Genomic DNA, 72,089 nt, shown 5'->3' with positions numbered 1-72,089 from the left:
GATCTGCTCCCCCAGCAGGTGACTGTGTTCGATGGGTGTTGCTCATGACAGTTGGGGTCCTCCTCAGCATCAGTCTCGACATGGCTGCAACCGGGGAGTTCTCAGAATCCTCCTGGAATCTCTTTCTCAGCATCTGGCTCATGATAAGGTTTCAGGTATCTCGATGGTATCCAAATCAGCTGTTGATTTGGTCCTGGAGAAACACAAGTATAACCTCCACCCCAAATTATTATTTAACCTATTTCCCAACTTTCTGTTATCAGATCTCTCCACCAAACCAGTTGTTCTGCTTCTGTCTTTGCAGTTGGTTTCTGTAGATGCTGTTCAGCTGCTGTTGACATCTGGTCTTTAGGCAGGCTCAAAAAATTTAAAGTTAATATTGCTAGATTCAATTGTATATGGGGTGTCCCATAATCCCTATTTCCCCACTTTTTGCTTTTGCAATTGCTGTTTCAGGGAGAGATTCATTCTTTCTACTATGGCCTGTCCTTGAGAATTATATGGGATGCCAGTAATGTGTTTAATATTCCATGTAGAGAAAAATGTAGCTAGAGCTTGGCTAGTATAGCCTGGGGCATTATCTGTTTTAATAGAAGCTGGAATGCCCATCACCGCAAAACACCGAATCACATTAGTAAGCATATTAAAAGCAGTCAATACCTCAATTACAGCTACAAACTCTACTTTTTGAGCTGAAGTATAGGGCGTCTGGAACACTTTACTTTTTGAGTCAGAATAAGAAGCTTTACCATTACTAGACCCATCTGTAAAAACATTTTCAGGACCTTCAGTTGGTTTAAATTTAGGGAGAATCCAATTAGTTAATTTCAAAAATTGAAACAGTTTCATTTTAGAAAAATGATTATCAAGAATTGTTCAGTAACTAAGTCCTCTAAAGCCTCCAGTTTCTCTTTACTCAGCAGCCATTGTTCTATCCAAATTGGCTTACCTGTTAACCATTTTAAAGGTATAGGTTCTGGAAGCTTAAAATGGCCACCATCAAAAATGATATCCTAAACCTTGGCAGGAACTTTGTCTTTCTGCTTGAAGCAGTTCCTTCAAACCTTGCAATTTTTTTCCTAGTCCCATACCAGGGACATACCCCATTTCATGCATCATATGTTGACTTTGAGGGCTATAGAATTGCTTTGGAATTAGAACTTGTGCTCCCCATTGTTGTAATAAAGCTCTTCCTCATAAATTTATAGGTACAGAAGTTATAATTAGTTCAATAGTCCCAGGTTGTCCTTCAGGCCCTTCACAATGCAAAATATAACTACTGTGACATACTGCAGGGGCTTTACCAACTCCAACTGTGTTAAATTGAATTGACCACACAGACAGCCAGTGCTGTAGAGAAATGATTGAAGTATCCACTCCTGTATCTACCAAACCTTTAAATTTCTTTCCCTGAATAGTTCTTTCACAGGTAGGATGTTTATCAGTAATTTGATTCACCCAATAAGCTCTTTTGCCTTGTTTGTGCTTCCAAATCCTCCTGTTCATTTAATTTCACTTTTCCCCATTTCCACATATGGCACAATCAGGAGCTGTGCTATGCACTCTCCTGGCTCTGTTTTCTAGGGAACAGAAGTAGATACAAAAATTTGAATTTCCCCATTGTAATCTGAATCAATGACTCCTGTTTGTACTTGTACCCCTTTTAAATTTAAACTAGACCTTCCTAGAAGTAATCCTATCATCGCAGCTGGCAAGGGTCCACAGATTCCTGTTGGAACTTTTTACAGGAGTTCCCTAGGCAAAAGTCTCACAGCTTTTGTGTAGCATAAATCTACTGTGGCACTACCAGCTGTGGTAGCAGACAGACATTGTACAGGGGTGAGGGAATGGCCTGAGCCTGAAATGCCCTGGTTTGGAACAGGGCATGGGACAGGCCCTCATGGCATTTCCTGAAATTAGGCTCCCATCATTATCAAATTTAGAGTGACACTGATTAGCCCAATGTTTTCCTTTTTTAAATTTTGGACATATTTCAGGCTCAGCAGTTTTCTTTTTTCCCTATCTGGCAACCTGCCTCACTGACTTTTTCTACATTCTTTTTTAGTATGTTTTTTCCTTTAGTATGTTTAGTATGCTTTGTATTTTAAAACAAGCTCCAGGAAATGGAGTATTTCCTTTATCCACTCTCAGTCCTGCCATTGCCTGGGCTAGCAGAGTAGCCTTATGCACATTACTTCCGATATCATCACAGGCCTTGATATAGTCAACTAAATATGCTTTCCTGAATTTAAAAGGAAAAGGCTCAAATGTAGCTATATTTCCCTGTTGATCTGAGGGGTGTATTCTAACAGGCAACTGTCAAACCTCTAAATCACCCTCTCTTCTAACTTGCTGAATTCCTGCCTGAATAGAACTCAGAGCAGTTTCTCGAGGTGCTGCTCAATCAGTCACTGGGGCAACTACTTTTCACCCAGGGTCCTCCAGAAAAGAAAAATCTGGGGGGTCAGGCCACTCTTTTTTCTTCAAAATAAGGAGTAGGTACAGAATGGTAAGGATGAACTTCTTCCTCCTTTGCCGCTTTAGCTTTAGCTGGTAAACAAACCTGCTCTGTCACCTGTTCTGTTACTTCATTATACTCTCCTTTTTTCTTTATCATTAGTGTGAAAAGGTTCCAAGGTGGAATGAACCAGAGCCCACACTTGTCCCATTGTTACTCTGGTGCTTCCAAGTTCCCCTTATTCATCACAGGGATTGCTTTAAGAGTACTCCGGTGTCCTCCAGCTTAGTTCCACGTTCTTCAACTGTCGCTCCACCAACACTTCAACCTGGATTCGAGCCTACACGTTGGGTGCCGCTTGCTGAGACCAGCTCGGTCATGGAGACCCTAACCCAGTGGCACTAGAGGAATTAAAGACACGCAAACAGAAATATCATGTGTGGAGTGGGAAATCAGGGGTCTCACAGCCCTCAGAGCTGAGAGCCTCAAACAGAGATTTACCCACATATTTATTGACAGCAAGCCAGTGATAAACATTGTTTCTATAGATTATAGATTAACTAAAAGTATTCCTTACAGGAAACAAATTGATGGGCCAAAACGATGGGTCTGGCTAGTTATCTGCAGCAGAAACATGTCCTTAAGGCACAGATCACTCATGCTATTGTTTGTGGTTTTAGAACGTCTTTAAGCAGTGTTCCGCCCTGGGTGGGCCAGGTGTTCCTTGCTCTCCATTCTGGTAAACCCACAACCTTCCAGTGTGGGCATCATGGCCATCATCAACATGTCACAGTGCTGCAGAGATTTTGTTTATGGTCAGTTTTGGGGCCAGTTTATGGCCAGAGTTGTGGGCCTGTTCCCAACAATAAAAGCCATGTGGCACTGGCAAAAATATAGAAATATAGGTCACTGAAATAGAATTGAGAGTCTAGAAATAAGTCCATCTATCTAAAGTCAATTGATTTTTTTACAATGGTGTAAAGAACATTCAAGGAGGAAAGAACCTCCTATCACCTAGGAGGTTAGCGTTTCAACATATGGATCTTTGGGGGACCCAAACATTCAATGCTTCAAAAAATTGTGCTGGAATAACTGGCTATTTTTATGTAAAAGAATGAAGTTAGACCCTTTCTTTCCTCATACCATACACAAAAATTAACTCAAAATTTACCAAAGACCTAAGTGCAAGAGCGAAAAGTAGAGAACTCTTGTTCACTGTTGGTGGGAATGTAAATTGGCACAGCCATTGTGGAAAACAGTATGGAGGTTCCTCAAAAACTCATACACAGAACAACTACATAATCTGCTTCTAGGTTAGGGGGAAGGAAGAGATGACTAGGAGGAGCACAGAGGATCTTTAAGGCAGTCAAACTCTTCTGTATGATTCTGTAATGCTGCTATGCATTTGTCCAAACCCATAGAATGTACTAAACCCAGAGTGAATCCCAATGTAAAGTATGGATTCAGGGAGACAGTATGTCAATGTAGGGTCATCAATGTTAAGAAATATACTACTACTCTGGTGTGGAATGTTAATAGTGGAATAGACTATGTACATGAGAGAAAGAAGTAAATGGCAGCTCTCTATGTTTTTTTGCTCAATTTTGCTGTGAACCTAAAGCTATTTCATTTATTATTTTTTGAGACGGGGTCTCACTTAGTCCCCCAGGCTGGAGTACAGTGGCACAATCATAGCTCACTGCAGCCTCAATCTCCCAGGTCAAGCCATCCTCATATCTCAATTTCCCAAGTAGCTGGGACCACAGATGCCCACCACCACGCATGGCTAATTTTTTTTTTAATTTTTGTAGAGATGAGGTCTCACTATGTTGCCCAGGCTGATCTTCAACTCCTGGCCTCAAGTGATTCTCCTGTTTTGGGCTCTGAAAGTACTGGAATTACAGGAATGAACCACCATGCCCAGCCCTAAAGCTACTTTAAAATATTAATCTTATTTTTAGGAAATAAAATAAAAACCAAATGCATTTTGGGCAATAGCAGAAAAATCATGGTAAACCTCACAGTATATATGAGAAGGCATCCAAAGATATGTTTTTGATATTGTCAGTGAAATATAAACTTCAGTACAATTTTGAAAAATGTAAATATGACCAGCAGTTAAATAAAAGTAAGACATATAAGCCTCTAGATATCTAGTGGGGGAAAAGATAACAAAAAATGTGAAATGCAATACAAATTATGAGAATATATGAGCTAAAATAAGATCATACACTATCTCTGAGTAATCCCACATCTGGAAGTAATTCAAAATATGGAGTAAGTGCATATATTAACTGCAACAAAAAGGAGACAACATTAATTTACAGAAGAAAATAAATAGTGGTGTACCCACTCAGTGTTTATTGTAGGAAGTTAAGAGATCACATCCCTGCTTCACTCAGCTTCTAACCAATGGAGCAGACAAAAAGGGTCACATCAGGATCAAAGTTTTATTAACAGTAAATCTGTCTGTCAGTTAGGGCTGCTATAACAAAGTAACACAGACTGGGTGGCTTAAACAATATTCCTTGCAGTTCTGGAAGCTGGAAGATCCAAGATCAAGGTGCAGGCAGATCTAGTGTCTGGTGAGGGCATACTTCCTGGTTTTCAGATAGCCATCTTCTCATTGTATCCTCACATGGTGGACAGCCAGAGAGACAGGATAAAGAAGCTCTCTCCAACTTCTTCTTGTACAGGCACTAATTCTATTCATGAGGGCTCCACCCTCACAACCTGATTATCTCCCAAAGTCTCCCACCTCCTAACACTATCACCTAGGAGGTTAGCATTTCAACATACAGATCTTTGGGGGACCCAAACATTCAATTCATAACAGAGTGATTCTTTTCTTCCTCCTCCCAATTGAGGATAATTTCTCCTTAACCTTCCCTGTACCTGGACAGAGAGAGCAGAAGTGTGACTATTTATAGTCACATTAGTTCATACAGCCATGATTCACAATACTGACTTTGCACCTGGAGAAAATCATAAAAATATCACTGTCTTGGCCCACCTCTGTGATTCTGCATTAATTGGTCTGTGGTATGACCTGGGCATCAGTATACTTTTAGAGCTATCACATGTTTCTGATATGCTGTGGGGTTGTTCTGTGCCACTGACACAGAAGATTGAAGCTCAGGGCTAGCCAGAATAAATGTAAAGATTACTAATTAGAAAAATTCCTCCTCTTCCTGTGTATAAGTGGTAGATGAGGGTTACAGAAATTTTCTTGCCAGTTGTTTTACTTCTGCACTTTGAGGTAAGATTGGTTCTCTTTGATGGACACTTGAGGGTGAAGAATTAAATGGTTCCTACCACCAGGTATTTAGCAGCCATGAAAATTCTTATAACAATGACACTGTAACAACATGAAAATTATTTTGACATTATTTTAAACATTTTTGCAAAATTGTATGTAAATTGTTATTATGAAAATATGCATACAAATAAAATTCCTATGTTCTACTGGTAGGATAATTTTTTAATCAAATAAAACACACTAGGACCGTGCTACTTACTCAACATGTGGTCCACTGAGCAGCAACATTGGCATTACATGAAAATCTATTATTAGAAATAAAATTCCATGTAAAGTTTGAAAAGCACTGTACTAGGAAATTGTCAAAAGAAGCAGAAGCAGAAGAAACAGAAGAGGTAGAGGAAGAAAAGGAAAGACAGAGAACAATAGAGAAGAGAATAGAGGGGGCTGGGACAGGATTCCAGGAAAATGTATAATTTGATGAGAAATTAAAATTTCTCATCATTTGTACTCCAGTGCTGTAGAAACTGTGAGCATTTCCAGCAAAAAAAGAACAAAGAGAGTGCAGGATGCGGGGGCGGAGCAAGATGGCCGAATAGGAACAGCTCCAGTCTCCAACTCCCAGCGCGAGCGACACAGAAGATAGGTGATTTCTGCATTTTCAACTGAGGTACTGGGTTCATCTCACTGGGGAGTGCCGGACGATCGGTGCTGGTGAGCTGCTGCAGCCCGACCAGCGAGAGCTGAAGCAGAGCGAGGCATTGCCTCACCTGGGAAGCGCAAGGGGGAAGGGAATCCCTTTTCCTAGCCAGGGGAACTGAGACACACAACACCTGGAAAATCGGGTAACTCCCACCCCAATACTGTGCTTTAAGCCAACAGGCACACCAGGAGATCATATCCCACACCTGGCCGGGAGGGTCCCACACCCACGGAGCCTCCCTCATTGCTAGCACAGCAGTCTGTGATCTACCGGCAAGGCAGCAGCGAGGCTGGGGGAGGGGCGCCCACCATTGCTGAGGCTTAAGTAGGTAAACAAAGCTGCTGGGAAGCTCGAAGTGGGTGGAGCTCACAGCAGCTCAAGGAAACCTGCCTGTCTCTGTAGACTCCACCTCTGGGGACAGGGCAATAACAAACACAGCCAAAACCTCTGCAGACGCAAACGACTCTGTCTGACAGCTTTGAAGAGAGCAGTGGATCTCCCAACACGGAGGTTGAGATCTGAGAAGGGACAGACTCCCTGCTCAAGTGGGTCCCTGACCCCTGAGTAGCCTAACTGGGAGACATCCCCCACTAGGGGCAGTCTGACACCCCACACCTCACAGGGTGGAGTACACCCCTGAGAGGAAGCTTCCAAAGCAAGAATCAGACAAGTACACTCGCTGTTCAGAAATATTCTATCTTCTGCAGCCTCTGCTGCTGATACCCAGGCAAACAGGGTCTGGAGTGGACCTCAAGTAATCTCCAACAGACCTACAGCTGAGGGTCCTGACTGTTAGAAGGAAAACTATCAAACAGGAAGGACACCTACACCAAAACCCCATCAGTACATCACCATCATCAAAGACCAGAGGCAGATAAAACCACAAAGATGGGGAAAAAGCAGGGCAGAAAAGCTGGAAATTCCAAAAATAAGAGTGCATCTCCCCCGGCAAAGGAGCGCAGCTCATCGCCAGCAACGGATCAAAGCTGGACGGAGAATGACTTTGACGAGATGAGAGAAGAAGGCTTCAGTCCATCAAATTTCTCAGAGCTAAAGGAGGAATTACGTACCCAGCGCAAAGAAACTAAAAATCTTGAAAAAAAAGTGGAAGAATTGATGGCTAGAGTAATTAATGCAGAGAAGGTCATAAACGAAATGAAAGAGATGAAAACCATGACACGAGAAATACGTGACAAATGCACAAGCTTCAGTAACCGACTCGATCAACTGGAAGAAAGAGTATCTGCGATTGAGGATCAAATGAATGAAATGAAGCGAGAAGAGAAACCAAAAGAAAAAAGAAGAAAAAGAAATGAACAAAGCCTGCAAGAAGTATGGGATTATGTAAAAAGACCAAATCTACGTCTGATTGGGGTGCCTGAAAGTGAGGGGGAAAATGGAACCAAGTTGGAAAACACTCTTCAGGATATCATCCAGGAGAACTTCCCCAACCTAGTAGGGCAGGCCAACATTAAAATCCAGGAAATACAGAGAACGCCACAAAGATACTCCTCGAGAAGAGCAACTCCAAGACACATCATTGCCAGATTCACCAAAGTTGAAATGAAGGAAAAAATATTAAGGGCAGCCAGAGAGAAAGGTCGGGTTACCCACAAAGGGAAGCCCATCAGACTAACAGCAGATCTCTCAGCAGAAACTCTCCAAGCCAGAAGAGAGTGGGGGCCAATATTCAACATTCTTCAAGAAAAGAATTTTCAACCCAGAATTTCATATCCAGCCAAACTAAGTTTCATAAGTGAAGGAGAAATAAAATCCTTTACAGATAAGCAAATGCTTAGAGATTTTGTCACCACTAGGCCTGCCTTACAAGAGACCCTGAAGGAAGCACTCAACATGGAAAGGAACAACCGGTACCAGCCATTGCAAAAACATGCCAAAATGTAAAGACCATCGAGGCTAGGAAGAAACTGCATCAACTAATGAGCAAAATAACCAGTTAATATCATAATGGCAGGATCAAGTTCACACATAACAATCTTAACCTTAAATGTAAATGGACTAAATGCTCCAATTAAAAGACACAGACTGGCAAACTGGATCAAGAGTCAAGACCCATCAGTCTGCTGTATTCAGGAGACCCATCTCACACGCAGAGACATACATAGGCTCAAAATAAAGGGATGGAGGAAGATTTACCAAGCAAATGGAGAACAAAAGAAAGCGGGGGTTGCAATACTAGTCTCTGATAAAACAGACTTTAAACCATCAAAGATCAAAAGAGACAAAGAAGGCCATTACATAATGGTAAAGGGATCAATTCAACAGGAAGAGCTAACTATCCTAAATATATATGCACCCAATACAGGAGCACCCAGATTCATAAAGCAAGTCCTTAGAGACTTACAAAGAGACTTAGACTCCCATACAATAATAATGGGAGACTTCAACACTCCACTGTCAACATTAGACAGATCAACGAGACAGAAAGTTAACAAGGATATCCAGGAATTGAACTCATCTCTGCAGCAAGCGGACCTAATAGACATCTATAGAACTCTCCACCCCAAATCAACAGAATATACATTCTTCTCAGCACCACATCGTACTTACTCCAAAATCGACCACGTAATTGGAAGTAAAGCACTCCTCAGCAAATGTACAAGAACAGAAATTATAACAAACTGTCTCTCAGACCACAGTGCAATCAAACTAGAACTCAGGAATAAGAAACTCAAACAAAACCGCTCAACTACATGGAAACTGAACAACGTGCTCCTGAATGACTACTGGGTACATAACGAAATGAAGGCAGAAATAAAGATGTTCTTTGAAACCAATGAGAACAAAGATACAACATACCAGAATCTCTGGGACACATTTAAAGCAGTGTGTAGAGGGAAATTTATAGCACTAAATGCCCACAAGAGAAAGCAGGAAAGATCTAAAATTGACACTCTAACATCACAATTAAAAGAACTAGAGAAGCAAGAGCAAACACATTCGAAAGCTAGCAGAAGGCTAGAAATAACTAAGATCAGAGCAGAACTGAAGGAGATAGAGACACAAAAAACTCTCCAAAAAATCAATGAATCCAGGAGTTGGTTTTTTGAAAAGATCAACAAAATTGACAGACCATTAGCAAGACTAATAAAGAAGAAAAGAGAGAAGAATCAAATTGACGCAATTAAAAATGATAAAGGGGATATCACCACCGACCCCACAGAAATACAAACTACCATCAGAGAATACTATAAACACCTCTACGCAAATAAACTGGAAAATCTAGAAGAAATGGATAATTTCCTGGACACTTACACTCTTCCAAGACTAAACCAGGAAGAAGTTGAATCCCTGAATAGACCAATAGCAGGCTCTGAAATTGAGGCAATAATTAATAGCCTACCAACCAAAAAAAGTCCAGGACCAGACGGATTCACAGCTGAATCCTACCAGAGGTACAAGGAGGAGTTGGTACCATTCCTTCTGAAACTATTCCAATCAATAGAAAAAGAGGGAATCCTCCCTAACTCATTTTATGAGGCCAACATCATCCTGATACCAAAGCCTGGCAGAGACACAACTAAAAAAGAGAATTTTAGACCAATATCCCTGATGAACATCGATGCAAAAATCCTCAATAAAATACTGGCAAACCGGATTCAGCAACACATCAAAAAGCTTATCCACCATGATCAAGTGGGCTTCATCCCTGGGATGCAAGGCTGGTTCAACATTCGCAAATCAATAAACATAATCCAGCATATAAACAGAACCAAAGACAAGAACCACATGATTATCTCAATTGATGCAGAAAAGGCTTTTGACAAAATTCAACAGCCCTTCATGCTAAAAACGCTCAATAAATTCGGTATTCATGGAACGTACCTCAAAATAATAACAGCTATTTATGACAAACCCACAGCCAATATCATACTGAATGGGCAAAAACTGGAAAAATTCCCTTTGAAAACTGGCACAAGACAGGGATGCCCTCTCTCACCACTCCTATTCAACATAGTGTTGGAAGTTCTGGCTAGGGCAATTAGGCAAGAGAAAGAAATCAAGGGTATTCAGTTAGGAAAAGAAGAAGTCAAACTGTCCCTGTTTGCAGATGACATGATTGTATATTTAGAAAACCCCATTGTCTCAGCCCAAAATCTCCTTAAGCTGATAAGCAACTTCAGCAAAGTCTCAGGATACAAAATTAATGTGCAAAAATCACAAGCATTCTTATACACCAGTAACAGACAAACAGAGAGACAAATCAGGAATGAACTTCCATTCACAGTTGCTTCAAAGAGAATAAAACACCTAGGAATCCAACTTACAAGGGATGTAAAGGACCTCTTCAAGGAGAACTACAAACCACTGCTCAGTGAAATCAAAGAGGACACAAACAAATGGAAGAACATACCATGCTCATGGATAGGAAGAATCAATATCGTGAAAATGGCCATATTGCCCAAGGTAATTTATAGATTCAATGCCATCCCCATCAAGCTACCAATGAGTTTCTTCACAGAATTGGAAAAAACTGCTTTAAAGTTCATATGGAACCACAAAAGAGCCCGCATCTCCAAGACAATCCTAAGTCAAAAGAACGAAGCTGGAGGCATCACGCTACCTGACTTCAAACTATACTACAAGGCTACAGTCACCAAAACAGCATGGTACTGGTACCAAAACAGAGATATAGACCAATGGAACAGAACAGAGTCCTCAGAAATAATACCACACATCTACAGCCATCTGATCTTTGACAAACCTGAGAGAAACAAGAAATGGGGAAAGGATTCCCTATTTAATAAATGGTGCTGGGAAAATTGGCTAGCCATAAGTAGAAAGCTGAAACTGGATCCTTTCCTTACTCCTTATACGAAAATTAATTCAAGATGGATTAGAGACTTAAATGTTAGACCTAATACCATAAAAACCCTAGAGGAAAACCTAGGTAGTACCATTCAGGACATAGGCATGGGCAAAGACTTCATGTCTAAAACACCAAAAGCAATGGCAGCAAAAGCCAAAATTGACAAATGGGATCTCATTAAATTAAAGAGCTTCTGCACAGCAAAAGAAACTACCACCAGAGTGAACAGGCAACCTACAGAATGGGAGAAAATTTTTGCAATCTACTCATCTGACAAAGGGCTAATATCCAGAACCTACAAAGAACTCAAACAAATTTACAAGAAAAAAACAAACAACCCCATCAAAAAGTGGGCAAAGGATATGAACAGACATTTCTCAAAAGAAGACATTCATACAGCCAACAGACACATGAAAAAATGCTCATCATCACTGGCCATCAGAGAAATGCAAATCAAAACCACAATGAGATACCATCTCACACCAGTTAGAATGGCGATCATTAAAAAGTCAGGAAACAACAGGTGCTGGAGAGGATGTGGAGAAATAGGAACACTTTTACACTGTTGGTGGGATTGTAAACTAGTTCAACCATTATGGAAAACAGTATGGCGATTCCTCAAGGATCTAGAACTAGATGTACCATATGACCCAGCCATCCCATTACTGGGTATATACCCAAAGGATTATAAATTATGCTGCTATAAAGACACATGCACACGTATGTTTATTGCAGCACTATTCACAATAGCAAAGACTTGGAATCAACCCAAATGTCCATCAGTGACAGATTGGATTAAGAAAATGTGTCACATATACACCATGGAATACTATGCAGCCATCAAAAAGGATGAGTTTGCATCCTTTGTAGGGACATGGATGCAGCTGGAAACCATCATTCTTAGCAAACTATCACAAGAACAGAAAACCAAACACCACATGTTCTCACTCATAGGTGGGAACTGAACAATGAGATCACTTGGACTCAGGAAGGGGAACATCACACACCGGGGCCTATCATGGGGAGGGGGTAGGGGGGAGGGATTGCATTGGGAGTTATACCTAATGTAAACGATGAGTTGATGGGTGCAGCACACCAACATGGCACAAGTATACATATGTAACAAACCTGCACGTTATGCACATGTACCCTACAACTTAAAGTATAATAATAATAAAAAAAAAAGAACAAAGAACATAGTTGTCAATGGGTGCTTATGAATATTTGCACCTGTTTCGTGACCAGCTACTTTGGGAAATAATTAATAAATATATAATATAGCCTTTTCTCTCTTCAACAGTATAATCCAATTTCAAAAATGATGCTGATGAACTTGAAAAATGGACCATAATCATCATAACTTTTCTTTTTTTATTATTATACTTTAAGTTCTTGGGTACATGTGCACAATGTGCAGGTTTGTTACATATGTATACATGTGCCATGTTGGTGTGCTGCACCCATTAACTCGTCATTTACATTAGGTATATCTCCTAATGCTATCCCTTCCCCATACCCCCTCCCACAATAGGACCCAGTGTGTGATGCTCCCTTCCTGTGTCCAAGTGATCTCATTGTTCAATTCCCACCTAGGAGTGAGAACATGCGGTATTTGGTTTTCTGTTCTTAACAGTTTACAAAGCAAAATCGCATGCACAATGTTAGAAGCATAATTAACTCGTGAGGAAAGTAATGTAGGTATTATCATCTCTGGGAAAACCAAGGCTCACAGATGCAAGACCTCAATTAAGATGACACAGTGAGGAAGTGATGGGATTGAGTTGAACAAAACTGGATGAAGCCTGATGACTTCAAATCCAATGCACATGGGTGGCATATGTGCTGATTTATGCAGTGCACTCTGTAAGATTAACACCATCAACAATGGAAGAGATTGATAGCAAGGAGGCCCATTGTAATTTGCATAGGATGTGATAAAGATCTAGATGAGGTAAAAATTATGAGAACTAGGTATAGTTCAATTTGGAGAGGAAATACGGAATACAAGCCGCAGGATAGTTGGAGACAGATGACCAAAGTTTGACTCCAAGCAAGTAATTTATTCTCTCTGTGCCTCATGGGGGCAATTACAGCAATTACTTCATCAGGTTGCTGAGTGACATAGTGACATAGTGAGTTAATATGTGGAGAGATCCTAAAACAGTGTCTGACACATAGTAAGTGCTATATAAAAGCTATTGCTGCTGTTCAGATGCAAGAGGTTTTAGGAGGATTAATTGATAAGCTTCAAAACATATCACATTAAGCCAATGGTCTTGACTGTAGCTACATATTAGAATCATTTGGGGAACACTTAAAAATACTGATGCTTAAGCTTTACCTCACAGCAAGTGGATCCAAATCTCTAGAGTGGGGGCCCAGGAAACTGAATTTTTTAAAACTCCCAGGTGATTCTAATGTACGGTGAAAGTTGAAAAGTACTGATATAGACAGAGGAAGAATTAGGCTTGACTTATTGTAACCTTAGATATCAGTGGTGATAATGGCAATAAATGAAGAGCTGTGGAAATGAATCTACTGTGAGGATTTAGTTTCCTAGATTTTCATTGTAAGGTGGTATTAATTTGAAAAGAGAAGTGACATATTTAGAGTGAATGAGTTCTGTAACAGGATGAGACAAGCATAGGCAAGGTGCCTAAGACTTGAAGTAGAGGGAAGAGATGTCACACAGGGTACAGAAAAGATGGAGAGACATTAGAGGCCACCAATGGTACAATGTCAAGGGAGCCAGGCATATGGGTGAAGTGATGGTTCCCAACAAACTATGTCAAAACTCACCAGCAGACAATGTAGATTAAGCATTGAGATGAGACCACTACATGTTTCCAATGCTTTGAGAAAGGTAGCATGTATTGAGTGAACAGAAGATGCTGGTGAGAAGACAGTGTGGAAGTAGTCAGGGGAATATAGAAATTGTATCTGAAATGGGGAGATCCCAGGGACTGAAGTAGTACCTTGGGATGGGGGTAGAGGGACTTATAGAGGAATAGAGACAGAGGTCAGCAAACTCAGTAAGGAGAAGCAGCAGAGAAGACCACATCTTTTTTTTTTTTTTTTTTTTTTTTTTTGAGACGGAGTCTCGCTCTGTCGCCCAGGCTGGAGTGCAGTGGCCAGATCTCAGCTCACTGCAAGCTCCGCCTCCCGGGTTCACGCCATTCTCCTGCCTCAGCCTCCCGAGTAGCTGGGACCACAGGCGCCGCCACCTCGCCCGGCTAATTTTTTGTGTTTTTAGTAGAGACGGGGTTTGGCCGTGTTAGCCAGGATGGTCTCGATCTCCTGACCTTGTGATCCGCCCGTCTCGGCCTCACAAAGTGCTGGGATTACAGGCTTGAGCCACCGCGCCCGGCCTTCCACATCTTGGCTGGACCAATAATGACCAATAATGCTGAAGATGTCCCAAAAAGAGTGTTCTGTGATTGTCAAGGTGCCTTCTAGAGTTCTTATAACTCTAGAAGCCGTAGATGTCCTGGAAATCCTCAACACAGAAAACGCTGCTTACAATTACATTACAATCTATTTGAGTGAAGCTGCATCTCAAGTGGGGTGGAGGGCAAAAGTCAATGCATAAAAGTGAAAATTGAGTACCCTCAAAATTACCATTTTAATCTTTTAAGAAGCACCAAAATAGAGACCAATTTTCCAGCTGCCAAAAAGCTAAGAAAAGTCCCAGTGCTTTAATCAGTGTTAAGATAGTTCACTCTTCCTTCTTTTATGCAACAAAGTAGTTAGCTTGCATTTTTCTATCTATATTTTATTTTTAATGCACATAAAAAATTAATTAAAAATATATAAAATAGAACTCATATGCATCAGAGTTAGATGCTCACACTATAAGAAACCCATGGAAATTAGGGCTAACTTATGGAATAGTAGAATTGTGATTATCATTTCATACTCACTCTGGGACATATTTTTGCTCATTGAATGGAATAGGTAGTGAACTTGACAGCCCTATTTGTCTAAACTGCTGTCTTCCCTTACTTTCTGATATACACAAACACTCCCACAAGAACACACACCAACCTAAATGTGACGATGATTAACTCTACTGCCCTTCCTTTAGTTCATAGTTTCACAATCCTATCCTCATATTCCCTCAGAACTCTAAAATTAAAACCACCCAGACTTGAAAATTCATTTTCATCCATTTTGATAAAATAAAAGGCCTGATGGAGGGTGTCCAGAGGTATGCTGATAAAGAAGCCCTGATGTTATGTGTCTATGAATATACAATGTTTATGGCTCTATCAAAGCAAAACATTGACAAGAAGCAAATCTAGAGTTCCTTAAGTTATCTAGGCCCTCCCTCCCTCTGATATTCCTCCCTCTGATCTCCCCAAAACCAACTCTGCTTATAATATGCCCATAACTTTTCTCGCCTATTCAATATGGCCCACAGCAGGCTAATCAGGGGTCTACCTTCCCCCATTCAAGCAGCCTGTGGAATGCACCCTTGACATCCTTATTGCGGAGGCTATACACAAAAGGGTTGGCCAAAGGTGTAATAGCAGTATACATTACTGAAGCCACCATATCCTGATGCTGAGAGTTCTGGGAGGGAGGTTGGAAGTAGACCGAAATGATGGTGCCATAGAGGAAACCAACCATGGTGAGGTGGGATCCACAGGTGGAGACTGCTTGGTGGCGACCAGCAGCTGAAGGCAAACGTAGAATAGTGGCCCCAATTCAGACATAAGACGGTACAATGAGGGCACAGGGGCCCAGCATAAGGAAGCCACCCTCAAAGAATATGGCCAGCTCATTAGAATGTGTGTCAGAACAAGAGGCTCGCAGAAGTGGCCGGTGGTCACAAAAGAAGTGAGGAAGGTTAACATTGCTCCCAGCATCCCGAGTCCAGCAAAGAGGCAGGATGAGTCCCACATGCAACATGGTGTGCAGTATGGACACTACCCAGCTCAATGCTAGTAAGCAGGCACACCGTTGGTGATTCATTACCAAAATATAGTGCAGGGAGTCACAAATGGCCACATAGCGATCCAGAGCCATGACAGCAATGACAAGTGTATCTGTAACCTCTGTAACCCCAAATGCATAGAAAAAAAAGAACTGAGCCAAGCAGCGGGCAGCAAGAATGGTTGGGTAATCAGAGACCAGATGGGCCAGCAACTGGGGCAATGTGACTGTGAATAGCCCCATGGCTATCACAGAGAGGCCAAGAAGCAGATAATACATGGGTGAGTGGAGTCTGGAGTCCCAGGAGATGAGCAGCACTAGTGTCACATTCCCCAATATGGTGGCCAGGTAAACAGCCAGGAACAGGAAGAAGAGGAGAGTGTGGGAGATATTAGTTCTTGAGAGCCCGAGGAGCAAGAAAACTGGAGAGTGTGAAGCATTAGAGGCACAGCTTATGATGAGTGACAGTCAGTCTGCCTGAAAGACAATTTAAGTCAAAAAGAAACTCATGGATCTGAGGTTAGGGATCATAACATTTCTATTTAATTATATTATGTTACTCAATATCATTAAAGACCTAGATTCAACCTTGACCATCTATGCTCCCTCTCTAAGGTGTAGGATTTCGCTTCCTTAATGTATTTATTTTCTCCTTTATTTCTTCCTTTTCACCCACCGTAGTGACTTGTTCCATCTACTTCACAAGCCCTACTAAAGTCCCACCTACAGTGAAAAACTCTTCATTCATACTTGTCTGTTCATCCAACTATTTCTTATCTTTTTCCAGGGGCTGACTGCATGAAAGAATTATCTATATTCACTGTCTCTGATTCCTTACCTTCCATTCATACCTCAGCCAACTGCAATCCTCATGATTTCTTCTCGCTGAACCTGTATGGAAAATAACATACCATTAAAACACATACCATATAAAGAAACAATTCTTCTGACATAGCTGACATTTTTATGTTTCCTCTAAGATCTGGAACAAGACAAGGATGTCCACTTTTACCACTCCTATTCAACATAGTACTAGAAGTTCTAGCCAGAGCAATCAGGCCAATGAAAGAAAGAAAAGCCACCCAAATTAGAAAAGAGGAAGCCAAATTATCCATGTTTGCCGACAACATGATCTTATATTTAGAAAAACCTAAAGACCCCATCAAAGAACTCTTACATGAGATACTGCTTTAGAATGTCATGAAATTACCTGTTCTTTCTCTTTGTTCCCTATGTTAGTTAATGGCATTATCATTATCATCTGCCTGATGCACAAACAAAAAACTGAAGGAATTACTCCATCATCTCCCACATCCAATCACTCATTAACTTCTATGTTTTCCCTTATATCCATTCTTTGCTGTTAGTCTACTATGACTGTTTAAGTTTTAGCATCTCTAACCAATACTAATTTCTATAACCTCATTACTGGTTTCTCTACTTATCTCTCCTGATAGGTTTTCCATACTGATACCAGAATAAAACTTTCAACATGTGACTCTGTGTTTAAATAGTCAGGGACTTCAGAATAAAATCCAAATGGCTTAATCTGTCTTGTATGGAACTTTCATTATTAGTACATAACTTCTCTTAGGATTATACTGAGTCACATATCCAGTGTTTTGTTTTGTTTGTTTCAATTTTTTTTTAGACAGAATCTCACTCTGTCACCCAGGCTGGAGTGCAGTGGCTCGATCTTGGCTCACTGCAACCTCCACCTCCCAGGGTTAAGTGATTCTCCAGCCTTAGCCTTCCAAGTAGCTGGGAGTACAGGCACACATCACCATACCCAGCTCATTTTTGTATTTTTAGAAGAGACAGGGTTTCACCATGTTGGCCAGGTTGGTCTTGAACTCCTGATCTCATGATCCAACCATCTTGGCCTCCCAAAATGCTGGGATTACAGGCATGAGCCACCATGCTCGGCCCCAATGTTTTAAACTAAACATTTTTTCTTAATTCTCAAACATGGTAAGCTCTCACACCCCTGCACATCTTCCCATTATTTTGAGAATTTGGGCTTTCTGAAATATGAGGTACATAATACAATCATCCACACACACCCACTCAACACAAATAGAAATTTAGAGAAAATATAATAATCATACTTTTAAAATCATAACTGAGCTTTCAAGAATGTAAGGGAAATATAAGAGTCTGTAATCAAAGAGGAATATGAAAAATTAATATCTTAAAACTATCTGTGATGGTGGAGATAGTGAAGGCAGGTGAGAGGTTGCAGGTAGGTTCAAGGGCATCACATCAGTCTTCATAGTTCACAGGCTTGATTATTAACATCCATGTAGAACAGATGAGAGCTCAAACCTGTACGAGGCAGGAGGTAGAGATCACCACATAAATTCAGGACATTCAAAAGGCTAAACTTTCAGCGAAAGGGTATACACAAACAGGAAAACACACACACACACACCTACGCCCACACAGGGTATGTGAGAACTAATGAAAATTCAGTTATGGATCTGTACCACATAAGGAGTGGATAATGCTAATTTACAAAATATATACATTTTTCTAGAACCATCAAAATAAAAAAGTAACATAAAAATTATCCTCATACAGGTAAAAGCATTGGAGTACCTTATAGAAGGGAACATAAAACTTCTCCTCAGTGACTTACAGACTCTAGACAGGAATCCCACAAACAGAAACCCACCAAAGACAAGCTCACAATTCAAAATTACAAAACACACATAATGTTTATTCATTATGAAGATATTCACCAATCAACAAATAATGTGAATCGCCTCCTCGAAATGTCATAAAATTAACCAAACTGTTAAGGAATATACATTATGTTTAAAGTACTTAGCGTCTAAGAGAGAAAATAAAGATTATAAGAAAGAAGTAATCAGAAAGAGAAAACATATTTTTAAAGCCCCAAAAAGAATTACTAGAAAATAAAAACATTCACATTGAAATGAAAAACTCAATGGATGGGTTGGACAGTGGCTGAAGAGAGAAGTTAGTTCTTTTTAAATTTTTTTTTATAGGTTTTGGAAGAACAGGTGGTATTTGCTTATAAGAGTGAATTCTTCAGCGGTGATTTCTGAGATTTTGGTGCACCCATCACCCAAGCAGTATACACAGTACCCAATTTGTAGTCTTTTATCCCTCACCTCCCTTCCACCCCTTCCCCCAAGTCCCCAAAGTCCATTGTATCATTCTTTTGCCTTTACATCCTCATAGCTTAGCTCCTACTTATGAGTGAGAACATGCAATGTTTGGTTTTCCATTACTGAGTTACTTCACCTAGAATAATGGAAAGCAGCTAATTCTAAGAAAAATACCCAGAAGACAGTACAAAGTGACCAAGATAATACAAAGAGGGTTTGTATTCATTTGTTTTCACCCTGCTGAAAAAGATAATATGAAGGGTATTTGTATTAGTTTGTTTTCACCCTGCTGATAAAGACATACCCAAGACTGGGCAATATAAAAAATAAAGAGGTTTAATGGACTTACAATTCCACAAGGCTGAGGAGACCTCACAATCATGGCAGAAGTTGAAAGGCACATCTCACATGGCGGCAGACAAGAGAAGAGAGCTTCTGCAGGGAAACTCCCCTTTATAAAACCATAAAACCATCAGATCACTTTGGGAGGCCGAGACGGGCGGATCACGAGATCAGGAGATCGAAATCATCCTGGCTAACACGGTGAAACCCCGTCTCTACTAAAAAATACGAAAAACTAGCCGGGCGAAGTGGCGGGTGCCTGTAGTCCCAGCTACTCAGGAGGCTGAGGCAGGAGAATGGCGTAAACCCAGGAGGCAGAGCTTGCAGTGAGCCAAGATTGAGCCACTGCACTCCAGGCTGGGTGACAGAGCGAGACTCCATCTCAAAAAAAAAAAAAAAAAAAAAAATCAGATCTCGTGAGACTTATTTACAATCATGAGAACAGCACAGGACAGACTGCCCCCATGATTCAATTACCTCCCACTGACTCCCTCCCTCAACACATAGGAATTCAAGATGAGATTTGGGTGGGGACACAGCCAAACCATATCAAGAGTTAAGAATCTCAGGAAACAAAATAAGAAAACCCACTATATATCAAATAAGTCCAAGGAAAAAAAAATGGACACTACATACCAAAAAAATGGAATTGGACCCTTATCTTATACCATTTACTAAAATCAACTCAAAATGGACTAAAGACCTAAACACAAGTCCTGAAACCATAAAATTTCGAGAAGAAAATAAAAGGGGGAGACTCATTGACATTAGTTTTGGCAGTGATTTTCTGGATACTACATCAAATGCTCAGGCAACAAAAGCAGTGGTAAACAAGTGAGACTACATCAAACTAAAAAGCTTCTGCACAGCAAATGACGTAATCAACAGAATGAAAAGGCAGCCGACAGACTGGGAGATAATATTTGCAAACAATATATCTGATAAGGGGTTAATATCTGAAATATGCTTAAAAACTTATACTCAATAGCAAAACAATAATAATAATAACCAAGTTTAAAAATGGGCAAAGAGGCCAGGCATGGTGGCTCATGCCTGTAATCCCGGAATTTTGGGAGGCCAAGGCAGGCAGATCACTTGAGGTCAGGAGTTCGAGACCAGTCTGGCCAACATGGCAAAACCTCGTCTCTCCTAAAAATACAAAAATTAGCCAGGTGTGGTGGAACATGTCTGTGGTCCCTGTGAGGTTGCTGTGAGCCGAGATCACACCAATGCACTCCAGCTTGGGTGACAGCACGAGACTATGTCTCAAAAAAAGGGTAGGGGTGGGGGCATAAAGAACCTGTATTAGTCCATTTTCATGCTGCTATAAAGAAATACACGACAGCCTGACCAACATGGAGAAACCCCGTCCCTACTAGAAATACAAAATTAGCCAGGCATGGTGGCACATGCCTGTAATCCCAGCTACTCAGGAGGCTGAGGCAGGAGGATCGCTTCAACCCAGGATGCGGAGGTTGTGGTGAGCAGAGATCACACCATTGCACTCCAGCCTGGGCAACAAGAGCGAACTCCACCTCAAAAAAAAAAGAAAAAAGAAAAAAAGAAACAAAAAATACCCAAGACTGGGTAATTTATAAAGGAAAGAGGTTTAATTGACTCACAGTTCCACACAGCTGGGGAGCCCTCAGGAAGCTTGCAATCATGGCAGAGGGCAAAGGAGAAGCAAGTACCTTCTTCACAAGGCAGCAGGAGAGAGAAAATGCAGGGGGAACTGCCACTTATAAAACCATAAGATCTCTTGAGAATGCACTCTCATGAGAACAGCATGGGGGAAACCACCCCCATGATCCAATCACCTTCCACCAGGTCCCTCCCTTGACATGTGGGGATTACAATTGGAGATGAGATTTGGGTGGGGACACAGGGCCAAACCATACCCGAACCTGAATAAATATTCCTCCAAAGATATACAAATGGCCATAGGTACATGAAAGTGTGCTCAACATCACTAATCATCAGGGAAATGAAAATCAAAATCACAATGAGATAGCACCTCATGCCTGCTAGGATGGTTATTATGCAGAATAACAAGAAGAAATAACAAGCATTGGCAAGGATGTGAAGGAAAGGGAACATGTGCACATTGTTGGTAGGAATGTAAATTGGTACATCCATTATGGAAAACAGTACAGAGGGTCTTCAAAAACTTAAAAATAGAATGACCAGGTGACCCAGCAACCCCTCTCCTGGGCATATACCCAAAGGAAAATAAATCAGCGCCTCAGAGAGTATCTGCACTCCCATGTTCACGGCAGCCTTATTCACAATAGCTAAAATATGGAAATGACCTCAGTGTCTTTTAATGAATGAATGGCTGAAGAAATTGTGGAATATTATTTAGTCTTTAAAAAGGAAGGGGTTCTGCTCTTTTTTTGTGATAACATGGATGAACCTGGAGGATATTATGTTAAGTGAAATAAGCCAGGCACAGGAAAAAAATACTGCATAATTTTACTTTTACATAGAATCTTATTTTTTAAAAGCTAAATACATAGAAACAGTGACTAGAAGGGTGATTAGCAGGAGTAGGGGAGGGGAAGAAATGAGGTCAAAAGATACAAAGTTACAGTTTTGTAGGATGGATGTCTACAGGTATGCTATACAGCAAGATGACATATTAATAATATTGCATTGTATACTTCTATCGTGGAAATTTGCCAAGAAAGTAGATTTAAGGTGTTCTTACCACAAAAAAAAAATAGGTAGCTATGTGAGGTAATGGATATGTTAATTTGCTTGACTGTTGTAACCATTTCACTATGTATGTGTACATTAAAACCTTATGTTGTACACATTAAATATACATAATAAAAAATAAGTCCAAGATTAAATATATGGGAAAACAGAGGAGAGGCAATATTGAAGAGACACAAACTAAGAATTTGCCAGACTTAATGAAGGAAATGAATCCTCAGATTGAAGAATCACAACAACTCCCAAACAAGATAAATTTTTTAAATTCCATACATAGACACTGTTAGGGAAACCACTGAATAGAAAATACAAAGAGGTTTTATTAAAAGCAACAAGAAAGAAAGACAAACAGACTGACAAAAGATTTATCAGCAGCAAGAGATTCTAGAAAATTAGGAAATAATATTTCCAAAGTGCTGAGAGAAAATAATGACCAAACTCAAATTCTATATCCCTTTAAACTATTGAAAAAATAAAAAGCATTTTTACACATGATATTTTCTCTTTCATGGAATGTCCTCCCATCCTCTTAGGGCCCAAACTTAGGGCCACATGCTAACAAGTGAAAAGCTACATGATGTTGAAGGACTCAGTCAGGTTTCATTTCTACTTGGAGACTTCACCAAGTCCCTGCACAGTACAGCACTTTTCACTTTTCAAGTAACTTTGTAAATATTGACTTGCCTATCTCCCAATGTACACTATTAATCACTTGAATATATGTGTGTGTGTATACACACACACATATATACATATGAACCTCTGTAGATACACATACACGCATACGTACACATATATACTGGCCAGGAGCAGTGGCTCACATCTGTAATCCCAACACTTTGGGAGGCCAAGGTGGGTGGATCACCTGAGGTCAGGAGTTTAAGACCCGCCTGGCCAACACGGTGAAACCTGGTGTCTACCAAAAATACAAAAAATTAGCCAGGCATGGTGGCAGGTGCCTGTAATCCCAACTACTTCGGAGGCTGAGGCAGGAAAATTGCTTGAACCCAGAAGGCGGAAGTTGCAGTGGGATCCGAGATCATGCCATTGCACTCCAGCCTGGGCAACGAGAATGAAATTCTGTCTTAAAAATAAATAAACAAACAAACAAACATTCATCACTGACCTCCTGCATTCATCACTGACTTCCTAATACCTAACACACAGCTGGGAAATGAGTGGGTGCTCGTTAAACATTTGTTAACTAAAAAAAGAGATTTTCTACTAAAGTGCAGTAGTCTAGAAGTTAATACAAAGGTTTTGGAGTCAGACTTACCTGGAGCTTCACTCCATATCTGCCATTTATTAACTATGTGATCTTAAGCAAGTTATGCTTTTTCATATGTCAAATAGTAACAAAATTTCTTATAGGGTAGAGAAGATTAAAGAGAACATCTTCTGTTAAGAGAGTATTTTTGGAAGAAGCTGAACTTTGCAGAGACAAAGCAAAAAGTAACTTTTTTCACACGACTGCTTTTTGAAAAGTCTCATTTTTAGGTACTAAAATTCCAACACATTAGAATATAAACATTTTAATTCTCAAGCAATTTAAACTGTGCTTTCTTCCCAGGCAGGATTTATGGATTTATGTTTTCATCCAGAAACCTGCATTAGGGAAAGAGGGATGTGACTCTCTTCATAATTGCACCATTGTCTCCTTCCTTTCCTGTCTCTGGCTATTGCAGTGTTGATTTGAAGAAGGGAAATGGAAAGGTAAGGTCTTTTTGAATGATCAAGCTGGTAGAAGTTACAAATACTGACTCTTTTCTCTTGCGGAGCATCATGTTGGTCCATTTGAGACCACCTACAGGTAACCATTACTGCATTCTTCCCAGACAAGACTATTTCAAGCCCTGTCGGATCCCTTATAGCCCCTCCCTTATGCTGGACATCTGACTGCACCCTTCTAAGCTTCTTCTAGAATTGCCTTACTCAAGCAAGAAATTCTCTGAGGTGGAATGATTTTCAAGACGACACAGCTCATGTACCATCCTTGGGTCCAAGGAAAGTTAGTCTAAGGAAAACTCATACATTTTTATCCCAACAAATTTTGTAAATGCAGTCTTCTTTTTCTCCATGCACTGGCAGGAGTTGCACCTGGCCCTTCTCTCAAGCTTTTTTCAAGGTCTTAAGTAATATTTTGCAGTGCATTCTTAGTTTACAAGCATGTTTTCTTAAACTATCTTTTTGTTACCAGTTTCTAATTTAATAGCATTCTGGCCAAAGAATTTAATCTCTGTGAGGTTAGTTCTTTGAAGTTTTTTAAGATTCATTTTGTGTCCTAATATGTGGCTAAAAAATGGATATACAGGGACAGAAATGGACAGTCCCAAAAACAAACTCACAATTTGTAGAAATTGTGGTATATAATAGTATGGCATTCTTCAGTGATGAAGAATAGGTAATTCAGTTAAATATTGTGCTATAACTGTACATACATACTTTAACTTGTGTTTTATTCACACTATACAGCATTTGTAATCAAAACAACATGCATGGAGTGTAAAACTCCAAGATACAATGTTAACTGGGAAAGGCCGGTTGCAAAATGATAGAAAAGTACAACAACAGATATAAAGTTTTAAAACATGCAAGAGAATTGTGTCATTTTTATAAATCATATATAGGGAAATTCTAGAAACATGCTTGAAAATAATGAATAGTTTATTTGGGATAATAGGTTTCTTTAGGAAAAGAGGAAAGAGTAGCAGTTTAGGCTTTAATTGTATCTATAGCAGTCAATATTTTCAAGGTAATAACTGAAACCAAAAAGGGCAAAAATTTAGGTTTTGTTAAAGTTGGGTGTTTAGTATATGTAGTTCATTGTTTGGGTTCCAATGCATTTTTCTATACTGTGAAGCTTTTCCTATTAAAATTATAAACAATAATGTCAAGGGTAGCAATGGAGATATAAGACCTTTTATTTTTAGTAGTTTTTATTATTGATGCCTTTTAAGATTAAGCATACCTTTCTAACTCAAAATAATATCCACATCACACATTTAGCACCAGGATACTCAAGCTAGTACATTATGGAGAACCCAGAATTAGGTAATATCTATCTGAGAACTAAGATAATCAGAGATTTATCTCCAAACCAATTTTCCAAGACCTTATGGAAAAAGAAAAGGTCACAATACATGTGAATTATAATCATCAGGCCTGTGCACTTGAGCCATGAAGTTCCCCTAGATGGTCTTTCCCTGACCCCAGGTAGAACCCATGTTTCCAGTTATCATTTCTGGTTCTCTGTCTCACTATAGGAAGTTCTACAGTGAGCTTCTCATGGCAGCTTTTCGTTTGAGCCGATTGAAGGGATCTAGAGCTGGAGAAAAGTTTACACAGAGCTCTGGAATAGAAGGGAGAAATCTTCAGCAAGACGAAGAGATGGAAGGCTCATAACTGACTATATTCCCCCAGTCTCAGAAGCCCAAAATTTAATCATAAGCTTTGGTTTATGCTACACTACATTGGTTGGATTATAACCTGCTTGCCTGTTTACTCACTTGGTTTTAAATATTATTACAAACACACATCAACTTATTGTCCAACAAAGAAACAAGAACATTGATGATAATTCATATCTACTTAGATAGACCTTTTACATCACCTGTCTCTGTTACCTCCTGCTTAAGTTAACCAACCTCTAGAATCTTGAGTTAATCATCCTCTTACTCTTCTTAATATGTTTATATATTATATACATCTATGATTTTGATACACCTATAGATATTCCAAAAAGAATATTGTCAAGTTTGAGATGATCTTAAATGTATTAAAGGACAACAAGCTTTAAGTAACTTGAGGTGGACTTGTCTTTAGATTTCAGCATCATATTACTTCACTGATATTATTGGATATAGGTTTGGTTCACTTATTTTTCACTGCTATATAATAGCCCTTTGCATGAACATATCACAATGTATTTATACATTCTCTGTGATATGTATTTGGGTTATTTACTGATTTCCATTATACAAAGCATGGGTCTAAGCTTATATGAGTGTAGGTTTCTGTGCTCTAAGTTACTAACTCTCATATGTGAGGAAGTTTTTTGAGATGTCTTTTAATCTCAGATTCCTCAACCATAAAGTGGACATGGGAACTACTTTCACAAAGTTGTTGGAAGAATTAAACAAAATGCCTATTATTGTTTTAAAAATTATAATTTATACTTTGTAATCTATCAACAAATTAAGTATAGTTTCAGTATAAAGTAATTTACTCCATTTTTGCTTCCAAGGTTATAAATGAACAGGCTTCACCATACACAATAACCTATAAAAACAGGAGTAGTAGAATAGGAAGATAACATTTTTTGAGCCCTTTTTATGTGCCACACACTGTACGAAGCACTCCACATGCATGATTTCATGAAGCCTGCAGTTCTATGAGCAGGTACCATTTCTCATTTTACAAATCGGGAAACTGAAGCACACACAAATTAAGCAACTTGCTTACCACTGTAGAACTAGTCAGTGGCAGAAATGGAATTTTAACACAAAGAATTGGAAATCTTGATCACTGCTTCTCGCAAACCCTTCTTCATTTTCCTTCTTTACTGTTATTACCAACTATCCCCTATCTTCTAGATATTTGCTTTTGTCTAATCTCTACAGTACTATAAAATGATTAATTTTATCCTCCTCCCTCCAAGTGGTTACCTCTTTTCTATATATTTTCCTTACCTAGTAAACAACAACAAAAGCAGCAGAAACCTCTGCAGACGCAAACGACTCTGTCTGACAGCTTTGAAGAGAGCAGTAGATCTCCCAACACGGAGGTTGAGATACTTCTCCTCAAGGGACAGACTGCCGGCTAAAGTGGGTCCCTGACCCCAGAGTAGCCTAACTGGGAGACATCCCCCAATAGGGGCAGTCTGACACCCCACACCTCACAGGGTGGAGTACACCCCTGAGAGGAAGCCTCCAAAGCAAGAATAAGACAGGGAAACTCGCTGTTCAGCAATATTCTATCTTCTGCAGCCTCTGCTGCTCACACCCAGGCAAACAGGGTCTGGAGTGGACCTCAAGCAATCTCCAACAGACCTACAGCTGAGGGCCCTGACTGTTAGAAGGAAAACTATCAAACAGGAAGGACAGCTACACCAAAACCTCATCAGTACATCACCATCATCATCAAAGACCAGAGGCAGATAAAACCACAAAGATGGGGAAAAAGCAGGGCAGAAAAGCTGGAAATTCAAAAAATAAGAGCACATCTCCTCCGGCAAAGGAGTGCAGCTCATCGCCAGCAACGGATCAAAGCTGGACGGAGAATGACTTTGACGAGATGAGAGAAGAAGGCTTCAGTCCATCAAACTTCTCAGAGCTAAAGGAGGAATTACGTACCCAGCGCAAAGAAACTAAAAATCTTGAAAAAAACGTGGAAGAATTGATGGCTAGAGTAATTAATGCAGAGAAGGTCATAAACGAAATGAAAGAGATGAAAACCATGACACGAGAAATACGTGACAAATGCACAAGCTTCAGTAACCGACTCGATCAACTGGAAGAAAGAGTATCAGCGATTGAGGATCAAATGAACGAAATGAAGCGAGAAGAGAAACCAAAAGAAAAAAGAAGAAAAAGAAATGAACAAAGCCTGCAAGAAGTATGGGATTATGTAAAAAGACCAAATCTACATCTGATTGGGGTGCCTGAAAGTGAGGGGGAAAATGGAACCAAGTTGGAAAACACTCTTCAGGATATCATCCAGGAGAACTTCCCCAACCTAGTAGGGCAGGCCAACATTAAAATCCAGGAAATACAGAGAACGCCACAAAGATACTCCTCGAGAAGAGCAACTCCAAGACACATCATTGCCAGATTCACCAAAGTTGAAATGAAGGAAAAAATATTAAGGGCAGCCAGAGAGAAAGGTCGGGTTACCCACAAAGGGAAGCCCATCAGACTAACAGCAGATCTCTCAGCAGAAACTCTCCAAGCCAGAAGAGAGTGGGGGCCAATATTCAACATTCTTCAAGAAAAGAATTTTCAACCCAGAATTTCATATCCAGCCAAACTAAGTTTCATAAGTGAAGGAGAAATAAAATCCTTTACAGATAAGCAAATGCTTAGAGATTTTGTCACCACTAGGCCTGCCTTACAAGAGACCCTGAAGGAAGCACTCAACATGGAAAGGAACAACCGGTACCAGCCATTGCAAAAACATGCCAAAATGTAAAGACCATCAAGGCTAGGAAGAAACTGCATCAACTAACGAGCAAAATAACCAGTTAATATCATAATGGCAGGATCAAGTTCACACATAACAATATTAACCTTAAATGTAAATGGACTAAATGCTCCAATTAAAAGACATAGACTGGCAAACTGGATAAAGAGTCAAGACCCATCAGTCTGCTGTATTCAGGAGACCCATCTCACACGCAGAGACATACATAGGCTCAAAATAAAGGGATGGAGGAAGATTTACCAAGCAAATGGAGAACAAAAAAAAAGCAGGGGTTGCAATACTAGTCTGTGATAAAACAGACTTTAAACCATCAAAGATCAAAAGAGACAAAGAAGGCCATTACATAATGGTAAAGGGATCAATTCAACAGAAAGAGCTAACTATCCTAAATATATATGCACCCAATACAGAAGCACCAGTTAGAATGGCAATCATTAAAAAGTCAGGAAACAACAGGTGCTGGAGAGGATGTGGAGAAATAGGAACACTTTTACACTGTTGGTAGGATTGTAAACTAGTTCAACCATTATGGAAAATAGTATGGTGATTCCTAAAGGTTCTAGAACTAGATGTACCATATGACCCAGCCATCCCATTACTGGGTATATACCAAAGGATTATAAATCATGCTGCCATAAAGACACATGCACACGTATGTTTATTGCAGCACTATTCACAATAGCAAAGACTTGGAATCAACCCAAATGTCCATCAGTGACAGACTGGATTAAGAAAATGTGGCACATATACACCATGGAATACTATGCAGCCATAAAAAAGGATGAGTTTGTGTCCTTTGTAGGGACATGGATGCAGCTGGAAACCATCATTCTTAGCAAACTATCACAAGAACAGAAAACCAAACACCGCATGTTCTCACTCATAGGTGGGAACTGAACAATGAGATCACTTGGACTCGGGAAGGGGAACATCACACACCGGGGCCTATCATGGGGAGGGGGAAGGGGGGAGGGATTGCATTGGGAGTTATACCTGATGTAAATGATGAGTTGATGGGTGCTGACGAGTTGATGGGTGCAGCACAGCAACATGGCACAAGTATACATATGTAACAAACCTGCACATTATGCACATGAACCCTAGAACTTAAAGTATAATAATAATAAAAAATAAATTTAAAAAAAAAGAAAATCATACAAAAGATCAATGAAACAAATAATTGTTTTTCTTGCTACCACTGTTACTGATATAGTAATTATAGATATTACACAGTCAAAGTGAATCCAATCCAGGTTTTTCAACTGTTGCTATGATGCACTGTGTGTAGCCCAATTCCCATATTTGATTCTGTGCTACAGGAGAGAAGAGGCTGTGATTAATTCACATGTGTATCCACTGACTAGCATGGTCCCCCAAGCAAGCACTCAAGAAAGAATGGCTGAATAAATGGCCAGTGGGTGACAATCTTTATTTCATTAACCCTAATTCCCTAACGAAATGAAATGCTCTGTTTTCCTATCATTCTCCAACAGTGTTTATATATCGAGTAAATATTTATGAAATAAATCCTTTTTATCTCCTTATGTCCTTTGTTTTCACAATCAGTATTTGTCTTTCTGTGCCTGACTTATCTCACACAGCATGATGTCCTCTAGATTTATCCATATTGTCACAAATAACAGGATTTCCCCCCTTTGTAAGGCTAAATAATATAGCACAGAATGGTGACTATAATAAATAATTATGCATTGTATATTTCAAAATTACTAAAAGACTTTAAATGTTTTCACCAGAAACTGAAAATTACTTGTGGTGATGGATTTGTTAATTAGCCTGATTTAATCATCCAGTATTACGAACATACATCAAAATATCACATTGTACTCCATAAATTACACAGTTATTATTTGTCAACTAAAAATAAACATTTAAGAAAAATTCTCCATCATTCCAGGTCGTCCACTGCACCATTCACCCTGCTCCCCCAGGCACATTATTTTCAAAGCACTAAAACAACTTTTTAATATCTAAAGAAAGAATATGTGATAAGGGATCAAAGAGGAAGGAACAAAGGAAAATGCAGCATCCAACTTTAACTAGCTTGGGAGTTAAATTTTCCCTAGAGATCTAGTGCTTCAAATCCACTCTACTTAGTGGGGTCCAGACTGTTCCTGACCAAAGTCCTCCTATTACTGGCTCCTTGAAAGTCCTATTCTGTGAAATTTCTCCTACTTTTACACATAAAATGACAGAGTCATACCTAAATCAACCCAAATGCCCATCAGTGATAGGTTGGATAAAGAAAATGTGGTACATACACACCATGGAATACTATGCAGCCATAAAAAGGAATGAGATCATGTCCTTTGCAGGGACATGGATGGAGCTGGAAGCCATTATCCTCAGCAAACTAACACAGGAACAGAAAACCAAACACCACATGTTCTCACTTATAAGTGGGAGCTGAACAATGAGAACACATGGAAACAGGGAGGGGAATGACACATACTGGGGCCAGTCGGGGGTTGGAGTGGGGGGAGGGAGAGCATTAGAAAAAATAGCTAATGCATACTGGGCTTAATACCTAAGTGATAGGCACAGCAAACCACCATGGCACACATTTACCTATGTAACAAAACTGCACATCCTGCACATGTACTCCAGAACTTAAAAATATTTTTTTAAAAAAAGTCCTATTTTGTGAAATTTCTTCTGCTTTTACATATAGAATGACAGAATTTTACCTGTCTTCCTTGAAGTGGTAGCCTAGGGTAATGGTCAAGAACATGCATTGAATTCTGGCCCTGACATTTACCAATAATATTACATGGGGAAATATCATTTACCTCTATGAGTAAGACTCAGTTTCCTTATTTCCAAAATGGGCATACTAATAGGATCTGTCTCTAAGAATTTATGTAGCTACTACATGCCTGAAAGGTACTCTGTGTTCAATAGGTTGTATCCATTTTGTTGTTGTTGTTATTTGATGGAGAAGTTGGCACAGGGCACAATTCTGACAACATGTGTCTTTGAAAAATTTATTAATCTAAATATAGGAAACAAATCCTTGAAGTTTTGTTGATTTCAGATATTATACATAGACAAGGACAATTTTCTCATTATTATCTGCTATGGTTTTAAAATGTCCCCCAAAGTTCATGTGTTAGGAGCTTAATACCCAATACAACAGTATTGGGAGATAGGCCTTTAAGATGTGATTAGGTATCTTTTCTCATGAACCCTTGGAGGGCGCTTTCTTATGAATAGATTAATGCTGTTATTGCAGGAATTGTCATGGGAGTGGGTTCCTGATTAAAAAAAAAAAAAATGAGTCTGGCCCAACTTCCTCTCTGTATCTTATATATGCACTTCCTTACCATGTGACACCTTCCACAATGGAATAATCCTCACCAAATTCTAGCATTGTGCTCTCAGACTTCCTAGCCTCCAGAACCATGAGCCAAAGAAACTTTCGTTCTTTATAAATTACCCCATCTGTGGTATTCCATTACAGCAGCAGAAAATGGATGAAAACAGTATCATTTCACAGTCTACAAACTAGTTAAATTTAAAACCAGAACTTGAGGCATGACTTTCTATTCCTAAACCCAAACAGTACTAAATCAAAAATTACAACATAAATTCTATTGAATGGGTACTTTTATTTAATTTATAATGTATTTTAGTTAGATGATTATGTGACAGCTATAAGCATTGGCATTATATTGCATTTTTTTAATTAAGTAGCATCATTGAAAGTAGTTTAAATCAACTGAGGGAGCCAACTGATTTTTTTTCTTTAAAAGTTATCAATATAATGCATTAAATGATTCAATACATATTTCTAGTGTAATTTATTTTCATTTTTATGTAGATTTTGACCACCAATATGTTTGAAGATCTTTCTCAGGGTATTCCAAGGGTCTGGGGCATTCTCAATCTCCTGGGCCTTTCGGCTACAAAAGAGACTTTTAGTATGAGGTTTATCATTTTGGAGAAATTCTGGCCAACACAGACTGTGAATAATAAAAATACAAAGAATAGAAAATTGTTATATAGAACTTACCAAAAGTGTCTTTATACATATTAAATAATTAAATCTTTACCACAATTATGAGGCAGCTACTATTATCTATTTTTTACATAAAGTCAAATGAGGCAAAGAAAGGTTAGGTAACTCACCCTAAGATCCTACAACTGGTTATTAGCAGACCTAGAATTCAAGACAAGATATCTGACACCTCAGTCCATGTTGTTCCTGCCTATGCTGTAATGCTTCCCAGCTAAGGACTGGCTGGAAGTAGATCAAGGGCTTTTAGAACAGATTACAGAAAGTGAAACTATACTTACTGCAATGTCCATTCTGCTTTACCAGCAATAGTAGTCTTGAGAGCAGATTGATATTTGCACTCACAGAACACAAAAACATAGCAAACCTCCAGACCTGGGATAGAAATCAAAGGACAATCTTATCTCTATTTATAGTGTTCCATTTTAAAGGGCAACATATTCACCTATAATTATGTATTATTTTGGAGGGAAGACATAAAGCATAGCATACATAGTCAGACCATGTGCTCTGAAGTGAGGTTGCCTGGTTGAATCCTGGCTCATCCACTTACTAACTGGATGACTTTGAGAAGGTTACTCAATTTTTTGTGCCTTGGATTTCCCATTTGCAAATAAAATATAAGAATAATGCCTACCTAATAGGGTTATGAGGACAATAAAAGTGACTCAATACTTACAAAGCACATAGAAGAGTTCATGGCCCATAATAAGTACTTTATAAAGGTTTGTGAATAAATGAATTTTTTGAAGGCTGGAGAAAATTGGCAGAATGCTATTGTTGCTAACCTTTCTGGGTGATGGTAACATGAATGATTACTATTTTCCTCTTTGTACCTTTCTACATTTTTTATTTCAAATTTCCACAAATAGAAAAATGAGAAAATATTTCATCTGTTGAGTAACCACTACCTTGAACAAGGCATTGATCAGTCACTCATGAGTGGAAACTGACTTTATTTAATATTCCACTGTATCTCCAGTACCCACCAAAATTCCTAGCATATCATAAGCCTTTAATAAGTGTCTATGAACTAATAAACTGATCAGAACAGTCAGATATTAATAGGCATGGTTATTGATCTCAAGGAGTATGCAGTCTGGAGGGACAGCTTAAACTAATATGTTTTTTTGAATTAAGAAATAGTTTATATTTTTGGCAATATGCTTTATTTGGGAATTGTTACTCAGCATATAATATCCAAATCTTTTTGCTAGCATCATAAAAAAGCAATACAGTGGCAGGTTAAGAGCACTGAGTCAAACAGGAGTTAAACAATCTCATGAGATGTTTCAAAACTGATTCTGTGGCTTACTTGCTAGGCTACATTGCATAGCTCACTTTGCCTCTCTGAGCTCAGATTCCTCAACTCTAAAGTAAAGAAAATCAGACCGCCTACCTCATTAAGGTATTGAGATAAATAAATGAGATATTACATCTGATTTGTTTAGCTGAGTGCCTAGCACATAGCAAGCACTCATTAAATTGTTGCTGTCTGGGATTTTTAAAAATTAATGTTTAGGCAGTAACACAAACAGATTGAGATATTGCATGGAATGGAGGTTCAAAGTGTTAAGTGGGGACAGAGACAAAGCCATTTCAACTGGTAGTCATCAAGCAAAGTGTCCTGGAAGAGGCTGAATTCGAGCCTTGCAGGTTAGGTTTAATAGATGAAGGAAAGGATAAGCAAAGACACAATAGTCTAAATGGGTGAGGGGCAATGAGTGAGAAGGAATCAGATATCCTTGGATGGTGGTTGTACAGGGATATGGGGAAGTTTAAGTCCTAATTTGAGAATTACATCTTACACGCAAAGTGAGATGTCCCAAATGACCAGAAATACGGATTGCCATAAAATATAAAATATATGCCCGTAATGGCTGGAGGGAGGGAGGAATGGAGAATTGATGTTCAAGGAGAATATATTTTCAGTTATACAAGATGAATAAGTCCTAGAAATCTGCTATACAACATTTCTCCTATTATTAAAGATACTGTGCCCTAAAAGTTTGTAAACAGGGTAGATCTCATGTTAAGTTTTCTTACCACAATGAAAGAAAAAAGAGAAGAAATAAGAGAGTAGAAGCCTTATCCTTCTCATCCATTCAGTCATCTATCAGAATCCCTCCCCCATCACTTCCACCTGCTTACAGCCATCTGTCTCTAGGAGGAAAACAAACATCACCTTAAATTTCAAGTAATGAGAGCAAGAGCCATTTCAAATACATGACAATCTGAGTTCTAGAATGGTTCCGGTGAGGATTACTTTCTTACTTTGAAAGAGATCCACACAATAAACTAGAGTGGCCAACCATTTTTTTTGAAAGTTGCTTTAACAATAAAAATATCAATCTGATTTGTTTAATGTTTGTATGTTACAACTGTAATAAAATTAATAGCTAACAATATATATATGTGCCCTGGTGGCTTTCCTGGGTGAGAAGCAAGGGCCATACATAAGTAGACTTGAGGATGCTTTAGACAGAAAAGTAAAGATTCACATCCTGGAATCTAAAGTCTTAACCCTATTACTTATTATATTTCAAAGTTCTAAGAACAGTGTCTAGCAAGGGGCTGCTTCTAACGCAGGGAGACAGGAAAGCAACTGGTGGCATAAGATGTTCTAGTTGTTTTTGCTTGATGATCAATGAATTCTGAGAAAACGTTCTCCAACCCCATATGCTGTCTTTCAATGTAAGCAGTACGGCTGTGAGGACAGGGCTCGGGAAGTTTGAGAGAACCCATCACTCTGCATCACTGTCATGTGAGCCAGCCTCACACAGGTGGAGTCTTTTCCACCAAAAGAAGTTAGGTCAGGAGGGTGATTTCTGAGAGAAAGAGAAGGCACTGACACTCCCCAGACTCCTTGGGGAAGAAACTCCAAAACTGTAATAATTCTTGGCTCGTTTTCTGCTGTCTTCTCCACCTGAACTCCAGGGACTTCTTGATGATCTCAAAGGATGCTCCCTTGACAGAAGGTGGGGTCTATGAGTGTCTTCAATCTCCTCAGCATGTGGGAGGCCCAGAGAAGGCAGAGAGGAAAATCTTCAGCTTCATGATGGTTGAAAGTTTGTCTAAAATCAGGTGCCTTCTCTGTGTGGTTTTTTGGGGAAGCATATATATAACTGAGACTAGAATTGGGAAAAGAATTACACCAACACAGACAAGCATGCACTAACAATGACAATTTTAGCATTTAGGGGCTGGGTAACAGAAAAGGAGATTTATGTTACATTAAAAGAAATGTTGGCTGGGCGCAGTGGTTCACGTCTGTAATCCCAGCACCTTGGGAGGCCGAGGTGGGCGGATCACTTGAGGTCAGGAGTTCGTGACCAACCTGGCCAACATGGTGAAACCCCGTCTCTACTAAAAATACAAAAATTAGCCGGGCGTGGTAGCACAAGCCTGTAATCCCAGCTACTTAGGAGGCTAAGGCGGGAGAATCGCTTGCATCCAGGAGGCAGAGGTTGCAGAGCTGAGATTGTGCCACTGCACTCTAGCCTGGGCAACAGAGCAAGACCTTTCTCAAGAAAAAAAAAAGAAAGAAAGAAAGAAATGTTTTTACTATCCTGTTATTTCTGTCTATCTTTTGCCTCTTCGTACCTATCCTTTCACTCAAATAAGGTTTCACTAAAAAATGAGGGAAACAGAGTAACTGTTGGGTAATCTCGTATTTCAATGTCTTTTTACATGATTGCCAGCCTCCAGAATAATTGATGCAGAGAGAAATATTCGCTAAGGGAAATCATTATTCCATCAGCTGGAAATTAAGTGAGAGATGAAACTTTTTATCCTACCACATATTAACTACAATAAATATATATAGAAAAAGAAGAGAATAATTTCTCCAGGATTCCCCTCCTCTCCTTCTGAGAATTCTCTTTCACTCATTTCTTCCTCTTGCCCTATATCTCTTCTTTTCTCCCTTTCCCATTTCTGTTTCCCTGTAATTTTTTTCTTTAGAGCAGGCGACTGAAAGGAGATTAAAATATATATTAATTTCTAAATATCCTACATTAATGGAAAGAAACCACAATCCAGGTAATTATAACATTTTAAACTTTGTAATTGCTGATAAGAAGAACAAAAGGAAAAATTTTGTACAGATTGTATCAGATGTTGGAAGAATCTGATACGGTGTTAGTTTATCTTTAGGTGAACCCACAACTATGGGAAGAAATAAACTAACAAGACCCCCTGAATTCATCCTTCTCGGACTCTCCTCTTGACCTGAGGATCAGAAGCCTCTCTTTGCTGTGTTTCTCCCCATCTACCTTGTCACAGTGATAGGAAACTTGCTCATCATCCTGGCCATCCAGTCAGACACTCGTCTCCAGACACCCATGTATTTCTTTCTAAGTGTCCTGTCTTTTGTTGACATTTGCTATGTGACAGTCATTATCCCTAAGATGCCGGTGAACTTCTCATCAGAGACAAAGATCATATCTTATGGTGAGTGTCTGACCCAGATGTACTTTTTCATAGCCTTTGGAAGCACAGACAGTTACCTGCTAGAGCCATGGCTGTTGACCGCTACATGGCCACTACATCACCATTGTGAGTCACAGACGCTGTGTCCTGCTTCTGGTTCCCTCCTTCTGTATTCCACATTTTCACTCCATCCTGCGCATTCTTCTGACTAATCAACTCATCTTCAGTGCCTCCAGTGTCATCCAGCACTTTTTCTGCAATGACCAACCAGTGCTAAAATTGTCCTGTTCCTCCCATTTTGTCAAAGAAATCATTGTAATGACAGAAGGCTTGGCTGTCATAATAACCCCCTTTTCATGTATCATCATCTCTTATTTAAGAATCCTCATGACTGTTCTAAAGATTCCTTCAGTTGCTGGAAAGCTGAAAGCATTTTCTACCTGTGGCTCTCATCTCACAGTGGTGACCCTGTTTTATGGAAGCATTAGCTATGTGTATTTTCAGCCCCTGTCCAACTATACTGTCAAGGATCTAATAGCAACAATTATCTACACCATACTGACTACAGTGCTAAATCCATTTATCCATTTATCCATTTGTCTGAGGAACAAAGACATGAAGCAGGGTTTGGCAAAGTTGATGCACGGGATGAAATGTCAATAAAAGACCTGAAGTCTTAGGAGAATACCACAGATCTCTTGCCCTGGACTATAGGTTATTAATGGGTATGTGATTCTGAAATGATTATTAGATTCTGAAAGGATAGGACCTTCAATGATGAAAGGATAGGACCTTTCATTCCTTATATAAGAATGTTTATTGCACGTGTTGAAGCTACTCCTCAATATAATGCCTACAAACTAAGTTAGATCACTGTAATCTCCTGAGTATCCCTATTCATGCAGCTGGGTTTTCTTGTATAGTAATGTAAAGCTGCTTGAATGTCTTTGAGCCACTGTGTGTGTGTGTGTGTGTGTGTGTGTGTGTTTGTGTGTGTGTGTGTGTGTGTGGCTTCATCATATTAGCCCAGGGGCTCCTCAGTAACGAGGTCTCTCTCTCCCATTATAAATGTCAGAACTGTGACTCCTTCCTCTGCATTTCCTCAAAGATTAAAGCCTGGCTTCTATTGTTGTCCTAGTCTCAACAAATAAAATCATCCCGTTGGATAACTCTTAGTGAATCAGTGTCAGGTCAGGTTCCTAAGAGTATGGCATCTCAGTATTCTTCCTGCTTCCCACCTGGCAAAGCTGACTGTACCTTAAGTCTCTCATTAATTTCATTTGACCCAAACTCAACTGCACTGTTTTCCCAGGAAGTATGTGTTAAGTTCCAGTAACCTTAGTAGCAGATGCCTCCAACTCCTGGGTCAGTTCTCTTCCTTAACAGACTTAAGACAGTCTTCTAACCAGAAAAACCAATTGTGTAGGAAAGAAACACTTTTGCTCATTTGTGAGTTCTGAGAAATATTAGTCACTGCTAGTCCGTGAATTATCTTGCAACTCAGAGATTTGTGAATTCATTTGCTCTTTCAACAAATTTTTACTTCTGATACACCATGCACCAGCCTACCGGACTTAAAAACAAAGATAATGTGCTACATGATTTAAGTCAACAATGTGAAGGCCAAAGATCAGCAGGGTCTAAGGAAACAAAATAACACAGGCAATACAAGTATTTGGAGGGCAATTGCCTGTTAATTAGATTGTTTTAGGTTTGCAAGGTACAGAGAAACACACATACTTTTAAGTAACAAGTGTCAAATAAAAATCCAATCTGGTCTTAGGTAAGGAGAGATATTACTGCAAAAGGGGGGAAATGGTCTATAGCAATAATGCAAGGGAACTATTGCACTAGGGAGAATGTCTCAATTGTGAGACCAACAAAAGTGTCAAATGTCAGACAGAAAAGGAATTTTCTTTCATAAAGAGAAGTGAACAAGAATGAGGCTAGAAAGAAACAGATATGCAGAAGTGGGATGAGCTAGTAACAGTAGCAGGACTGAAGAGTTGGTCAAAGAAGGTATTTTATTAGTTGACGTTCCAGTGGGGTCATTAAGGAGGGGTTATATGCCAACTCAGATTGAGGGTAGGTCAAAGTGCTTTCTTTTCCAGAACACAAAAGAGTGGAGGGATTTCTTGAACTGCCACTGTTTTCCAGGAGCACAGGGCTCAGGTAAAATTCAACATTGGCACAGGGATTTGCTGTAAGAATTCACAAGGTAAAAAGAAGACATAAATCTCAGCTGCACAGCCAGATCTCACAGAAGAATAAAAATTAAAGCATGGTTGGACCCCACAGAGTTGGAAGGTAATTCAGGCTCTGAAAGGCTATTCAGGGGAAAACGCAAGATTCATGAACATGTCATTTTGATGCCCTTCCACATTAAGTTCAAAAAAGAAGGCCATGGTCATGAGAATCGCACAGAAGATAAGAAGCTTCTCTCCAATACCCTCTCCAGTACCCTCTAATGAGGACTTATGGGAGAGAAGAGTCAATCAGCTAGAGTGAATTGGAGATTACATAGTGCTAAAGTAAACACGGAAACTTCCCAGAGACACGTTGGTCAGCGGATATGTATAACAGTTACAAATGTGCCCTTCATGCAAGTATAAACTCCCCCCAAAATAAACAGCCAAACATACTCCAAACATCCTTAGTAAACCATACACCACACAGGGACTGCCTTATGTAAGTAACTGGAGAAGGACTCAGTTGCACATATGGGTCAATGTGGAGAATAACAGAATTAAAAGCTTGCAGGCATTGGTCATAAAAGATTACAAGCCTCTGGGATTTGCAGAAACACTGGCAAAGAACTTAAACTTCCACCAACCAGGCAATTGATAGATTCCTGAATTCAATCTTACCTGAACGTTCAGCAGAGGGATGCTGCTGATCCTTACCCTATGTAATAAAGCCACCAAGCATTGAGCTGTAAAAGGCACTCAAATGCAGCACTTTACATACATTACCATACTAACTTTCTACTAAGTTTTTGGTGAAAGTACAAATTTATTATGTCCATATAGCAGATGTGATAAATAAGAATCGGAAAGTACAAATAACTTGTTGAATATCAAACAACTCTTAACATCTAATCTGAGAACTTAAACATGTTCTGAAAATTATATTTTTGGCTCTTATCCTCTATCCTACCTCCCTTAAGGTATCTATGTGTCCATAAAGACAAATTTCTTCAACTTACTATTTTCTTTAAAAAAAAAAAACAAGTCTAGGTCAGTGAGGTGAACTTTATTTTCATTCTTAAAAACGGAAACCCAGAGGCACAGATGACCACAATGACATAAACTTCCTAAAACTGTGTAAAATTATCCATAATAAGTTGAACTTCTGTGTGTTGTGAAATGGGAACATTGAGTCACATTTACTTAGAACTCAAGGGGCAGAAAATCCCTCAATGATAGCTATATTGTTGAGAGTTTTTATGTGCCAGAATTAAAACATGTTTTAATTACCAGAATAATACTATGATATAATATTATCATCTGATAGTAACACTATAATCATGACCACTTAACAGATAAGGTAGCCAAGTTTCAGAGGGGTTAAAAGACTTTCCCAGCTATGACATAATTAATATGGCAGAATAGGAGATGCCAGCCTTTATCTCCCCACCCCACCACCCAAAAAAACACATATAGACAGCAATCCACAAACCAAAATAACCCAGAGAGTGCTCAAGGGCTCATTTAAGAATCTGCAGCAACACAGTTGCAAGAAGAAGAATAAAAAGAAGAGGAATGTATGCACATCAGGATGACTTGTGAGATCAGTGTATCTGAAACACCTAGAAATGGCTAGATACAAAGAGAAAAGCCAAGGTCACTGGTATCAGGCACATCATGGGAGACACCGCAGTCCCAGTGACCTGCTCTGCAGAAAACTTTGGCATTTTGACACTAAGGTAACCAAAAGCCATTCCTGCCAGGGAACCCCAGATAGGAAGACTTGGCTTCACACATACACACCCTCAAGAAGTAGCCAACGTTGTGCCACTCCAGAACCAGAGCCACCACTCTTCTCAACCTGACATATGTTCCTGACCACTAAACTACAGCTTCTCCATGAGTGCCTGCATTCCAGACCTTGGCTCTGTGGCTGTGCTACATCTACCCAAGCCTCAGATATCAGAGCCACCACCATAGCAAGTTAGTTTACACTCTGCACCCCAGAATTAAGGTCTGTATGCACGTCTTCACATACCAGATATCAGCCCAGCCACCATAGAGTACTAGTGCATGACCTGGAGCCTGGAGCTACTATAGCTCTGCACAGGTCCATGGCTCCCTGCCTGCTTCATAAGCACCCATGCCTTGTACATCATTACCAACACAACAGCAGGGGTACCTGCACCCTGGGCACCAGTGCGTTTGCTGCCCTGAACCTCGGAGCCATGGTCTTTCCACACATGCCAGTGCTCTAAGCCTTGGCTCACTGGCTACTCTACAGGTGTGGCTCATCAGGCACCGGTATTGCTGCCAGTGTGAGCAGGCCCATGAGTCAAACCCAGTGGCAAGAGACATCCCTTTGGTCATGGTTTCCCAAGTGGAATTAAAAGATCTCAGGAGAACTTTTAGCAGCCATAAACACCAAACATATCAAAAGCCCTCACTGCTGCTGCAGGCACTCACATCATTGATCATTGCCCTGTGAACTTTACCAACACTGACTGCAGCTGACATAGCTGTACAGAGACTATGCTGCTGCACCCTCAGCAGAGTCAGAATTGCTGCACCCTGCATAGCCAGCACCCTTGCATGTTCCCATAAAAGAAGATCCTTCCCCACCAAAACCATCCCAGAAATCAGACTGACAGAGGGGATTATTTCACAGCCTTGAAAACTTTGAGTGTATAGTCTGGTTTGCAAGCAAATTCAAGCATTAACAGAAGGTCACAAGAAACATGAAAAACAAGGGAAACATATCATCACAAAAAGAATATAATAATTTCCCAGTAGCTGACCCCAAACGTACAAATTTCTGAATGGCCAAAGAATTCAAAATATTTGTTTTTAAGGAATCTCAGCAAAGCTCAAAAGAAGACAAAGAAAAAATTTTTTGACAAAATCCGGAAAACAATAAATAAAAAATGAAAAAGCTACAGATTGAAATCCTAAAAAATCAATAAGATATTCTAGAACTGAAGAATACATGAATGAAATAAAAACACAATGGAGAATACAGTGAATGGAATAAAAATGAAATAGTGTCAATGGCAGAATTAATCAAACAATAAAAACCTCTAAAATTGAAAACAGGTTATTTGAAAATATACACTCAAAGGAGGAAAAAATGAAAAGAAATGAAGAAAGTGTATGGGATTTATAGGACAACATAATGATAACTTTCCTCAGCATTATAGAATTTAAATAACATGTAGAGAAAGAAAAAGGGATAGAAAGGTTATATAAAGAATAATAGCTTAAAACTTCCAAATCTGGGAAAAGATATAAATATGCAAGTGCATGGGAATCCAAGGTCTTTAATTAGATTCAATCCAAATAAGACTACCACAAGACACGAAATCAAATTATAAAACAAACCAACAAAGAGAGGATCCTAAAAGCAGCAAGGAAAAAGAAGCATATCACATTTTACTGATTTCCCATAAGGTTAGCAGCACACTTCTCAGCAGAAAATGTGCAGGCCAAGAGAGAGTGGGATGACATACTCAAAGTGAGAAAAAAAAACTGTCAACTAAGAATATCATGACCAGCAAAGCTATATTTTAGAATGAAGAAGATATAAATACTTTCCCAGAAAGGTAAAAGCTAATGGAGTTAATCATCCCCAGAGCTGCCAAAGGAAATGCTAAGAAGAGCTCTTCAAGCTGGAAAAAAAATGATACTAAATAGTAACATAAAAACACGAAAATATAAAACTCACAGGTAAAAGTAAGTACATTGTCAAATTCAGAATAGTCTAATTCTGTAATGTTTGTGTAAACCAGTCATAACTTTAGTATAAATGTTTAAAGACAAAACTATTAAAAATAATAACAGCTACAATAATTTGTTAAAGGATACACAATTTAAAAAGATGTAAATTGTGACATCTGAAATATAAAATAGAAGTGACAGGAGCATCGAAGTGTAGTTTTTTTGTGTCATTAAACTTAAGTTGTTATCGGCTTAATATAGTTTGTTACAAGTACAGAATGTTTTAAGTAAGCTTCATGGTAACCACAAAATAGAAACATATAGTAAATGCAAAAAATGAAAAAAGTAAGGAATCAAAACATACTACAACAACAACAACAACAAAGAATTACCAATTGAAGACACAGAACAATGATACTAGACCCCTATTTCTCACCATATACAAACATCAAATGAAAGTGGATTAAAGAGTTAAATCTAAGACCTCAAGAAAATATTGGGGAAAATGTCCAGGACATTGCTCTGAGCAAAAATTTCTTGAGCAATATCCCAAAGCACAGGCAACCAAAGCAAACGTGGACAAATGGGATCACATCAAGTTAAAAAGTTTCCACACAGGAAAGGATACAATCAGCAAAGTGAAGAGACAACCCACAGAATGAGAGAAAATGTTTGCAAATGATATATCTGATAAGCAGTTAATATTAATATCCAAAATATATAAGGAACTCAAACAGTTCAATAGTATGAAGGCAAATAATTTGGTTTTAAGGTGAATAGACATTTCTCAAAAGAAGACATACAAATGGCCAACAGATATATTTAAAAATGCCCAACATTACTAATTATCAGAGAAACGTAAATTAAAACCATAATGAGATATTACCTCACACCTGTTAGAATGGCTGTTAGCAAAAAGTGTAAAGATAACTATTGCAAAGATGTAAAGAAAAGGGAACAGTTACACACTGTTTGTGAGAATGTAAATTAACACGGCCTTTATAGACAACAGTATGGGGGCTCCTCAAAAAACTGAAATTATTATTATTATTATTATTGTTTGTTTGTTTGTTTGTTTGTTTTGAGACAGAGTCTCACTCTGTCACCCAGGCTGGAGTGCAGTGGTGCAGTCTCAGCTCACAGCATCATCTGCCTCACCGGTTCAAGCAATTCTTCTGCCTCAGCCTCCCAAGTAGCTGGGACTACAGGTACCCGCCACCACACCCGGCTAATTTTTGTACTTTTAGTAGAGGCAGGGTTTCACCATATTGGCCAGGCTGGTCTCTAACTCCTGACCTCATGATCCACCCGCCTCGGCCTCCCAAAGTGCTGAAATTACAGGCATGAGCCACTGCACCTGGCCAAAAAACTGAAATTATTGTGTTGGATATAAAAATGCTCTAGGAAGGCCGGGCGCGGTGGCTCAAGCCCGTAATCCCAGCACTTTAGGAGGCCGAGACGGGCGGATCACGAGGTCAGGAGATCGAGACCATCCTGGCTAACCCGGTGAAACCCCGTCTCTACTAAAAAATACAAAAAACTAGCCCGGCGAGGTGGCGGGCGCCTGTAGTCCCAGCCACTCGGGAGGCTGAGGCAGGAGAATGGCATAAACCCGGGAGGCGGAGCTTGCAGTGAGCTGAGATCCGGCCACTGCACTCCAGCCTGGGCGACAGAGCAAGACTCCGTCTCAAAAAAAAAAAAAAAAAAATGCTCATTGCTGCAAAGCGAAACCAGCGCTCAGGCAAAAGTTGTCTCAGCAAGGCAATACACTCCTGCAGAAGGGTGCCACTTGTGCCAATCAAGATGGCAACAGCACAGGGAACAAAGGAGAGCAGCGAGGTTTTATTTCTGACAGTAGTACTTACCTCTGTGTCACTCCCCCATGGGCTGGGGTCAGGCCGCACAATCTGAGCTGACCCAACTAGCTACTTCCAAATATTTTTCTAAATATGGAAGGGAAGGGGAACGTGAGGTACAGTGATAAAGCATGTGAGATGTGCAGTTTCAAAGAACAAAGGATTCAGGTAACTAAGGGAACAGATGTGAGTTATTGATTAGAGCTGAGGGGATGTGGGTAGGCAGTAACTAGGGGCAAGGAGGAACAAGAAAGTTGAGTTTGAAAACAAAGGACAAGGAAGTTAGCAGGCTAAATCTTTGAAGAGAAACTCAGAGAAATTCATTGTGTCTTACAATTGATACACAGGTTAAAAATATTTAGGCAGTTAGTGAGGGTGAAAGAATTCTCAGTGGGAATTTTCCTTTAATAAAAAACAGCCCCGAAATCATTTCTTTTCTAATAAAAAGCAGCCTGAAAAATCAAGTTGCAAGCATAGATAAGCAAGCTGGAAGCTTGCATAGGTAAATGCCAGCAGCTATGCCAGACGCCAGGTATATCCAACATGGCAATTCCTTCTTCCCTTTTCCGTGTTGCCACGTGTATGGGTGTCATGGTGCTGGTCAGGTAAAGGCTCCATTTGCATAATAAAAGATTTAAGTGGGACAGCCTATTTTTTCACAGGCTATATAAATGGCACATCTGGTCAAATAAATCCCCTGAGCCCTATGTAAATCAAATACTGACTCCTCAAGCACCTCTATAAAATCAACCACATCTTGCCCCAAACCTGGAAATCCACTTGGACGCCCCCTTCCTCTGCATGAGGAAGCTCTCTTTCTCTCTCTCTCTTCTTTCTTATGCCTATTGAACTTTCCACTCCACGTGTTTGTGCGTCCATGTCTTTGTTCTCCTTAGTGTGAGACAACAAACATCGGGTATTTCCCCAGACAATGAAGCCCCTGCAATATAACAACCATAGAATTCAGCAATCTCATTTCTGGGTTTATATCCAGAAGAATTTAAATCAGTCTCTCAAAGAGATATCTGCACCCCATGTCCATTGCAATATTATTCACAGTAGCCAAGATATAGAATCAACCTAAGTACCTATCAACAGATGAATGGATAATGAAAATGTGGTGGCTAGGCACGTTGAATCACACAGGTAATCCCCCGACTTTAGGAAGCCAAGGCCAGAGGATTACTTGAGGCCAGGAGTTTGTAAGTAGCCTGGGCCACATAGCAAGATACCATCTCTATTAAAAAAAGGTTTGTTTGTTTTTTTTAATTAGTTAGATGTGGTAGCACATGCCTGTAGGTCTAGCTACTTGAGAGGTTGAGGTGGGAGGATTGCTTGAGCCCAGGAGTTCAAGGCTGCAGTGAGTCATGATTGCACCACTGCACTCCAGCCTGGGCAACAGGGGGAGAAAAAAGGAAGGGGAGGGGAGGGGAGGGGAGGGGAGGGGAGGGGAGGGGAGGGGAGGGGAGGCGAGGAGAGGGGAGGAGAGGGGAGGGGAGGGGAGGGGAGGGGAGGGGAGGGGAAGGGAGGGGACGGGAAAGGAGGGGAAGGAAGGGGAAGGGAGGGGAAGGGAAAGGAAGGGAAGGGAAAGAAAGAAAGAAAGAAAGAAAGAAAGAAAGAAAGAAAGAAAGAAAGAAAGAAAGAAAGAAAGAAAGAAAGAAAGAAAGAAAGAAAGAAAGAAAGAAAGAAAGAAAGAAAGAAAGAAAGAAAGAGAGAGGAAGAAAGAAAGAAAGAAAGAAAGAAAGAAAGAAAGAAAGAAAGAAAGAAAGAAAGAAAGAAAGAAAGAAAGAAAGAAAGAAAGAAAAGAAAAGAAAGAAAGAAAGAAAGAAAGAAAGAAAGGAAGGAAGGAAGGAAGGAAGGAAGGAAGGAAGGAAGGAAGGAAGGAAGGGAAGAGAAGAAAGCAAGCAAGCAGAGAGAGAGAGAGAAGGAAATTTGGCATATTCCGTGTGTGTGTGTGTGTGATATTATTCAGCCACAGAAAAGAAGGAAATCCTGACATTTGCAACAACATGGATGAACTTGTAAGACATTATGCTAAGTGCAATAAACCACATACAGGAGACAAATACCTTATAATCTCACTTATCTGTAAAATCTTAAAAAGTTGAATTTATAAAAGCAGAGAGCACAGTGGTGATTGCCAGGGACTAGGATGGAGGAAAGGGGGAGAGATTGGTCAAAGGTTATGAACTTTCAGTTATAAAATGAATAAACTCTAGGGATCTGAAGTAAAGCATGCCTAATATAATTAATAATATCATTATCATATTCTTTACTTAAAATTTACTGAGACAGTAGATCACAAGTATTTTCACCAAATACACACACACTATGTGTGGTGATGGATGTGTTAATTAATTTGACTGTGGTAATCATTTCACAATGCATGCATATATCAAATCATCAATTGTATACCTTGAGTATATACAATTTGTATTTGCCAATTATAATGTAAACTTAAAATAAAATCCTAACCATCCCCTATCCCACCAACTAAATGAATGCCTAGGTAGCCAACGGGACTCCAGAACAACCTTAAAACTGAGTTCCTGGCCATGTCAGGATGGTAGGTTAGACAGGCTTCACTATATACCCTCTCTTTTATGATGTAGACACAACAACTGATCAGCATTATTGTTAAAATAGACATCGTAAGATGAACAGAACAGACTCTTTGTGGCAATAGGATACCAAATTATAAATGGGACCTACAGCCATGCCAGGAAAGGGTTAAGTTACACCTTCCTTCACTTAAAGAATAAACTGTGTTCTAACTGCCACAAGGCTTTTCTCTTTCTCTAGCAGCTAACCCAACCTTGGCCTCAAGATAAGCAATATTAAAACAATTTTCAGCTCCACCAGATGCTGACTAATTGAACCCCAGCCCTTGTTCCACCAGCCATAACTACAGTTTGATTGGACAAGAGACTGACTTTAGTAAATTTCTCCTAATAAAAAGATCACTGATCATGAACTGGTTCTGTCCAGTTTACACAGACTGTGCACTTATGTGCTTTCTTTTCCTGAAAAGATCTTTTGATGTATAGGCTCTAATTGTAATACATTTAAATGTTAAGTCTCCATCCCAAAGTGAACATGAGTCATATATTACATGCATGTTGGTTCAATACGCATATGTCAGGACTGTCTTCCTGAATATTCATAGCTCTTTCTCTAACCTGTTGAATATGTGTTTAGCTAACCTATTCAGCATAAAGCTCCTATCTCAGCTCCTTCTCCTTCAAAGTGCCTATCTCTGGTTTTGGCTGGAGGTATGCTTCCCGGCCTCTGTATAGCCACCTTGCAAGCTGTAAACTCATAAAAATTAAAGTCTCCCTCCTTTTCCAAATGTATAATCTTTTAAGTTAACAATACCTTAATACAGTTAGGAGAGTAGAAAAAAGAAAAAGAAAGAAAAAAGTGAGTTTGTTGAAATGTAAGATGTAATCAGAAATCAATAAGTGACAAGAATGGACAATGTGTAAAAGGCAGGGCATTTAGGGACTCTGAAATATGGATTCTGTGTGCTTACATGAATCAAGAAGAGTAAAAGATCTGAAGCTGGTGGCTTTCCCTAGTAGGGATAGCAAAGAAAGGGAATCAGATATATAAGCAGCAGACTTGGAGACTGCCTAATAGAATCTGTATCTAATCCTGGGAGGGTTGGGAAAGAAGGCACCAGTGATGTTGGGGTACACTTGGGGTAGTTGTCCTTTAAAAAATGGAGGCACTAAGGAGGAGGCCAAATTGATATTTTATAGGTTCAAGGGGGGAATTGGACCCAGGTATCAATGCCAGCTACTCTGTCCTAAGTGCTACTTGGGATATCTTCCAGGCAAGCCCTCAGAGAGCTTGCAAGAGCTGGGAAAAGAAAATTATTGTCCATCTGAGATACCTACATCAAGCTAGGCAGATCTTGCGCTACCTCTGAAGGTTCCAAGAGGAGAATGTGGGGCCACTTGCTGGGGTGAACAGAGAAAACGTGCCATTTCTCTGGATCCCTGGAGACAATTCTGCACAAAGTTAATGAATGGTTGTTTTCTTACTGTCTTCCCTACCAAACACCAGAGACCTAATGGCACAGTCTCAGAAGATACTCCCACGAGGAAAACAGGGGCTATAAGTATCTACAACTTGTGAATGAGAGTAAGAATCCAGGGAAGGGAGCATTCAGAATCAAGAAGCATTGGGAGAGTTTTTACAATTAGATACCTTTTTGTATGCAGTTTCTTGGCACAGGTTTGTCTTCTTTCTGACTATTTCATGGAGCAGAAATGAGAGGAATGAATACATAAGGCAAGATATTAATATCCTTTCTAGGTAAGAAATCAACCTAGAGAGTGCCTGGTGAGAAAGCAAAAATGCCTGATCTCTGGGAAATAGTTGTCACTGGACATTAAATAAGAGAGCTTATTCATGTTTACCCTAAATGTAGATTATCTGTATTTATACTCTAAAGTGTGGTCTTCCTTTACCCTAGTCTACTCCAGAAATACATTCCCCTGATCTCAGGATATGGATTATCAGCCAGAGAGTAGGAAAGCTTGGGAGAGAATTTTCTCACACAAGTTTACTCTGTCCCCCTCACTCTCTCATCCCCCATGTTTCTTTTCCCAATAACTGTTTACATTCAAGTCAGTGTTCCTTAAGTGAGTTTCTTGCTTCCATTGTAAATGATGTGGAAAGAAACGTCTTGACTTAAAGGTTATTCATCAGCTACAAGCTACGTGAGATAACTATCTCGTTACCTAGATGTGGTTTAGCCACTCGTAATCCTTAATCAGAAGATGGCCTGAACTTGATTCATAGTCTTTATCTGTGGTTCCTGTAATTATCAGCCACAGAGTAAGGAGGAGGAGAAAGCGATCAGCCATTTGCTCCTGATCTCTTTCTTTCTCTATCTGTTCTCTATAGATCTTGCTATGGGTTAAATGTTTATGTCCTCCCAGAAGTCACTTAATCCCCAATGTGATCATATTTGAGATGGATATTTGACAGGTAATTTAAGTCATGAGGGTTGAGGGCCTCCTGATGTGATTAATGCCCTTATAAGAAGAGTTTGTTTCCTCCCCCTGCTTTCTGCCATGCAAGACTACAAGGAGAAGACAGCCCTATGAAAATCAAGAAACAAGCTCTCCACAGACACTGGATCTGCTAGCAACTTGATCTTGGACTTCCCAGCCTCCCAAACTGTGAAAAGTAAATGTTTAAGCCATCTAGACTATGGTAATTTTTTTTCTTTTTCTTTTTTTCCTTTTCTTTTTTTTTTTTTTTTTTTTTTTTTTTTTTGAGATGGAGTCTCGCTCTGTCGCCCAGGCTGGAGTTCAGTGGACTGAAGCCTTCTTCTCTCATCTCGTCAAAGTCATTCTCTGTCAAGCTTTGATCCGTTGCTGGCGATGAGCTGCGCTCCTTTGCCAGGGGAGATGCGCTCTTATTTTTTGAATTTCCAGCTTTTCTGCCCTGCTTTTTCCCCATCTTTGTGGTTTTATCTGCCTCTGGTCTTTGATGATGGTGACGTACTGATGGGGTTTTGGTGTAGGTGTCCTTCCTGTTTGATAGTTTTCCTTCTAACAGTCAGGACCCTCAGCTGTGGGTCTGTTGGAGATTGCTTGAGGTCCACTCCAGACCCTGTTTGCCTGGGTGTCAGCAGCAGAGGCTGCAGAAGATAGAATATTGCTGAACAGCGAGTGTACCTGTCTGATTCTTGCTTTGGAAGCTTCCTCTCAGGGGTGTACTCCACCCTGTGAAGTGTGGGGTGTCAGACTGCCCCTAGTGGGGGATGTCTCCCAGTTAGGCTACTCAGGGGTCAGGGACCCACTTGAGCCGGCAGTCTGTCCCTTCTCAGATCTCAACCTCTGTGTTGGGAGATCCACTGCTCTCTTCAAAGCTGTCAGACAGAGTCATTTGCATCTGCAGAGGTTTCTGCTGCTTTTGTTGTTGTTTATCTGTGCCCTGTCCCCAGAGGTGGAGTCTACAGAGACAGGCAGGTTTCCTTGAGCTGCTGTGAGCTCCACCCAGTTCGAGCTTCCCAGCAGCTTTGTTTACCTACTTAAGCCTCAGCAATGGCAGGCGCCCCTCCCCCAGCCTCGCTGCTGCCTTGCGGTTAGATGGCAGACTGCTGTGCTAGCAATGAGGGAGGCTCCGTGGGCATGGGACCCTCCCGGCCAGGTGTGGGATATACTCTCCTGTTGTGCCCGTTTGCTTAAAGCACAGTATTGGGGTGGGAGTTACCCGATTTTCCAGGTGTTGTGTGTCTCAGTTCCCCTGGCTAGGAAAAGGGATTCCCTTCCCCCTTGCGCTTCCCAGGTGAGGCGATGCCTCACCCTGCTTCAGCTCTCGCTGGTCGGGCTGCAGCAGCTGACCAGCACTGATTGACCAGCACTCCCTAGTGAGATAAACCCAGTACCTCAGTTGAAAATGCCGAAATCACCGGTCTTCTGTGCCGCCCCTGCTGGGAGTTGGAGACTGGAGCTGTTCCTATTCGGCCATCTTGCTCCGCCCCCCCATACGTGTCTTATTCTGCTTTATGTTGCTATAACAGTATACCCATGACTGGGTAGTTTATAAAGAAAAGAAATTTATTTATTACCATTCTGGAGACTGGAAGTCAAGGGGCCTGCATCTGGTGAGGGTCCTCTTGCTGTGTCATCTCATGGTATGAGGTGGAAGGGCAAAAGCATGAGAAAGAGAGCAAGGAAGGGATTGTACTCATCCTTTTATCAGAAACCCACTCCTGCAATAACTAACTGACTCCTGAGATAACAGCATTGAACCATTCATGAAGACAGAGCCCTCATGACTCAATCACCTCTCAAAGTTCCCACTTCTCAATACTGTTGCACTGGGGATTAGGTTTTTAACAAATAAACTTTGTGGGACACATTCAAACTATAGCAATATGTACATTTGTTCCTATGTCTTTTTAATTGCTACAACTTAAGAGCCTATTTTAAAATTGTTTAGGGCAAGTTCTCCATCACTGTTATTTTTCATTTTTTTCTTGATCATTCTTAAACAATTTCTTTTCTAGAGAAAATTTAACAACAGTTAATCAGTTTCACAAAAATTTTCTTGAGATTTTGTATCGTATATATTGAAGGTGTACAACATGATGTTTTGATATACATATACATGGTGAAATTATTATTATAGTCAAGCAAATGAACATATCCATCATCTTACATAGTTAGTTTTTCTAGTGTACTAAAAAGTACCAAAATCTATTCTCTCAGACCATTTTCTGTGAGCAATACAGTATTGTTTAACCCATTTCCTGTTTGCCCCAAGAATACACTTGTCTCTAATCCTAATGTAACAGAAATGTTACATTGTTTTTTATGCATAAAATGGCTTCAATATACAAGAATTACTGTGAAGATCAAATGTTTTATGTGTATAAAATGCTTAGACCAGTGCCTGGTTCATAGTAAGCATTTAGTCAATATTGTTATTGATGCTGTCACTCTCTTACCTGTTCCTTTCATAATACCTAATGTGATAAGGGGGAAGACCGGGATTTGAACATCCTAAGAAGATGAACTAAAGTTGCTTCATCCAGAGTATGAATTTAATTGAAAACAGAACAATTTAGACAAGAAAGGGATTAAGAAGGCTGATTACATGCAGGTAGTATGTTCCTCCTCCATGGAGAGGAACAGAATAGAAAGTAGGTACATTTCAAACAGACTGTATAGAAGAGAATGCTAGAATTCACCAGAGAAAATACAAGAAGCACCAAAAATAAGTACAGAGAGGGTTCAGGACACCTTGCCTAGCCAGGGACTGAAAGAGCTGAAAGAGGCTCCTAGATATGGGGAAACAGTAAGAGAGAAACCCCCAGGTTTCTCTTGACTTTGGGAGAAACCTTTAACCCTCCAGACCTTGGACCTGACATACAGAGCTGCCTAAAGATTGCACAGAGATGTCACTCCAGAAAGGGAACCCACACGGAATTTCACAGGCATCCGAGCCTAGACCAGCCTCAGCCAGGTGCCATTTAGAGAGCCTAGATACTGGAGATCTACATACTTAGCTGCTGCCACTGTGCTGCTTCAAAGAGAGATAGGAGAGACTGGGTGCTCCCATGCACCCCAAGAAGGATCCCTACCACTCTGCTGTAGAATGCTGTTGAGATTGAGATATGAGCAGACCACATTCCCCACAGCTTCCTGCCCATGGTGCTCACCTGAGAGGGGATCCACACTCTCTGGTAATAAGCCCACAACTGACACCATTTTAAGAGTTTAATCCTGGGATTTGCCTCACCCTTGGGCCAAGTTTGAGTTGCCACGGCTGCAGCCAGCAGCCAGTCAAAAAGGGACAAGGAAACCAAGTTGTCCTACACATACCTAGGATAATACTCACTGCCCTGCTACAGGCTGCTGTGAGACTAAGACTTGAGCAGACCACACTCCCCATATTTTCCTGCCCATACTGGTTGCCTTAGGTGGTCCTGCCCTCTCTGGTCACAAACTGAAAGCTAGCTTCACTTCAAGAGTTTAACACTGAGCCGTGCCCCATACTTGGCCCAAGTTCATTAGGCAATACAGCTGCAGCTGACACTCAGCTGGGAGAGAGACAGGGGAGGCAAAGCTATCCTAAGCACACTAAGGGTAATACCCACCACCCTGCTACAGTGGCTCTCAGACTGGGGACTAGCCTGCCCAACTCATCACAGCTATCAAGAACACCAATATGGACCACCCAGGTCCCTGGGGTTTGCTCCACCACTGATACTGCCATCACCCACATGACACCAGCTGCCACAGGATATGAGAACCCACCCACACACCTGGCCTACCAATCCCACTACTAGCTTCTAGTCAAGCCACTTGGAGGCCCAAGAACCAGCCCTCCAGGACCCTTTAACACCAAAGTCACTGTAAGTTGCTCTGGGCTTAAAAACAGGCACATTAACCCCACTGCTGCAACCACAGGGACCTGGAGACTGGATCAGTCAGTGTCCAAGTCCCCAACAAAATCTTGCCACAACCTCAACTAATAACTGTACCCTAAGCCACTGAGGAAATCACAGATACCACTGACTCTGTGTACTACTAAAGAGCTCATGCAAATATCACACTATTGCAGGCACCCATAATCCTAGCCAAAGTATCCTACTCAAGCAACAACACACACACATCTTCAAGAAAGAAATTCCCTTACCAAAGCAATGTCAAAAAAAAAGTTGGAACCAGCAACTGCTTCACCAGATGCTCAGATATTAAAAGAAGGACACAGAAAACATGAAAAAGTGGGGAAATATAACACCATCAAAGGACCTCAACTGTCCTGCAACAGATCCCAATCAAAAAATTCCTCAAAATGCCAAGTAAAAGACTCAAAATATTGATTTTTAAAGGAGCTCAATGAGATGCAAGAGAAATCTAAAAACTAATACAAAGAAGTCCAAAAATCAACTTAGGATATGACTAAAACCAAGGAGATAGATATATTTAGGGGAAAAAAAGCAGAAATTCCGGAATGAAAAATTCATTCACTGTTGAGTACAGTGGCTCATGCCTAGAATTCTAGCATTTGGGGAGGCAAAGGTAGGAGGATCACTTGAGGTCAGGAGGTCAAGTCCAGCCTGGGCAACATAACAAGATCCCCTCCTTACAAAAAAATATGCAAAAATAATCCAGGCATAGTGGTGCATGCCTGTAGTCCCAGTTACTTGGGAGGCTGAGGCTGGAGATCACTTGAGCCCAAGAGTTCAAGGCTGCAGTGAGCTATGATTGCACCACTGCACTACAGCCAGGGCAATTTAGAGCAATATTGTCTCAAAAAAAAAATTGCAGGAAATAAAACATACATTTGAAAACTTCAATAATAGACTAGAAAGCAGAAAGAAGAATCTCAGAAATAGAAGATCAGTCTTTTTGAAGTAATACAGTTAGACAAAAGTAAAGAAAAAGAATAAGAAAGAATGAGCAGCCAGGCGCAGTGGCTCATGCCTGTAATCCCAGTAGTTTGGGAGGCTGAGGCGGGCGGATCACGAGGTCAGGAGATTGAGACCATCCTGGCTAAGACAGTAAAACCCCATGTCTACTAAAAAATACAAAAAATTAGCCAGGTACGGTGGCGGGCGCCTGTAGTCCCAGCTACTGAGAGGCTAAGGCAAGAGAATGGTGTGAATCCGGGAGGCGGAGCTTGCAGTGAGCCGAGATCGCGCCACTGAACTCCAGCCCGGGCCACAGAGCTAGACTCCATCTCAAAAAAAAAAAAAAAAGAAAGAAAGAAAGAATGAGCAAAGAGTTCTAGACACCTGGGACTACATAAGATGACCAAACCTTTGAATTATTGGTATTCCAGGGGGAAGAGAGATCAAAAAGTTTAGAAAATCTATTTGAGAAATAACTGATGAAAATTTCCCAAGCCTAGCAAGAGAGTCACACAACCAGTTATAGGAGGTCCAGCTATCCCCAGGAAAGAACATTGCGAAAAGACCAACATGACATGTATTATTCAGAATGTCTAGAGTCAAAGTGAATGAAAGAATTTTAAAATTAGCAAGAGAAAAGCAGCTAGTCACCTATAAAGGAAATCTCATCAGATTAACAGCAGACTTTTCAGCAGAAACCTTATAGGTCAGAAGAGAATGGGATGGCATTTGCAAAACACTAGAAAGAAAAAAAAAACTGTCAGCCAAGAATTTTATATTCTACCAGAAAAAGCTTCATAAATGAAGGAGAAATGAAGTCTTTCTCAGACAAGCAAATGCTGAGTAAATTTGTCACCTCTAGACTGGCTATGCAGGAAATGTTCAGAGGAGTCTTAAACATGGAAATGAAAGGTCAGTATTCATTATGATGAAAACACATGGAAAAATAAAACTAGAAATTCTTATAAATACAATCACACAAAGGAGGAGGAGAAAGGAATCAAATGGCAACATGACATAATTTGTTCAAACCATAAAGACAAAAAGAGAATCGACCACGTAATTGGAAGTAAAGCACTCCTCAGCAAATGTACAAGAACAGAAATTATAACAAACTGTCTCTCAGACCACAGTGCAATCAAACTAGAACTCAGGACTAAGAAACTCAATCAAAACCGCTCAACTACATGGAAACTGAACAACCTGCTCCTGAATGACTACTGGGGACATAACGAAATGAAGGCAGAAACAAAGATGTTCTTTGAAACCAATGAGAACAAAGATACAACATACCAGAATCTCTGGGACACATTTAAAGCAGTGTGTAGAGGGAAATTTATAGCACTAAATGCCCACAAGAGAAAGCAGGAAAAGTCTAAAATTGACACTCTAACATCACAATTAAAAGAACTAGAGAAGCAAGAGCAAACACATTCGAAAGCTAACAGAAGGCAAGAAATAACTAAGATCAGAGCAGAACTGAAGGAGATAGAGACACAAAAAACTCTCCAAAAAATCAATGAATCCAGGAGTTGGTTTTTTGAAAAGATCAACAAAATTGACAGACCACTAGCAACACTAATAAAGAAGAAAAGAGAGAAGAATCAAATTGACACAATGAAAAATTATAACGGGGATATCACCACCGACCCCACAGAAACACTAACTACCATCAGAGAATACTATAAACACCTCTACACAAATAAACTGGAAAATCTAGAAGAAATGGATAATTTCCTGGACACTTACACTCTTCCAAGACTAAACCAGGAAGAAGTTGAATCCCTGAATAGACCAATAGCAGGCTCTGAAATTGAGGCAATAATTAATAGCCTACCAACCAAAAAAAGTCCAGGACCAGATGGATTCACAGCTGAATTCTACCAGAGGTACAAGGAGGAGTTGGTACCATTCCTTCTGAAACTATTCCAATCAATAGAAAAAGAGGGAATCCTCCCTAACTCATTTTATGAGGCCAACATCATCCTGATACCAAAGCCTGGCAGAGACACAACAAAAAAAGAGAATTTTAGACCAATATCCCTGATGAACATCGATGCAAAAATCCTCAATAAAATACTGGCAAACCGGATTCAGCAACACATCAAAAAGCTTATCCACCATGATCAAGTGGGCTTCATCCCTGGGATGCAAGGCTGGTTCAACATTCGCAAATCAATAAACATAATCCAGCATATAAACAGAACCAAAGACAAGAACCACATGATAATCTCAATAGATGCAGAAAAGGCTTTTGACAAAATTCAACAGCCCTTCATGCTAAAAACGCTCAATAAATTCGGTATTGATGGAACGTACCTCAAAATAATAAGAGCTATTTATGACAAACCCACAGCCAATATCATACTGAATGGGCAAAAACTGGAAAAATTCCCTTTGAAAACTGGCACAAGACAGGGATGCCCTCTCTCACCACTCCTATTCAACATAGTGCTGGAAGTTCTGGCTAGGGCAATTAGGCAAGAGAAAGAAATCAAGGGTATTCAGTTAGGAAAAGAAGAAGTCAAACTGTCCCTGTTTGCAGATGACATGATTGTATATTTAGAAAACCCCATCGTCTCAGCCCAAAATCTCCTTCAGCTGATAAGCAACTTCAGCAAAGTCTCAGGATACAAAATTAATGTGCAAAAATCACAAGCATTCTTATACACCAGTAACAGACAAACAGAGAGCCAAATCAGGAATGAACTTCCATTCACAATTGCTTCAAAGAGAATCAAATACCTAGGAATCCAACTTACAAGGGATGTAAAGGACCTCTTCAAGGAGAACTACAAACCACTGCTCAGTGAAATAAAAGAGGACACAAACAAATGGAAGAACATACCATGCTCATGGATAGGAAGAATCAATATCGTGAAAATGGCCATACTGCCCAAGGTAATTTATAGATTCAATGCCATCCCCATCAAGCTACCAATGAGTTTCTTCACAGAATTGGAAAAAACTGCTTTAAAGTTCATATGGAACCACAAAACAGCCCGCATCTCCAAGACAATCCTAAGTCAAAACAACAAAGCTGAAGGCATCATGCTACCTGACTTCAAACTATACTACAAGGCTACAGTAACCAAAACAGCATGGTACTGGTACCAAAACAGAGATATAGACCAACGGAACAGAACAGAATCCTCAGAAATAATACCACACATCTACAGCCATCTGATCTTTGACAAACCTGAGAGAAACAAGAAATGGGGAAAGGATTCCCTATTTAATAAATGGTGCTGGGAAAATTGGCTAGCCATAAGTAGAAAGCTGAAACTGGATCCTTTCCTTACTCCTTATACAAAAATTAATTCAAGATGGATTAGAGACTTAAATGTTAGACCTAATACCATAAAAATCCTAGAGGAAAACCTAGGTAGTACCATTCAGGACATAGGCATGGGCAAAGACTTCATGTCTAAAACACCAAAAGCAACGGCAGCAAAAGCCAAAATTGACAAATGGGATCTCATTAAACTAAAGAGCTTCTGCACAGCAAAAGACACTACCATCAGAGTGAACAGGCAACCTACAGAATGGGAGAAAATTTTTGCAATCTACTCATCTGACAAAGGGCTAATATCCAGAACCTACAAAGACCTCAAACAAATTTACAAGAAAAAAACAAACAACCCCATCGAAAAGTGGGCAAAGGATATGAACAGACATTTCTCAAAAGAAGACATTCATACAGCCAACAGACACATGAAAAAATGCTCATCATCACTGGCCATCAGAGAAATGCAAATCAAAACCACAATGAGATACCATCTCACACCAGTTAGAATGGCGATCATTAAAAAGTCAGGAAACAACAGGTGCTGGAGAGGATGTGGAGAAATAGGAACACTTTTACACTGTTGGTGGGATTGTAAACTAGTTCAACCATTATGGAAAACAGTATGGCGATTCCTCAAGGATCTAGAACTAGATGTACCATATGACCCAGCCATCCCATTACTGGGTATATACCCAAAGGATTATAAATTATGCTGCTATAAAGACACATGCACACGTATGTTTATTGCAGCACTATTCACAATAGCAAAGACTTGGAATCAACCCAAATGTCCATCAGTGACAGACTGGATTAAGAAAATGTGGCACATATACACCATGGAATACTATGCAGCCATCAAAAAGGATGAGTTTGAGTCCTTTGTAGGGACTTGGATGCAGCTGGAATCCATCATTCTTAGCAAACTATCACAAGAACAGAAAACCAAACACCGCATGTTCTCACTCATAGGTGGGAACTGAACAGTGAGATCACTCGGACTCAGGAAGGGGAACATCACACACCGGGGCCTATCATGGGGAGGGGGGAGGGGGGAGGGATTGCACTGGGAGTTATACCTGATGTAAATGACGAGTTGATGGGTGCAGCACAGCAACATGGCACAAGTATACATATATAACAAACCTGCACGTTATGCACATGTACCCTACAACTTAAAGTATAATAATAATAAATAAATTAAAAAAAAAAAAAAGAAAATGTGGCACATATACACCATGGAATACTATGCAGCCATCAAAAAGTATGAGTTTGTGTCCTTTGTAGGGACATGGATGCAGCTGGGAACCATCATTCTTAGCAAACTATCACAAGAACAGAAAACCAAACACCGCATGTTCTCACTCATAGGTGGGAACTGAACAATGAGATCATTTGGACTCAGGAAGGGGAACATCACACACAGGGGCCTATCATGGGGACGGGGGAGGGGGGAGGGATTGCATTGGGAGTTATACCTGATGTAAATGACGAGTTGATGGGTGCAGCACACCAACATGGGACAAGTATACATATGTAACAAACCTGCACGTTATGCACATGTACCCTACAACTTAAAGTAAAATAATAATAAATAAATTTAAAAAAAAAAAAGAAGTATATACCAAGAAAATAATCCAGAAATGTTCCCAGAAATAGGAGACAACCAAATATCCAATAAGTTGGAAATGGCTAAGTTATAGTAATATGGTAGAATGTCTAAAAGCCATTAAAATTACACATAGGCATACAATATTGGTACATAAAAAGTATGTATAAGATACTAATGTGTGAAAAAGATCAAAACAATGCCAAGATGAAGAGAAGGATATATAATTAGCTGATATTTTAAAAGTTAAGGATCTCTTATTTTTCTATGTAAAGTAAGTTACTTAACATTTCAATGAATTTTTAAAAGTAAGACATTAGCAAAGAGTTTTAGATATCTAAATGCTGTCAGAATTAAAATCATCTATTAAATTAAAGAAAGCACAGTAACATGAAAAGAGAATAAAAAACTTGGGTTCAAATAGTTGATTTTATTGTTTTCACTTAATATATCGTGGAGTTTATTGCATACCAGTAACTATAGATCAACCTCATTCTCTCTAAAGGTAATATAAAGTTTATTTTGAGAAGACTAATACTAACTTTTCTCATTTAAAAAAAAATTGAGGTATGATTTACATAAATTTTACCCTTTTTAGTGTGCATAAATTTTGACCAATGTATACATTCAACAGTAATTTTTATTGATACTGCAAAATTACCCTCTTGAGAACTTGTACCAGTTCACTCTTCCACAGCAATTTATGAGTACTTGCTTTTCTATAGCCTTATCAATTCAAATGTGTCATCAAATGCTTTGATCTTTACCAATATGTAAGTGAAAGTGGCATTGTGTTATCGTTTAAATTTTTATTTCTTTTATTATGATAAAGCCAAGTATCTTTTATATAAGATCCATTAATATTTCCTTCTCTTGAATTATCCATAGTTTTTTTGAGGGGGTGCTCATTTTTCTATTGTGAGTTGGCCTTTTCATGAATGCTAGACTTTAGTTTTGGGGAGTTTTGTTTATTTCTTTCTTTGTTTGAAACAGGATTTCACTTTGGTGCCTAGGCTGGAGTACAGTGGCAAGATCATGACTCACTGTAGCCTCAACCTCTCTGGACTCAAATCATCCTTCCACCTCAGCCTCCCAAGTAGCTGGGACTACAGGCACCCACCAACATGCCCAACTAATTCTTGTATTATTTTTGTGGAGATGGGGTTTTGCCATGTTGCCCAGGCTGGTCTTGAACTCCTGGGCTCAAATGATCCACCTGCCTCGGCCTCCCCAAATGCTGGGATTACAGGTGTGAGCCACTACACGTGGCTGAATGCTTGACTTCGGATAAGTTACTTAATGATTTCTAAGGTTGTTTGCAACTCTAAAAATGCATTTGTGAAAAACGGTTTTACAAAATAATTACAGTTAAATAGGAATTATCTGAAAGATAAATCTAAAAAAGAACTTACTTTGAAATTGTTATTCATATTGTTTGTTACTCTGTTTAATAAAAATGTTTGTGAAATCTAAAAAAAAAAAAAAAAAAAACAATGCCTGGTACATAATAGCTGCTATATATGTATTTGTTCAATAAGCTTGAGAGTTTTTATTTAACCTTTCTGAGTCTCGATTTCCTGATCCACAAAATAAACATCATACTACCTGCAACTTCAAAAAAAAAAAAAGACAAAAAGAGAAAAAAAAGAAAAAATTAATAAAACAATTTGTAAAAATTAATAATATGACAGAAACAAAGCCTCACATATCAATAATAACTTTGAATGTAAACAAATTAAATGTTCCACTTAAAAGATAAAGATTGGCATAATTAATAAAATAAAATCAAGATCCAACTATATGCTGCTAACAAGAAACTCACTTTACCCATAAAGATACACATAGACTGAAAGTAAAAGAGTGGGAAAAGATAGTCCATGCAATTGGAAACCAAAAGCAAGTAGGTGTAGCTAAATTTCTACTAGATAAAAAAGACTTTAAATCAAAAACAGCAATAGGCCCACACTCAGACTTAGCCCTGGCAGGCGCCCCCACCACACCTCCACCACTGGGCTCCTTCCCTCAGCCTCTTCTCTGGTGTACCCACCCACTCCCTCACTTCTCCCCCTTTCCCTCTTCCCCATCTGCTCTCCTTCCCTCACCTCTTTCCTCCCCACTTCCCCTCTTCTTGGTTTCCTCCCCCATCCCCTTGACTCTCCCCTCCCTGCCCTTACTCTCTTGCTCACCCTCAGCCTGGACCCCCCATGATGGAGGCAGGTGCCAGTGCCATTGTCACTGCTGCCATCGCAGAGTGGGAGTCATGTTCCCAGAAAGTAGCATGATGGGTGTCCAAAGTAGCAGTGGAAGTTTGCAGGAGCCACCATCTTGGTACCAGCGCTCCACATCTCCAACCCCAGGCTCAGTGGCAAGCAGCGGCCAGGTCCCTGATAAATCATGCACCACCATCCAGGAGGCCCAGGGAAGATGCAATGGATGAGCTTCATAGTCTGAATCCAAGAAGGCAAGAGTTATTGGAAGCTAGATTTACTGGGTTGTAAGTGGGAACACAGGGAGTACCAGCAATTGCAGTGTTGGAGCTAAAGCCTCAACAAATAATGAAAGCTCTTATCACAGTTTTAGAAGCTTAGGATCTTTAAGTGACAAAGAATCAGAGAAATGACTGGCAGGCAGCTGAAAGGACTGTGCAAGTGACCGGACTTTATCTGCAGTGGGTTCCCTTGAGAAACCAGAGAAGAAACAATCAGAATCATCTAGGAGAAAATATAGAAAAGCAGAAACCCAGAATGAAAATTGTCAGGGAAAAAGTACTGGGGGGATGTGGCCACAAAATTAGTGACTATTTTGAATACCAGGGTGAAAATGGCTCAAGTCCAGTAAGAGGCATACCTCCTGCAATCAGTTCTCCTCAAAATTCACATTCACATTCCACTCCTTCCTCATCTCTTTGACCAAATGGCCCTTCTCCTACTGCATTAGCATTTGGGGACCACCCTATTGTACAATCAAAGCAGTTACCCTTTAAAATTATTCAGACTGTTCTAACGATCCTGAAATTAGCAGCATTAGAAAGTAATAAAATCCAGGAGCTGGAAAAGAAGGAAGGATATATAGATTATTTGCTCAGGGCTAACCGTGATCTCAGATGGCAAATAGATGAACAACAAAAATTACTTGAAAAATACAAAGAATGATTAAATAAGTGTATATAAATGAGCAAGAAACTTCTTTTGAAAAGAGTACACAAGAAAAACTGTCAAACAGAGAGAAGAGTATGCAAGATTGATTACATCTCAGGCACTTTACAACAGTTAGACATGGCGTTTCATTTACTGAATAATGGACAGACGGTTTTGCATTTCAGAATCTTGTGAAGCAACAAGAATGGGTGAATTAGCAAAGGGAAGATATTGAAAGGCAAAGGAAAATTTTAGCCAAACACAAACCTCCCACAGCTAATAATTCTCAGACACCCTCTACCAATACTGAACCAAAACAAAGGAAAAACAAAGCAGTCAGTGCAGCAGAAAATGATCCCTTTGTTAGACCAAATTTACTACAACTGTTGACTTTGGCAGAATATCATGAACAGGAAGACATTTTCAAACTTAGACTAGGACATCTCAGAAAGGAAGAGGCAGAAATCCAAGCAGAACTTGAATGTTGACATGACATGAGCTGAGCAGAATAAACAATGAAGATAATTCACAATTCAAAGATCACCCAATGTTAAACGAAAGATATTTATTACTTCATCTGCTTGGTAGAGGTGGCTTTAGCAAAGTGTATAAGGCTTTTGACCTTTATGAACAAAGATACACTGCTGTGAAGCTACATCAGCTTAATAAAGGCTGGAGAGATGAGAAAAAAGAAAACTACTACAAGTATGCCTGCAGTATAGAATACACAAAGAACTGAATCACCCCAGAATAGTTAAACTCTATGATTATTTCTCCTTGGATACAGATACACTTTGTACGGTGTTAGAATACTGTGAAGGCAATGACTTGGATTTCTATCTGAAGCAACACAAGCTAATGTCAGAGAAAGAAGCTGAGTCTATTGTAATGCAGATTGTAAATGCACTAAGATATCCCAATAAGATCAATCCCCCATTACACATTATGACCTTAAGCCAGGAAACATCCTTTTGGTAGATAGAACAGCATGTGGTGAAATCAAAATCACTGATTTTTGTCTGTCCAAGATTACAGATGATGATAGCTATGGTATAGATGGAACTAATCTACCTCCTGAGTGTAACATAGTTGGAAAAGTGGCACCAAAGATTTCCAACAAGGTTAATGTGTGGTCAATTAGAGTCATCTTCTTTCAGCATCTTTGTGGTAGAAAGCCATTTGGTCACAATCAATCTCAACAAGACATTCTTCAAGAAAATACAATATTAAAAGCCACAGAAGTCCAGTTCCATGTAAAACCAATTGCAAGCAGTGAACCCTAGGCCTTTATAAGACACTGCTTAGCATATGGAAAAGAAGATTGATTTGATGTGCACCAGCTGGCAAATGACCCATACCTCCCCCCACAAAAGTACATCAAATTCTTCAGGAAACCTACAACATGGCTGGGCTGACAGCATCTCCTACACTGCTTTCTTCAAGCATAATTACTTACTGACTTTCCTCCAAGACCGGCATGATGTCTTTGGATTGCTTCCAGATGCACACTTAAGTTTGAGAGCATTTGAGTGTTTTTTGTGTGTTTGTTTTCTTTTTTTTTTACACAGGACATGGTAAAGAACTGCTTGTGAACTGAAGTTCCTCATAGTGTCATTTCTTTGAGAGTGGATCATGGACAATGAATAAATGCACACTTCTGACTATAACTTTGAGCAGTGAAGGATGACCACGTGTTATAAAGAAACAGGAATACCATGTTAAGACAGAAGAAAAACATTTTTGTTCTTTTATTTGAAGGAACACCGTAAATAATGTTTATAATACTTAAATACATTTGGTTGTTACCAGAGTTCTAATATGAAAGGTAGTTTTTCATATTAGTTTTTCATTTCTAACACATGAACTACAGTGCCTGGATACATTCTTCAGCATTTGGCAGTTAATCTGCTGAAGTCAAAGTAAGAACTGAATGAGAGTGACAGTTGGGTTTTATAGTAATAGAATGTAAGAGTTCTCTTTGGACAAAGTTAGGCTTTGTCATTTGCCTATTCTGACTTTTACCAAGTTGTACCTCGAAATCACATGTCCATTTTCTTTCACTTGTTATATTAAAGGGAGAGCTATTATTTCTAAATTCTTTACGCCTTTGACAAAATGAGCTACTTGTTTTGAAATCAGTTGAATTCACTAAATTGTAATATTGCCAGTGTTTTCAACACATTAGAATTGATAACAGGTACGTTTCTTTTGTTACCAGGCCTTGTTCATCAAAACAGGTGACAGTATGTAACCAAATGCAGACCAGTTCTATGAAGGATAATGATAAAATCCCTTCTAGCTCTATTGTAAATTGCTGTACAGATTTCAATTACTAAGTTTCAGCAGCTTATTCTTGTACAAATGTTTAAAATATGGCTTTTCTAATTGGGTATTGTATTTTTTAAGTCTTCTTGAAGGTGCTCTTATTACTGCTAAATGATGTCACTTCTTTGCTAAAAAAGTAAATGACCCCCTAGAAGGTGCAGGTTGTCTGTCATTAGCAGACATTCATTAACAATCACGACAGGTAAAAATGATCCATGTTGGACATATTGAGTTCTTTAAATCAGTTAGTGGGTTCTAGGGCTGTGGAGCACATAGATACTAGATTTATACATTGTTCATGGTTATTCTACATTTCTAGAAAGTTCTTATCAGCAAGATGATCCCGTAAATAAGTTTCTTGTGGTTTCTTCAAATTTGTTAAAATGTGAACATTTTCTAACTGCCTTGTAGGGTAGAAACCAATATTTTTCAGGATGCTGTATTTCACTCCTGGAAGGACTTTTTCTTTATTGTCACATTAATAATGCTGATACTTAATGTAAGTTGTTCATGTTGCAGAAAAAGGAGGTTATACTTACCATGGATTCTCTTTAATGTTGTACAGTTAAACTGTATTTCTGATGTTGCAAGCCATTTTGTTTTTTCATTGTACATAGACACATTGTCTCTTTAAAATGCTGCTGAAATTTTACAGAATATAGCCAAAACAATAATAAACAATGACAGCTAAAATGTAAAAAAAAAAAAAAAGCAATAAAGGACAAAGAAGGACATTATGTGATGATAAAGGGATTCATTCAGCAAGAGGGTATAACAATCCTAAATACAAATGCACCCAATGTTGAAGCACTCAAATTCACAAAACAAATATTATGAGACCTAAAGAAAGAGATAGATAGCAATAAAATAATAATGGGAGACTTCAGCACCCCACTCACAGCACTAGACAGATCATCAAGACAAAAAATTAACAAAGAAACACTGGATTTAAATTGGACTCTAGACCAAATTTACTTGACATTTAATGAACATTTTACCCAACAACTACAGAATATACATTCTTTTGATTACCACATGGAACATTCTCCAAGATAGACCACGTATTAGTCCAAAAAACAAGTCTCAGCACATTTTTAAAATGTGAAATCATATCAAGTATTTTCTCAGACTACAGTGGATAAAAGCTAGAAATCAACACCAAGAGGAACTTTGGAAACTACATAAATACATGAAAATTAAACAGCATGCTCCTGAACAATTACTGGGCTAATAAAGAAATTCAGATAGAATTTTAAAATATTTTTGAAACAAATGAAAATCAAAACAACATACCAAAACGTGTTGGGTTCAGTAAAAGTGGTGCTAAGAGGGAATTACATAGCATTAAATGACTACAACAAAAAAGTAGAAAGATCACAAATTAACAACCTAACATTGCACCTCAAGGAACTAGTAAAACAAGAACAAACCAAACCCAAAGTTAGCAGAAAAAAAGAAATAATAAAGAGCAAAGCAGAACTAAATGAAACTAAAACCAAAAAAAAGATCAACAAAACTAAAAACTATTCAAAAAGATAAAAGAAAATTGATAGACCAATAGCAAGAAAAGAAGGTCCAAACAAACACTATCAGAAACAAAAAAGAAACATTACAATTGATATCATAGAAATGCAAAAGATCATCAGAGACTATTATGAAAAACTATACACTTATAACATAGGAAACATAGAGGAAATGGATGAATTCCTGGAAAGATACAACCTCCTGAGATGAACAAGGAAGAAACAAAACTCCTGAACAGTCCAATAATGAGCTGTGAGATTGGATCAGTAACAAAAAACTTCCTAACAACAACAATAACAAAAAGCCCAGGACCAGGTGAATTCATAGCCAAATCGTACCAAACATACAAAGAAGAACTAATACCAGTCCTCCTGAAACTATTTCAAAAAACTGAGCCTGGAATGCTCCCTAATTCTACAAGACCAGTATCACACTGATACGAAAACCAGACAAGGACACAAGAGAAAAATAAAACTACAGAGGAATATACCTGATGAACATTTATACAAAATTTCTCAACAAAATACTAGCAGCTCAAATCCAACAGCACATTAAAAAGATAATACACCATGATCAGGTGAGATTTATCCCAGGGATGTAACAGTAGTTCAACATACTCAAATCAATAAATGTGATACATCATCATAAATAGAAATAAAGACCGAAGCCATATGATAGTCTCGATATATGCAGAAAAAGTATTCAGTAAAATTTAGCAACATTCATGATAAAAATCCTCAACAAATTAGACATCAAAGTAACATACTTCAACATAATAAAGGCAATATACAAAAAAAAAACCCACAGCCAACATCAATGGGGAAAAAGTTGAAATAATTCCCCTTAAGAACTGGAACAAGACAAGGATTCCCACTTTCACCACTCTTATTCAATATAGTACTGTAGGTCTCAGCAAAAGCAATCAGGCAAGAGAGAAAAATAAAAGGCATTTATATTGGAAGAGTGGTAGTCAGATTTTCCCTTTTTGCTGATGATATGATTTAATATCGAGAAAACCCTAAAGACTCCACCAAAAAACCTTTAGATTTTATTAATGAATTCAATAAAGTTTCAGGATATAAAATTAATGTTCAGAAATCAGTAGCATTTCTATATACCAATTATGATCTAGCTGAGGAACAAATAAAGAAGGCAATCCCATTTACAATAGCTACAAAAAATAAGTAAAATACCTAGGAATATATTTAACCAAGGAAGTAAAAGATCTCTATAAGTAGAACTACAAAACACTGATGAAAGAAATCGTAGATGACACAAACAAATGGAGAAACATTCTATGCTCATGGATTGGAACAATCAATATTGTGAAAATGACCACATTTCCCAAAGCAATTTACAGACTCAATGCAATCTCTATCAAATTACCAATGTAATTTTTTTAATTATGGAAAAAAATCCTAAAATGTATATGGAACCAAAAAAGAGCCTGAATAACCGAAGGAATCCTAAATAAAAAGAACAAAGTTGAAGGTATCACATTTTCTGACTTCAAATTATATTACAAGACTATAGTGACCAAAACAGCATGGTACTGGTATAAAAATAGCCACAAAGATCAATGGAGCAGAATAGAAAACCCAGAAATAAAGCCACGTACAGTCAACCAACCGATCTTTGGCAAAGTTGACAAAAATATACACTGAGGAAAGGACACCCTATTCAATAAATGGTGCTGCAAAAATTGGATAGCCATATGCAGACAAATGAAACTGGGCCCATTGTATCAAAAAGATACCTGCATCCATATGTTTATTGAAGAACTATTCACAATAGCAAGGATATAGAACCCACCTAAGTGTCCATCAGTGGAGGATTGAATAAAGAAAATATGAGATGGATGGATGGATAGATAGATAGATAGATAGATAGATAGATAGATAGATAGATAATGTGTATACACACACACACACACACACTGTGGAGTCCTACTCAACCATAATAAAAGAACAAAATCATGTCTTCTGCAGCAACATGGATAGAACTAGAGGTCATTATCCTAAGTGAAATAACTCAGAAAGTCAAATACCACATGTTCTCACTTATAAGTAGGAGCTAAACAATGGGTACATGTGTATATAAAGATAGAAACAATAGATACTGGGAACTTCAAAAGGGGGGATGCTGTGGGGTGCAGGTTGAAAAAATACCTTTTGGGTACAATGTTCACTATTCAGATGATAGGTACACTAAAAGCCTGGGCTTCACCGCTATGTAATAGTGTACATGTAAGAAATCTTCACTTGTATCCCCTAAAGATATAAAAGTTGAGAAGATAAAAATTAATAGTGTACATGTAAGAAATCTTCACTTGTATCCCCTAAAGATATAAAAGTTAAGAAGATAAAAATTAAAAATAAATATAACTAGTTTAGAAACCTTGTAGCTTCACTGAATTCTCTGGAGAGCCCAAAGTCCAGATAACAATAAAATGTTACTTTGATTTGGTTTGCCATTATTCCTTGGGCAGCATTTCTCTTAGCAATTTCATGGGAAGAAGTACCTGTATTTTAGAGTGGAATTCAAAGTTTCTTGAGTTCCTTTGCCATAATACCATCTAATAATTTTCACCACCTACTGAACTAGGACATATTTTTTAATCACATAATTTTAACAAATTTAAAGATGTCAACCAATGTTCACTAGGTCATCATGGTAAAGGAAATATAACTGCTGTGTCTATTTCTCAATCCCAGGTGCCTACACAAACACCCTGGAGAAAAAGCAGAGATATTTGTGGCCAAACCTTAACCTGTGTGAAGCTAAGGTCACCAAGGACAGCCGTGACCTCCCCCAGAGTCCCATTTTGCTTCTGTTTCAGTAGAGTTCCAAACCAGATATGCCAATGTTCTAATCAGGAGATAAATACCTTTGCTCTCAAGGGAGAACATGTTTCTCTGACTAGACAGTGGGATGGGTATGCCTGGGTAATTTTGGTTTCTCTGTACCAGGGAACTGTGTTGGGATCAGCTGAGGCCACGGTTACTTTGAGACTGACTTGATATGCTAAGAGATACCAAGCTTAATTCCCAAGCACCCATTCACCAAGGAGAAGCCAAACGTTTACCTCTGGATTCCATTTAATTAGGCTATCAGTAGCCAACTCAAGTGGTTAATTAACATCAAAGAAAAAGAGCCTAAAGGTTCAATAGCAAGTCCTCCCCAGAGCCTCATTAGGAAAGCTGAGATTGGACCTGTCCCTCAGAGGCACCTTCTGCAATGACAGTGTCTCAGAAACTTTTCTGACACAGCATCATGAGTGAGGCCTCCCGACTTTTCCCTTGGGCTGCTCTCAAGGGGCCATATTCTACTTTGGTTTTAGAAAGGGGAAAGATGATGCCGTAACTCAGAGGCTTTGCCCGCTCCCATCTGAGGCCAGTCCTCCAGGGCAGCATTGGAGAGAGCTACTGAGTAACCAGTTTGAGAGAGATAGCATATTTAAACCAGTTTTAGTCAGAGCCATTTTTTCATGTCTTCTTTGAATAACATCATTTTTGAGGGATACAAATTGATTCCCCTATTCCTTTTGATCTCCTAATTTAAAACCCTGGTAATGATGTCTACTTTATCTAAGGCAGGGATTTTCAGCCTCCTCTGCCCATTTAGCCACCCAAGAAGCTTCACAGAAGATTCCGATGCCCAAGCCACACCCTAGACCAATTGAATCAGAATCTCTAAGGATGCAACCCAGGTATCAGTATTTTCAAAGCTCTCAGGTGATTCCAAGGTGCAGCCAAGGTTGGTATTTCTTTAGAGGGTCCCTATTGGCTTGTGTAATTTGATAGAGCCAATGCTGTGAGTTTAGGGTTAAGCAAATGAATGACCTCCTTCCCTTATCTCCTGAGTCTATTTTTATCTATCATAAGTTTTGGGGGTTTTCTTTTTGCTTTTTCTTAGATTTTATGGATCACTACTTGATACTGAGAAAGGACATAAAGAAAGCACTCTGTTAAAAATAATTTAATTCAATTTTTCTGGTCTTACACATTTCTATTTTCCTTTATTCCCCTAAGTCCACAGATAACACATGAATACAGACTAGTTGTGAAATAATTCAAACAGAAGTTATAAAGTAAAACTTAAAAGTATTTCTTGATTCCCACCCACAAACCCATTGTATATAAAAACATATCTTTATGTATGCAAATATAAATATTAACAGCCTTGAAATCACACAGCATAAATATATTATTTTGCATCTTGAATTTTCACCTAACAAGATGTCTTGGAGATGGTTCCAAGTCACTAGTATCTACAATCTACAGTATTGTTTTTAACTGGCCCTTAGGATTTTAACAATATTTTATAATATGAAGCTACTATAATTTATTTAAACAATCCTTTATTATTGGACATATCAATAGTTTCTCTTTCTCTGTTACAAAGCTACTGTGAACATCTTCTACATATATATCGTTCAAATGTGTTCTATGCCTTATATACATACATAAAAGTAGAAGTTGCTAGATACTATAAAATTGTCCTTCAGAAAAGACATTTCTTTTTTTTTAAAGTTAAAATGAAGTGACTTTATTACTTTTCCTTTTGCTTTTTTATGCAATCAGTGTTTTCTTTCTTTATTTATTTATTTTATTATTATTATTATTATACTTTAAGTTCTAGGGTACATGTGCACAACGTGCAGGTTTGTTACATATGTATACTTGTGCCATGTTGGTGTGTTGCACCCATCAACTCGTCAGCACCCATCAACTAGTCATTTACATGAAGTATAACTCCCAATGCAATCCCTCCCCACTTCCCCCACCTTGATAGGCCCCGGTGTGTGATGTTCCCCTTCCCGAGTCCAAGTGATCTCATTGTTCAGTTCCCACCTATGAGTGAGAACATGCGGTGTTTGGTTTTCTGTTCCTGCAATAGTTTGCTGAGAATGATGGTTTCCAGCTGCATCCATGTCCCTACAAATGACACAAACTCATCCTTTTTTATGGCTGCATAGTATTCCATGGTGTATATGTGACATATTTTCTTAATCCAGTCTGTCACTGATGGACATTTGGGTTGATTCCAAATCTTTGCTATTGTGAATAGTGCCGCAATAAACATACGTGTGCATGTGTCTTTATAGCAGCATGATTTATAATCCTTTGGGTATATACCAGTAATGGGATGGCTGAGTCATATGGTACTTCTAGTTCTAGATCCTTGAGGAATCGCCATACTGTTTTCCATAATGGTTGAACTAGTTTACAATCCCACCAACAGTGTAAGAGTGTTCCTATTTCTCTACATCCTATCCAGCACCTGTTGTTTCCTGACTTTTTAATGATCGCCATTCTAACTGGTGTGAGATGGTATCTCATTGTGGTTTTGATTTGCATTTCTCTGATGGCCAGTGATAATGAGCATTTTTTCATGTGTCTGCTGGTTGTATGAATGTCTTCTTCTGAAAAATGTCTGTTCATATCCTTTGCCAACTTTTTGATGGGGTTGTTTGTTTTTTTCTTGTAAATTCGTTTGAGTTCTTTGTAGGTTCTGGATATTAGCCCTT

At 39.3% G+C, this 72,089-nt stretch overlaps 1 protein-coding gene and 2 pseudogenes across 1 annotated transcript; 2 read left to right on the top strand and 1 right to left on the bottom strand.

The window, feature by feature from the left end:
• Positions 1 to 15,679: 15,679 nt before the first annotated feature.
• OR1B1 (olfactory receptor family 1 subfamily B member 1) lies at positions 15,680 to 16,648 on the bottom strand (the record flags this gene model as incomplete). Its single annotated transcript, XM_001088334.4, is given in 1 exon segment — positions 15,680 to 16,648. A coding segment is annotated over 1 exon segment (969 nt), but the record flags the coding sequence as incomplete, so codon positions are not given.
• Positions 16,649 to 36,627: 19,979 nt separating this feature from the next.
• On the top strand, positions 36,628 to 37,702 carry LOC100429184 (olfactory receptor 1L1-like; annotated as a pseudogene).
• Positions 37,703 to 61,854: 24,152 nt separating this feature from the next.
• LOC100430125 (serine/threonine-protein kinase tousled-like 1 pseudogene) lies at positions 61,855 to 64,169 on the top strand (annotated as a pseudogene).
• The last annotated feature ends 7,920 nt before the right edge of the window (positions 64,170 to 72,089 follow it).

Source organism: Macaca mulatta, chromosome 15, assembly GCF_049350105.2.
Source record: "Macaca mulatta isolate MMU2019108-1 chromosome 15, T2T-MMU8v2.0, whole genome shotgun sequence".
Classification (NCBI taxonomy): domain Eukaryota; kingdom Metazoa; phylum Chordata; class Mammalia; order Primates; family Cercopithecidae; genus Macaca; species Macaca mulatta.
The sequence above is the reverse complement of the archived record's forward strand: the minus strand, read 5'-3'. Positions and strand labels throughout refer to the sequence as shown.